Genomic DNA, 72,089 nt, shown 5'->3' with positions numbered 1-72,089 from the left:
ACCATCTTCTTTTTCATTTGAGTTCTCATTGAGCTTAGATATTTTGTTTCCTAGTTTTTACACATTATAGAGGAGAGAGACTCTACAAACGCTGAAGACATTTGAGGATAGCCAAGAACCCATCCCATAGAGGGGGACTGGTAACATTATTTGTTCCCTTCACGGTGTTTTTTAATAAAATATATTCTTTTTATATCTGGTTTCCATTGGATTATTGGAGTTACTTCCTCTTATTTTACTATTCCATTTTGTTGTTTAACTAGTTTTGTTGCATAGATCTAGGCTTTGGTAAGTTTTGCTTCTATCACTTGCTACAGATCCACACTGTTTAACAACCATTTTCATTTTTAGGGTTGTTTGTCATCCAAAGCCTAAAGGGGTTTCTTTTCGTACACATTCGAGAAGAAAACACAATAACAAAGATCAAGAAGTTTCTTTGAAGCTAAATCAGATCCACAAGCAAATTTAGTTAGAATCCTAATCAAACCTTGCCAGCCAATTGATAATATAAGACTATACAATAACGAACCTTCCAACTTTTTAATAAAATATTCACTTACATTGATACCGTATATGTCGATTTAGTAAGAGGTTCCTTGTCATTTCTTTAAGTACCAACATATATAAGTCTTGCTCTTTTGTAACTAATCCATGCTTATATAATTCATCTAATTTCTCAGAAGAAGAGGAAAAATATTCTACAATTCAAGTCAAACAAATAGATGCATATTTCACCACCTATTGAACAAATATTTATCATTGGCTAGAAGAGGAATATTTAATTTAAGGTAAACATTTAAAGGATAAATACAAATTGAATAAAAAACACAAACAATTACACATTCAATTCTATGCCATCTTTACAAGCGCACTCCTAAATATAATATAAAAGGAGAATGTGAAAATAATAATGTACCTTTTGAGTCATGAAATTGAAGAAGATTTGTCAATATTGGCACATCATCCATAACAAATTATATTGCATCAAATGGAATCTTCTTGCAAATATTTTCAATAGTGGACAATGCTACCCTCTAGTGCATTCGAAGATCAGACCCAAATATGAGATTCAATTTTAATATATAAACGAAAGCTAATAAAAACATAACTTTTGATAATGTACCTGAACACCACTGGAGAAAAATTATAGGTAAGATAGCACTGCCATTAGAGATACAACACGAAGGAATGCAATAAGGTGCTAATGCGATGTCTTCCTAAGTGCTTCTAAATACTACACCACATGAATTCATATCTTTTGGTGAAAATAGTCAATCACCTAGGAAATCATTTTTTGTATAATTGAAATAAGCATTTCTTTCAAGTTTCATGTATAATTTATACATATGTAATACATAGTACATACTTTCTCTATCAACTCCATATACTCAATAATCAACAATCGATTGCAAAAATAAGGAATGAGACAATAGTGCACAACTAAGACACATGCCTGGGAAAGAACATTGCAAATACGAGTTAAAGCTCTGTCATCCATAAGCATTATTTATGGATTTATCTTGTGGTTAAGGAATTTCGCTAACACTGGCACAAATGAATCCACTAAGAAACCACTCAATAAATCCTCAATAGCAATGGATAAAATTTCACAAAGCTAGTTGAAAGTGTTAGTTTGATTACCAATCTCCGCCTTGACCCTCAATCCTGACAAAATTCTTTTTAATATGTTGTTTTATTGTTAAAAGGGCATAAACCCAAGAAACATATCATCTCGCCTAAACCCCCAATTTTGTAGTGGTGATATTCTGTTGAAGACTGTTAAAACCTTTATCTTCATGATATTCATCTGAATCATTATTACTAATTCCCCTCCTATTTCCCTCTTGCTATCTTTTTCAATTGCTCTATCATCATGTTCTCTCTTTGAGGCTAAACCGGAGGACTCCATTTCCAAATCAATTCTAGCCAATTCAAGGTGAAAGCTTGTTGTATTATAACTGGAGAGTGGCCTAATTAACAAGCGAGAATGTGGTGGAATTGAGGTAGCATAAGAAAATGCAGAGGAAATATCAATTTTTTTGTTGGCCCTAGATGGCTAGGAAGAGGATGGCCTTTAATTCAGATTTCAAAATTTAAAATTGCATGAAATGATAATATCCCATTATATTTAATGTCCTATGAAATTCAACATAATATGCCTTTTTCAATATTATGAAATATCATATCCACCACAAACACCAATTTTGACACTTCTAACATACCATGTCAAATTACACCAAGAGATAGAAGAATACAGTCATATTGAAATATTCAATTAGTTGTGTTAGCAGTAACCCATATGCAACAACACAATCCACAAAAATTTAGGAGTAAAATTCCTACAAAAGTAAATAGAAATTGAGGACAAACATACCATTTCTTTCATCTTCAAAGCAACTCTCTTGGCATATTATGGATTGGCCCTCATATTAGCAAGAAGATCACTGAATGACTCTAGGAATGTTAATCCTTCTAGAAGTGTGTCATTGTTTGTTTGCATGAGGAGATACCATATTTCTTCACTCATTCTCTGCCTCATGCCCCATGCTCTGAAGCGTTAAGTTTACAAAACACAAAAGTCCCAATATAAGAATAAACTAGCACAACCACATTAATATATTAATGTGGTTGATATAATCGAAGGCTTCGTTTGTATCTACCAATGATAAATATATAACAAAAAAAATAAAATTAATTGTTATTTATTATTATTTAATTTTAAATAATGTAATATAAATTAATTATTTAATAATAATAGCAGTAATATTAATATTAATTTATAGTAGTAATATTAATTAATAATAATATACGCCACATTAATAAATGTGGTTGATATACGCCGATAGGAATATGTCAATTAGATGCACAACCACACTAGCAAATGTGGTTGGAAAATGCCGATAGGCTTTAATAATAATAATAATAATAATAATAAAATAACTATTTTAATAAAAAATAATAATTATTATAATTAATTTATGTTAACCCAGGGGAATAACATTAAACCCTAGGAATATAAACCCTCATATTAAACCCTTAGGGAATAACAAACCCAAATTATTAATACTAAAACCCGAAGGGATTATGAGCCCAAGGAAATAATATTAAACCCAAGGTATTAATATTATAAACCCTAAAATAAACATGATTGACCATGGTTTATTTTCATATTGAGACAATCCTTGTCACAATGCGGCATTGGACCATGGTTAACCATGATTGATTTTCATATTGAGAAAATCTTTGACACAATGCCACGTTGGACTGTTGTTGACCATGGTTGATTTTCATATTGAGACAATCTTTGTCACAATGCGATGTTGGACCATGGTTAACCATGGATGACCATGGTTGGACATGAACAGCCATGGTTGAACATTATTGACCATGGTTGACCATGATTGATGTTATAAACCCAAGGGATTAATACTAAAAACACAAGGGAATAATATTAAACACAAGGGAATAATATTAAACCAAAGGAAATAATATTAAACCTAAGGGATTAATATAAACCCAAGGTATATAAACCATAATATAAATATTATAAACCTGAAAATAAACATGGTTGGCGATGGTTGACAATAGTTGATTTTCGTATTGAGACCATCTTTGTCACAATGCGACGCTGAACCATGATCAACCATGGTTGACCATGATTGATTTTCATATCAAGATAATCATTGTCACCATCAGATGTTGGAACATGGTTGACCGTGGTGGATTTTCATATTGAGGTAATATTTTTCACAATGGGACGTTGGACCATGGTTGACCATAGTTAACCATGGTTGTCACAATGTGACATTGGATCATGGTTGACCATGATTGGCCATGGGTGGCTATGAATGATTTTCATATTGAGACAAACTTTCTCACAATGAGATGTTGGACCATAGTTAACCATGGTTGACCATGTTTGATTTTCAAATTGAGACAATTGAGACAATATTTGACACAATGTGGCATTGGACTATGGTTGGCCATAATTGACCATGATTGACCATGTTTGACCAATGTTAACCATGATTGACCCTAGTTGACGATGGTTGAGCATGGTTGATTTTCTTATTGAGACAATCTTTGTCACAATGTTACGTTGGACCGTGGATGACCATGGTTAACTATGACTATAAACCCAAGGGATTTATATTAAACCCTATGATTAATATTATAAATCCTATGAATAATATTATACCCTAGGAATATGAACCCTTAGATTAATAAACCCAAGGGATTAATACTAAAATGCCAAGGGATTATAAACCTAAGGGAATAACATTAAACCCAAGAGATTAATGTTATAAACCCAAGGTATATAAACCCTAAGACAACTATTATAAACCTTAAAATAAACATAGTTGACCACGGTTTATTTTCATATTGAGACAATCATTTTCAAAATGCAACGGCGTACCATGCTTAAATATGCTTGACCATGATTGATTTTCATATCAAGGCAATCTTTGTCACAAAGTGGCATTGGACCATGGTTGATTTTCATATTGAGACAATATTTGTCACAATGCGACATTGGACCATGGTTTACCATGATTGATTTTATAAAACATGGTTGATCATGGTTGAAAATGATTGATATTATAAACCCAAGTAAATAATATACCCAAGGAATTATAAACCCAAGGGAATAATATAAACCCAATGTAGATAAACCCTAAGAAAAATATTATAAACACTAAAATAAACATGGTTGACCAGGGTTGACCATGGTTGATTTTCATATTGAGATAATCTTTACCACAACGCGATGGTGGACCATGGTTGACCATGATAGATTTTCCTATCAAGGCAGTAATTATCACAATCAAACGTTGGACCATGGTTTACAATGCTTAACCATGTATGTTTTCATATTGAGGCAATCTTTGTCACAATATGACATTAGACCATGCTTGAACCGTTATATTGATAAACCCAAGGGATTGATATTATAAATCCAAGGGATTAATTATAAAAACCCAAGGTATTACAAACCCAAAGAAATAATATTAAACCTAAAGGATTAATATTATAAACCCAAGGTATTTAAACCCTAAGATAAAATATTATAGACCCAAGGGATTAATAAACCTAAGGGATTATAAACCCAAGGGAATAATATTAAACCCAAGGGATAAATATTAAAAACCTAAGATATATAAACCCTTAGATAAATATTATAAACCCTAAAAAACATGTTTGACCGTGGTTAACCATGGTTGATTTTCATATTGATACAATATTTGTCACAATGTGACATTGGACTATGGTTGACCATGATTGATTTTCATATTGAGACAACCTTTTTCATAATTTGACGTTGGAAAATGGTTGACCATGGATGACCATGGTTGTCACAATGTGACCATGGTTCACCACGGTTCACCATGGTTGGTTTTAATATTCAGACAATCTTTAACACAATGTGACATTAGAACATGCTTGACCATGGTTGAGTTTCATGTTGAGGCAATTCTTGTCACAATGTGACATTAGATCATGGTTGACCATGATTGATTTTAAAATCAAGACAATCTTTGTCAGAATGTGACGTTGGACATGGTTGGTTTTCATATTAAGACAATCTTTGTCACAATGCAGCATTGGACTATGGTTGACCATGGTTGATTTTCATATTGAGAGAATATTTATCACAATGTGATGTTAGACCATGGTTGACAATGAATGACCATGGTTGACCATGAATGACCATAGTTGATGATAGACCATGTCTGACCAAGGATTGATGAACCCAAGGGATTAATTCTAAAACCCAAAGGTATTATAAACCCAAGGGAATAATATTGAGCCCAAGGGATTAATATTCTAAATGCAAGATATGTAAACCCTAAAATAAACATGGTTGATCGTGGTTGACCATGGTTCATTCTCATATTGAGACCATCTTTGTCACAAAGTGACGTTGGACCGTGTTTGATCATGGATGAACATGATTTATTTTCATATCGAGATAATCTTTATCACATTGTAACGTTGGACCATGGTTCACCATGGTAGGCTATGATTATAAAACCAAGGGATTTATATTAAACCCAAGGATTTATATTATAAACCCTATGAATAATATTACACCCTAGGAAAATGAACCCTTAGATTAATAAACCCAATGGATTAATAATATAAACCCCAAGGAATAATAAATCAAAGGAATTAGTACTAAAAACCAAAGGGATTATAAACCCAAGGGAGTAATATTAAACCCAAGGGATAAATATTATAAACCCTAGATATATAAACCCTAAGATAAATACTATAAACCCTAAAATAAACATGGTTGACCATGTTTTACCATGGTTTATTTTCATATTGACATACTCTTTGTCACAATGTGATATGTGACCATGGTTGATTTTCATATTGAGACAATCTTTGTCACAATGTGACATTGGACCATGGTTGTGCATAGTTAACCATGATTATAAACCCAAGGGATTTATATTAAACCCTATGATTAATATTATAAACCTAATGAATAATATTATACCCTAGGAATGTGAATCGTTAGATATATAAACCCAAGGGGTTAATTCTAAAACCCCAAGGTATTTTTTTTTCTAAGTAAAGTTAATCTATTAATATGTAACAAAATTAGATTACAAGGAGGCACAGGCCTCAGCAGTGCTGAACATTGTCTATCAGAGAAAAAAAAAAAAAAACAAAAACAAAAACAAACAAACAAAACAAAAAACAAAAAACAAAACAAAACAAAACAAAAAACAAAACAAAAAACAAAAAACAAAACAAAACAAAACAAAAAAAACTTGACTGCCCCATCAATGGGGAAACCAATCTGCAAAGTCAAAAATACCTAGATGTGGGATATCTGTCTTTAAAACAAGAAATAACAAAACAAGAGAGATTCCAACAGAATAATCATAAACCCAGAGAAGTTCCAACAGAACAGTTATAACATAAAAGAGCCAGTCAGCAAAGGAGACCTCAGCTGGCATATGGGTGGCACCTGGCTGCCACGCGTCATCATTTGAGCTCGTCCGGGGCGGGCTCCTCTTCGATGCGGCATGCATACTGGTACCAGTCATCTTCCTCCTCCGACATGCCGCTGTGTGGCCCACGAGCAGCTTGAACGCCACCAGAGCTGCCAACAGCTGCATGCAAACCTGACACGACGACCGTGCTGCCACCTGGTGGACACGTGTCTCCAGAACTTCCGCCCGCTGTATGCAGACCGCCACCCAGGGCCTTGCCATGCAGAGGATCCATTTCCTTGTCCATAGCTTGCTTACCAGAATCACGTTCATTCCTAAGCCTGCGTGCCTCCTGATGCTGTGCTCTAGTGCTTCCTGAAGGGGCATCTTGTCGGTCAGTTTCTTCAGAGAAAACAATGGTAATGGTGGCAGTAATGACCGGTCTGTTTATGGAGCCGCGGAAGCGAAATTGGGTTGAGTGGGGAGTTGGGTGAGAGGGAAAAGGGAAATTGGCAGTGTGGACTACGACATCTCTTCGGCAGACTCCTGGAAACTGTGTGCGACCCCGACCACTGCGGGTATCAGGGTACCTACCTGAGACCGAGCTATGAGGGTAAGGAATTTCAGGGGAAGGGGAAGGGGAGACAGAATTAGAGCTCGACGTTTCCGGAGGGCAGACGCTACCACCTCAACTTCCACCTCTTCGGCTTCTCATACGATGATGAATACGAACCATGGCAGAATGCCAGACCGAGTTATCAGTGGAGGAGATGGTTGAGGAATTAAGCAGAGGATGAACAAGGGAAGGCTGGGCGGAGGTCAAATTGCAAAGCTTGGAATGAGAGTAGTGATGCCCATTGCCAAGGTCAACACAACTCACTAACCAGCAACGGCTCCCAGTGACTGTGCGTGAACAGGGTTCAGCAGCTTGGGGCGGACAATTGCAATGGAGCAGGGGAGGAGGGGAGTCCATATCTGTGCAAATAATGAGCAGCTCTCGGCCCGAGCACCCATTAAATGCTGCTTGCAGGCGGCCATGAATTCGGCTCAGGCTGGCTTGGGAGGGAGCGCTGACGGCCAGATGGCTCATCCTCTCGCCGCCTACCAGTCTAATCCCCATTAATGTTCTGATTAACACCCGCATCCGAGTTAAAACCCCAAGGTATTATAAATCCAAAGAAATAATATTAAATCCAAGGGATTAATATTATATACCCAAGGTATTTAAACCCTAAGATAAATATTATTGACCCAAGGGAATAATATTAAGCCCATGGCATAAATATTATTAACCCAAGATATATAAACCCTAAGATAAATATTATAAACCCTAAAAAAACATGCTTGACCATGGTTAACCACAATTGATTTTCATATTGACACAATATTTATCACAATGCAACGTTGGACTATGGTTGACCATGATTGATTTTCATATTGAGACAACCTTTGTCACAATGTGACGTTGGACAATGATTGACCATGGTTAACCATGGAAGCCCATGGTTTCCACAATGTGACATTGGACGAAGAGACAATCTTTGTCACAATGTGACCATGGTTGACCATGGTTAATTTTCATATTTAGACAATCTTTGTCACAATGTGATGTTGGAACATACTTGACCATGGTTGAGTTTCATATTGAGACAATCCTTGTCACAATGCGATATTGGACCATGGTTGACCATGATTTATTTTAATGTCGAGACAATCTTTGTCAGAATGCAACATTGGACCATGGTTGGCCATGGTTGATTTTCATATTAAGACAATCTTTGTCACAATGCAACATTGGACCAGAGCTGACCATGATTGAACATGGTTGACCATATTTATTTTTCATAATGAGACAATCTTTGCCACAATGTGACATTGACCATGGTTGACCATGATTACAAAACCCAAGGGATTTACATTAAACCCTAGGAATAATATTAAAAACCCTATGAATGATATTATACCCTAGGAAAATGAACCCTTAGATTAATAAACCAAAGGAATTGATATTATAGACCTAAGTGACTAATAAACACAAGAGATTAATACTAAAAGTGCAAGGGATTATAAACCCAAGGGTTTAATACTATAAACCAGGGAAAGTTTAAGGGCTAATATTCGCAAGTGGGCTAAGTTTCCATGCTTTTTTCCAAAAAAATAATATTCATCAATTTCCATTTTTTCTAAAATGATTCACCCAAATTTTATAGTACACCATTATTTTGCCTTAAAAAATTCCAAAATATTATATCTCATAATATAAAGTCATTGGAAATCTACATATATCTACAAAATTAACACCAAAAATTTTACAATTTGGATATTAGGGACAAGTAATGTTCACCAAGGTTTCTAAAGTTTAAGATAAACTTACATCCTTAAAATTTTTCTGCTATAAACTCTAAGATAATATTATAAATCCTAAAATAAACATGCTTGACCATCATCGACCATGGTTTATTTTCATATTAACACAATCTTTGTTACAATGTGACACTCGACCATGGTTGACCATGATTGATTTTTATATCAAGGCAATCTTTGTCACAAAGTGATGTTCGAAATGGTTAACCATGGTTCACCATGGTTGATTTTCATAGTGAGACAATGTTTGTCAGAATGCGACATTAAACCATGGTTGATCATTGTTTTCATAATGTGATGTTTGACCAAGAGACAATATTCATCACAACGTGACCATGATTATTGACCGTGGTGGGCCATGATTGACCATGGTTGAATTTCATATTGAGACAATATTTGTCACAATCCTAAAATCCCAAGAGATTATAAACCCATGGGAATGATATTAAACCCAAGGGTTTAATACTATCAAACCAAGGTATATAAACCTAAGATAAATATTATAAACCCTAAAATAAACATGGATGACCATGGTTGATTTCCATATTGATACAATCTTTGTCACAATGTGATGTTGGACCATGGTTGACAATGATTGATTATAAAACCAAGGGGTCGATATTAAAAGCCCAAAACATCAATAAACACAAGGGATAATAAATTTATAAACCCAAGTCACTAATAAATTATTTATAAAATATATATACATCGATTTATAATAATTAACATTAATGCCAATAGTAATGTTAAAATATTAATGTACACAGATAATTAATGTTTAATGTTATCAAATATTTTGAATTATAAATCATTTGTAACTAAATTATAAAAGAATTATGTTATTAATGTTGTTTAAAATTAATAATATTATAATTAATAAAATATTGTTATTTATTTATAATATTAATAATTTGTATTATTTATTTTAAATATTATATATATATATATATATATATATATATATATATATATATATATATATAAAGTCATTTAATTATAATTATTTAATAGTTATGTTAATATATTAATTAAGATTTATATAAATATGAGTAAATTAATGTTTAGTGTTATCCAATATTTTGAAAAATAAATTATTTATAATTAAATTATATAAATTTTATGTTATTAATGTTTTTTAAAATTATTAATATTATAATTACTGAAATATTATTATTTTTATGAGAAAATTTTCGGCGTAAATCACATGATATTTCATTTGTCGACGCGTTTCGAACCAACCAATGTGGTTCATCGTCAGGACAAGTTGAAGAATCAGATCTAGCTTAGCACATTAAATAGTTAAAACAGAACATCCAACGGCTATATTTCTTGACCACGTAACAACTATATTGTCTAACGGCTAAATTTGACCGAGAAACGGTTAGATGGACTGAATTAGGGGAAAACCTATATTTAAATATATAAGTTAATTGAATTAACTTAATATTTTTAATCCTATAAGTTTTTTTTTTTCTCGGTAAATCTATTCTATTTTATTATGTACAGAAAAACATTACAAGCATATATTCAGATTGCCCAAGGCCGACTGTGGCTCTTTGGACCATGATTTCTCAGCACTAGACCCGCCCTCGCAGGGGCAGGGCGACCAGACAAAACTACCTTCACAGGACATCGTAATATGACAGTGTATCCATACCATACAAAAAACATCCCGCGCAGGGGCACCGGAGCAAAGAAGTACATCCCTCGCAGGGGCATCAAAAGAGTTATAGACATAGCCAGAGCAAGACATATACATAAACGTAAACTAGAGAGACATAGCCAGAGCAGACATAGACAGAAACATAAACCAGAGAGACATAGAAATAGACATAAAACCGAAACAGGACCTGCACAATTATGGAAGACGATAGGTTGAACCAGTGGAGGTTAGTCCTCCGGCTCCTCCTCGACAATTCTGCACCATCCATAATTCTCTCGTTCTTCTGCAGTGGGGAAGAAGTCCTAGTCTTCAGCAGTTTTCTCCTTGGAGGTCGACGCCTGCTGATCCTGAGGGCGATTGGGAGCTTGCACGGGAGCCCCCGCTGGTCTCTCCTCGTCGCCTTCCATGCTTTCATCTGGGCGCTCCTCCTTACTGCGCGAGCCACCTTCACCATCCTGAGTTTCCTCGATGAATAAGACCGAGATGTGAGCATTAATGCGGGGTTTATTCTTCGAGCTGCCAAAAGTGAAGATGGCGGAGCCAAACGCAGGAAGAGGGTCCGGTTCAGAGCTTGGACTGCTCGCGTCCATGTACTGGCTTGCCTGGAGGGGATTGCCCTCTACCCTTCTGTGGCAATTACAGCGACAACAGTGGAGATGGAGCTCTGTAGTTGGAGGACGAGAAGGCCCTCCTCGAGCAGAACCTCGTCGACTGAGCAGTCTTTGCCGGGGTCTAACCATTTTTGCAGGAGTACTGGCGGCTTGAAGCAGTATAGCAATTGAAGACCTTCCCTGCTTGAGACAGCCCCCAACTGAATTAGAGCCGCTCCCAGCAGACCTGGGACAACACTCAACAGAGCAAAGGCAGCAATCAGCAGCGTTTCCAGGCTGGAGACAACCCTCACCACCTTGAACGTTGGCCTTAACAGCAAGAGCTGTGGCCTGTAGAACAAAACAACAAGCAGGAACCTGAACCTCGTAACCCCAGCGCTGAGCGTGAACCTGCTCCATACCATCCCCCACCTTAATAACATCAACATTCCCTCGAGACCTGTTCTCCATAACTGCCAATTGCAGTCGCACCAATTAGTTGGACGCTGCATTGAATTCCCTTCACCCACACCTGAGCTTTTAATCCTCGGCGGTGAGAGACGCAATAACATTTAAGATTAAACTCGAGGCATCACATGGCTGGCATGTGGCGCCTCACTGCCACCCGTCCTATCACCCGCATCCGGGTATTTTTAATCCTATAAGTCAACTGAATTAACTTATTTATTTAAATATAGGTTTTGCCCATAATCCAGTCCATCTAACCATCTCCCGGTCAAATTTAGTCGTTAGACAATATAGTCGTTACCTGGTCAAGAAATATAGCCGTTGGATGTTTTGCTCTAACTATTTAATGTGCTAAGTTAGATCTGATTCTTCAACTTGTCCTGACGATGAACCACATTGGTTGGTTCGAAACGCGTCGACAAATAAAATATCATGTGATTTATGCCAAAAAATTTCTCATAAACTTGATATGGATCACAGAAGCCTCAATTCAAATATTATTATTTAATAATACTTAATTGTTTAATATTTATTAATAATAATAAATATTTATTATTATTATTATTTGCAATTGCTTTTACTTATTAAAAAATTATCATGAAATATTTTGTCAATTAATTTTCTATGCCGTTACTACAATCATCGCTTGAATAATAATTATGACACTGCAATTATTTCAAAAATAATGAATATCATTGGTTGAATAATAATTATGAGACTGCAATTATTTCAAAAATAATGAATATCATTGGTTGAATAATAATTATGGGATTCAATTATAATTGTGAAATAAATTCAAAAATTAAATAATAAATAATTGTTTTAAATTAATTGTGAAATAATTATTTTTTTATATTATAATAATTATTTTATATTGATAATAAACTTATATATTCACATTTTTAATTTTTATTTTTATATATATTTATTATCATTGATATATATTTATTATCATATGTTTTCATCGGCTTATCATCTGAAATGGGCACATAAAATTCATTTGCAATTGTGCTCCCCAAATGTTAAATCATGCTGATTGATTTTAAAATTTACACTGCTTTTAGCGTTATTGTTTTCTCTATGTTGATTACTATGGAAGTGATATCGAATTTAATCAATAAAATAGAATAACATGAATGCACATACTTTATAATCAATATAAGGGAATAACATGGCCACACATATTATGTGGTATTCACTCTGTTCCTAATGCACTGCAACACCTACTTCAGATATGACATGGACTGTCGACCAACCAAAATGCCCTCTGTATGCAACCTCGAGGTTTATTTAGTAAAATCAGAAACCTGAATTAAGGAGAATTCCTTGTAGTTTTGAGGTGTCGTTACATAGGCACAGGTTCAAGCATGATTCTCATCACCAAATTCGATACTGTGAAGAACTCTGCGAATGTCAAAAGGAGCTTTCTTGCCAGAAGTGGAAACATTACTGTTGGGTTTGAGTAACTCCCAAACCCAATCAGTTTGTTTCATCCCCTTTTGCGGTATTGATATGGCTATAATCATTTCAACTGCATGATGGTGTCTAATTATAATCATTTCAACTGCATGATGGTGTCTAATTATGAGACAAAATTTTGTTTCAAACGCAAGTCCATTCTAATTATGATGCATTTCTTGCTAATAGTGCTATAACTGGTGATCAATTTTGCATCATCAATTAATTCCTTACAATTGCGAGCACTCGATTTTTTAATCTTTCAAACTGTAGATTTATGTTGACTGATTTATACACTATTCGACCGGTGTGTGGTTCAATAATTATATTATGTTGATTTTATGTCTGGAGTAAATCAACCAAAAAAAGGGTATAATGTTCTTTCCTACTGCAGAAATTCTATTTGCATTAGATGCTTAAACACTTAGGCAAAACCCAAATTAGTAAAATACCATTTGTTATCGATGTTTTACATTGTACAATCACATCATGTGCACTCGAAAAACCTCAACAACGAATATGCTTTTACGATTACATCCTGTGTTTTCGGAAAATAAAATAAAAAAATTCGATGTGGTTTACAATCACATCAAAAGAAATTCGATGTTGTTTCCAATTACATCCTGCGCTCTAGAAATATGTTTTTATATTTCATGTATTTAAGTTTTTTTATACAACGCCTTTAACAAAAGAACAAATAGTCAATTTTGAAAAAAAAATTTGCCAACCTTTTTTTAAAAGATCCAATTCAGAAGAAAACAACTTTGATCAATGCTTTAAAAGGGGTTTCAGTTCAAACGTGGGTCTTATTCAAACTCGATCTTATCAAGATGATTTACTATCCGAAATGTTTTCCAATAAGATCCATAATCAATTAAATAAAGTTTTCGGTAGAAATCACATGAGAGAATTTTTTAACAAAGTCTTTCATGAGAAAATTATATTTTTATATTTTCTGTATTCAAGTTTCTCTGATCCATATTGAATTAAACAAAGTCTTTCAGTAGAAATCACATGGGAGAATTTTTTAGCAAAGTCTCTCATGAGAAAAAAATTTAGCCGACTTGTTTCGAAACAACAAGTATGGTTCATCATCATATTTTTATATTGTTATTCCTAATTACATTATAGGTTCTTGAAATTCATGAAAAACTCAAAATCGGTGTGTTATAATTGCATTGTGTACAACCCCTGGGTAGACTCTCCACAAAACCCATCTCTCAGATTCCATCATGAGACAATTATCAAAAACAACAAGCAAATCAATGCAATTTCAAAATAATATAACACTTACCATTGTGTTCTCAAAGGCGCCTTTGTTGCGCAATACTGAAAATTGAAAGCAGAGAAACAAGGCTTGCACACTGAAGACGAAGCTAAGGCAAAATTAGCTTCGTCTACATGCTCCATCATCTTGCCAAACCCCTGGTGTCACGCCCCCAAGCCGGCGGTAGTCTTTCAACCGCTCTTAGCGAGGTGCGGCACCACCGAACACTTTCTTTTCACCAATACTTATGTTCGTGGACTACGCCTAACCACTTACTCCTACTTAGTTTGTGTTTCGCAACCACGTATTATTATGTTTATCCTTTATACCAATGAACACCCATACACATTCATTAACATCAACAATTATAAACGAGAGCACAATTACACAGTATAAAGGGAGGGGCAACTCCCTAAACAATGAGTCTGCCCGAATAATATATTATACAATCTTTTACAACAATTACAAAGCTTTACAAGTATACTTGGAAACCCCAAGTTTCATACTTAGCCAAATTTACAATCTTTGGCAAACTCGGTTGCCCAGCTCGTCGGTGCCTCTGCACGGTCGCCGCACGACTCACCAACCCTTCGTTCACCTCGTCACACGATCGTGTTGTTTGCCCAACTTGGGCGCACCTCCAAGTCGCCACACATGGGTGCCTCCACCCGAGACACACCTTTGTCCACAATCTCAACACTTCACCAAGTCACCATGCACACTTGCATGACGGGCGGGCGCTCACCCGAGTCACCCAAGAACCCGTGCCAAGTCATCTCACAAATCGGGCGCTCACCAACGTTTCACTGTTGGGCGCTTCTACACATCACCCAGGCGCCACACACACACCGTGCACGCCTCAACCAACCGTCAGGCGCTCCTACCCGTGCCCTTCACCCAACACCAAGACAAACGACTTGCTACTGTGCAGCCTTGCCCAAGAACGGGCGCATCTCCAACTTGCGCCTATCTCCTTTGCTGCCACGCACTTCGACCTGCATCTATCTTATTTGAGCGAAGATGTTTGATCGTTGAGCGATGGTGGAAATGCCTTCATCGCACCTCCAATATATATGGGGCGTAGGGCGAGGTTGAAACTACCCAGCCAACCTACCCATGCCATCGCAATACTTCAAAACTCAAGTCGGCTTCCTTCCAAATGCTCCCCAACCTCCGTCGGCTTCATACGTTTGTTGGTCGGCCTCCATAACTCCTAAATCATGCTCCACGCATATATATATATATATATATATATATATATATATATATATATATATATATATATATATCAGCTCGCCCTTCTCTTCCTTGTGCGCATTATCTCCATCGCACATGAAGCCGTGAGCTCGCACCCGTTCAACCTGCTGCTCGTTCGACCTTCTAACCGCGTGCCCTCTCCATCGGTTGCAGTCACACATCAGTGGAACTGCAGGTCGTTACACCTGGGCCTCCATGAGAGTTGAAGTGCAGAGACCAATTTTGGGTTTCGCCCTCTGCATGGGCTCCCATGAGGTAGAATCCTGTGACGGAGACCATAAGGAGAACCCTCCAAATAATCTTGTGAGATGCTCTCTTCTTCGCAGTCTAAGAAGGTCTGACCAATGTTTCGGTTACGCCACTGGTATGTCCGGGAGATCATCGTGCATGCTCTTGTTGTCTTTAGTTTCTATTCAGTTCATCTAAGAGTGAGCTTAAGTAAAGGGCAGTTCATTAGGAGTCGTTCTCGTCACCTTTTCGTTGTTGATGAACGTGGGTATGGGGATCATGGAGCAATAGCAGCTTGAAGGTGGTGAGAAGGCTCTTCGACTTCACATAGGCGCTTTCCATTGAATGTTTATAAATCAATTTTTATGATTTTTGTTCGACGGTTCAAGCTCCACTTTGGCCTCAGTGATGATCACGGACTAAGGCAAAATATATGCTTCGAATATTTCTTCTACAATTTATCTTAAAATTTAAAAATAAAATTCAACACTGACTCATCCACCTAGGGTTGAAATAGGGGAGCCTTCGGCTAATAAATATGCTCACAAATCATCCCTTTCAAGCATGCATACAGAACATGTAATCAAATCACTAGATGAGAATCAATGGTATACTTGCATCCATAGAAAAATACATTGTTCATACAAACAATATAATACTCAGATATGCATATTAAAAAGCATACAACAAACATATGGACTATCATGGTTGAGTCCTACACATTCTATATTTTAGTTTTAGTTCTAGCTAGTACATGAGATGCATACTATATACACCATTATTATACAAGCATACAATTAATCTTGGATTTTTTTACTTTTTTCTTTATCAATTTCAATTGGACATCCTAAAACAAAAGAAATCATATAAGCTATATTCAGAATATGGATCCTAGATAAGAAAAGAGTTATGTTGAAACCCTAAACTTCACTAGTTCAAAATAATAATCAAGCATATAATTGGGGTTTGATCAGTTTTCACTTTTAACTCATTTAGTATACATTTCTCTCGTAACACCATGATTCTTACTAGCAATTATGCTGGAATATTGACTTCCTAGTCTACATTTAGTAAATATTCAAATCGGGTTTGAAGATCAAGGTCTATGACAAGGCATTTTGACAATTCAAAAATACTTTTCCAAATCCACTAACACCAAAATAGTTACCTTAAAATATAAAATGAGCACAAAATTAGGTTGAAGAGGTAGAGATGTAACAACCCCTAGTTGATTTTCCATTTAAAAAAAAAATGACAACAAGGTCATGGAACATGTATTCCAAGCTTAATGGTGGAAAAGACATCCTAGTGGGTGTCACTCTCAATTTCTTATGGCTAAGGGAATTGACAAATATATTGGAAAAGGAAAAGAGGCATTTATTGGCATTTATTTATGAAATAAAAGAAAAATAGGAGAAAGGGAAATGAAAAGTCACAAATTTTCATGAGAGGGTATTGAAGCAAAAATGAAGGAAAATGAAGAAACTAGAGGCCTCAATGATAAAAATGTTTCTGATGAACAATTCATAGCCTTTTTTTTCTTATCTTCTGGTATCTCTTCTATTCTCTCACTCTCTCATATTGTTGCACACTTAGAGTGTTCTTGGAGAATTCTTGGAGCACTTCGGCATACATTGGATTTAGAGAAATAAGGCAAAGGAAAGATGGAAAATGAAATGGAACATGTGGATCAACAACTACAGTTGGATTGCTTTCCAAGTAACAGGTTGCATGTGTGATTTCCTTGTTGATTTATGGATGCATGGTATATGTACGTGGTTTTCTGGTTATGTGATGTCATTGGAAAGGATGATTGCGTTAATTGATAGTGGTTTTAGCCTTCCCTTTCAATTTCTTTGATAGCCATGGTGTTATGGATTTTTCCACTTGATTGTTTTCTGGTTGGTGCTCATAATTCCTTATGGTTATGGGTTGGAACAAACACAGTGGAAGCCCTGGAATAACTTGGGTTGAGTTACTAGTGTTGGAGCCTAGGTTAGGACAAACACGTTGGAGCACTCGGTGGGTTGAGTTACTAGTCCCTGGAGCTAGGTTGGAAAAATGCTTTGGAGCCTTGGAAGGTTGTGGGTTGTGTTATTAGTTCCTAGAGCCCTGAATAACTTGGGTAAAGACCAATCTGGTTGGTGTTAGTGATGTTCGACCGTGAGGTGGAATCACTAGTTGAGGGTTGAGGTGTTTTTTCCTCTAGAAGCCCTGGTTTGGTTTTTATTTATTTATTCCATGAGATCCCACATTCATGCTTAGAATATGGCGTGAGGGTGATTGGTTCGAAGATAGATTTGGTTCAACCCAATCTATGGTTGGTTGGTACATGGAAGTCCCTGACTTGGTTGGTATTTTCATATGTCGATAAGAGTTATGCTTCTATTATGATTCATGTATATTTGTTGAAAATATGTTGGCGATACTATGGTTGTGTTTCTATGCTTTATATGCTGGTTATTTTTTGGTTATATGTTATTGATATGATGTGTATCTCTTGTGGCTCTTGTCATGAAGTGTTTAGATATTGATCAGTTGATGAATGTATGGACTAATAAGTGTTGTTGAAACTATGTGGAGAGGGCATAGGGTCTTCTCAATGATTCTCAGATGAATCTCAAAATTTTATGATCAGATATGCATTCATGACTTGTAGCTTACATGTTTTCCATGTGTTTGATGAAATGTTTGTTATGTTCTAGGAAGTCTAGGTCAAGTTCTGCCTTCAAGTTTGTATGTTTAACTTTTTTTCATGTCATTAATGACTCTGAGAAGTCTCACAAAGTTCTGGGCAATGGTTTGGAGGATGACCTATAATTTAGGCTCAGATTGCGGGATCACACCCTATGAACTGGACAATTTGGGTCACAACCACACTTAGGAAGGCTTGTGCATTTCATTGGAGGGTTATAACTACATGTATGCCTTGTCATGCATGTGGTTAGGGGTTAAAGTATGTGAAAAGGAATGCTAGATTAGGGTTTAGTCACTAGGGGTGGTTCTTTGGCCCCTGAGTGTTCTGTAGCCTTGAGGGATGATATGTGTTGTCATTTTTAGGTTATTTTGTTCGCCCCAATTCCTTAAATGGAGATAGGAAGTTGGTTCATGTCATAGTAACTCTTTGTCTCATGTTTACTTGGGAAAGCTAGTGAAATTGGGTAAATTCGGAAGGGATGGTTACAGATTGGTATGAGAGCTCCCAGGTTCAAGCACTTGGACTGCATGGGAAAAATGTGTTTGTCATGCATGCATGTTATTTTTCTATGTGTTTATCATGCATGCACTATGATGGACATTATTGTTCTCTTGTATCATCAATATGTTGATATGTAGACTGACATGGAGCAGGAGACGTAGATCATCAGAGCGAGGTCACGACATTGGACCTCGGGGTAACATTAGATCGTCATGTAGGTTTGTGTGTTTGGCATGTAGGTATGATGGTTGATGGTTGTTATATGCATTATGGTTATATACATGATTTTCATTCTATTTTTTTTGTTGTTACGTGCATAGGAGATGCTTGTTAATCAGTGTGGTCATATTCACATGCATCGGTTAGTCATGAATGATAGTAACTTGTTGTTATATGAATTGTGGTCATACACATAATGATTACGGTTTTTACAGTTAAGATATTGATGTTATATGTATCGTGCTAATCTGGATTGGCATGTGCATATGGTTATAGTTATGATATTCAGGTATGATTTGATATACTTGTGATATTGTGTCATACTAATTTGGACTGACTTGTGCAGATGTGATAGCCTCACCTGATATACATTGAGGTATGAGTTTGATTATGTCATCTATTTGGTTTATTTAACATGGTATGTTTACAAGTTGTCTGGGTGTTGGATTAATTGCATGATGTGAGTATGTGTCTATAATATTGCATGAAGGAATGCTCTTATTTTAAGACGGTTGTGCTAACATAATATATGTTGAGACAACTGATATGTGCCTAAGTGAAAGTGGGTGCTAGTTGTAGTATTATTGTTAATGAAAATAAGTTGATTATGACATGGTTTTTAGTATTGGTAAAGGATTTCAAATTAATTGACACGATGTCTTGATCTTTGGAACATGTGACTGACATGTGTGAACAATTGTAGGGAGACACACTTGGTATTAGCATGACAAGGTAACAGTTGATTTGTTTATATAACTAACAATTGGGTGATGTGATAGTACATAATAAGACGTAGCAAGGTAAAAGTTAATAGAAGGAATTGGGTGACAAGTCCTTTGTCTATGTTTGGAAACTTAAATTACAAATGGATGAGTGCTTTGCATGAATACAGGAAGTCTTCTTAACCTTGATTTTGTCTGACATTATGTGGATGTGTTCTATATTCATGAACATGTTTTTGACAGGTATAACAGTTAGTTTCTAGTTATGGTTGGATCCATGAAGGAATTGGAGTCCTTTGAGAGATGATACATGTATGTGTTTTGTTACGTGTCAGCATGCAGGGTACAACAAGGTAAGGTAACAGGTATATTGTTCAGTTTATTTATGCACTGAAAGTTGTGTGTTTATGGAAATATGATGTAGATGTTTGCATGACAAAAGAGGCTACCATAAAATCTTGAAGAAGGTTTGGGTTGATCTTTCCCTTGGAAGCATTGGGAAACTATGGGGTTGAGTCATGGTGTTTGTTGTTAGTTTTGTGCTTTTGGTGCTTTGTGATTTGTTTACGCTTGGTTTGCAATTTTGTTGTGTCGGTGCATGGCCATTCCACTTTGTTTGTGGTGTCATATTTCTATTGGGTTTTCATGGTTTTCTTCTTGTTTTTTTCTTGTTCTTTCATTTTATTTTTTTAGGGTCGTAGGACTTGGTTGGGGTAAGAGGAAAGATAATGGAGCTCGGGGAGAGCTTAATGAAATCCCAATAGGTAATGTAGGACCTAGATGAAGCGGGTGCATGAGTAAAAGGGCAGTTGATGGTAAGAATATTACAGCCAGTTGGATTGGTTGGGTCCATTGGGATAAATGGATGGTGGAAGGAAAGTCATGAGAAAGGTAATACGAAAAATAAAGTAAATGGATTTGAGGCGTCAGATGCCTTAGCTATCTTGGGAACTATTGTTATCAATTTTGTATATGTTGTGCATGGAAAAAGGGATTTATATCAACCTTGACCATATGATATCTGGTAATTATGTTGTGATCATGATTATGCTCATGTTTATATCTATATATGTGTGTGTGCTATTGTCTAACAGGATCATCATGGATCATGATTGCTTTATGATAATGTTTGTATGTATGTATGTATGTCATTGTCTAACAGGATTGTCAGGAATCATGCTTGTGGAGTAATGATTTCTTATGAAGGTGAATGGCATGAAGAGGTTCTTGGTTTTATAAGAAATCAAGTGGGTGGAGTGGCCCTGACAGATATATGCAGTTAGTATCATGTGGATAAGATTTGATATTATGTGCTTACAACTATGTCTATGTTTATGTTATGGATAGGTTATTCCAAGGGATACATCAACAGAATGAAAGTAATGCGATCTATGGGATGTTGGGACAAGCATGGATAGTGGAAAGACACTATAGGCAAGTTTCATGGTAGAGATAGTGTGGTCTCTAGATGTGTAGTACTATTGTTGTGTATATGATGTGCATGTTGTACATGTGGTGCTATGTATATGTGGTGTTGTGTACATGTTGTATATGTGGTGTTGTGTACATGTATATGCAGTGATGTGTACATGTGGTGCAGTGTACACATTGTACATATGGTGTTATGTACATGTGGTGTTATGTACACATTGTACATGTGGTGTTGTGTAGATGTTGTACATGTGTTACTTTGTGCATGTAGCGCTATGTACATGTTGTACATGTGGTATTGTGTACACGTTGTGTAGGTGGTGTTGTGTACATGTATATGCAGTGATGTGTACATGTGTGCAGTGTACACGTTGTACATATGGTGTTATGTACATGTGGTGTTGTGTACATCTTGTACATGTGTTACTTTGTTCATGTGGTGCTATGTACATGTTGTACATGTGGTGTTGTGTACATATTGTGTAAGTAGTGTTCCGTACATGTGGTGTTATGTACATGTGATGTTGTGTACACATTGTGCAGGTGGTGTTGTGTACACGTTGTGCAGTGTAGAAATTCCTTGTAGATTCGAACTACTAATTGTAATTTACTAAAACAATAGACTTGAATCTACTCTACTCATCAGCAGAAACAATTAATCGACCGAGAAATCACGAAGAATACAAGAGGAAGAATTAAATCAACACATTTCACAATGATTTCCTGGGGAAAGCCACAACTAAAAACCCCTGCTATCTGTATATTGCATTAGTTAGAAAATATGAGAAGATTACAATTCTTTTCTCAAGCTTGAGCAACCTCTGCACTACCTTTATTTGTCTCACAGCTTCCTAGACAATCCTAGGCCAATACTTAACCAATTTTCTGCTTGGCTAAGTCCTTATTTTCTTGATCTGTTTCCTTGGGAATTAGCCCCTATTATTTAGGGAAATTCCTCAATTGGAATTGTGCAATCCATCATAGGCCTTCCTCTGATTGTCAACACCACCTGTATAATTTGGATGATAATACAATTGATAGTACACTTCCCTTGAACTCCAATCTCAACTAGGTAACTCTCAAATATGACATGCATGACTTATTTATGGTTGAATTATTAGTTAACTGGTTGAACACATGAAGTATCACCCCACGGTTAGACCTCGTACTAGTTCCTCTATAAGTTGGAACTAGTTTAACTGACTTTAACTCAGTTAAACTAAATTAATTAATTACAGCTCAAAATTAACTCAACCCGGGCTCCTATAATGTAGGAGACACTCTGCATGACTCAAGTTAGACCCTCAACTTGAATTAACTAGGCCAACTAAGTCAAATTAACTTAGTTAACTTGTACAAGTTGTCTTGTGATGTGGAATTACAATTTTTCTCCTAATTTAATTCAAGGGAAAATTAAATCATTATTTTCGTGTTGCATTTTCAACACTCCCTCTCAGTAAGAAAGGGATTATTAGATACCCCAATCCTACCTCTATGGAACTCAATTTTTCAACTTAATCATGCCTTAGTTAAGATGTTTGAATCATGTTCCTCTATAGGAGTGTACTCCAACAACATGATTCTCCTCTACACACAATCTCGTAGATGGTGATACCGTATGTCAATGTGCATGGACCGATCCCGAAAAACTAGATTCTCCAAGACTTTGATACAACTATAATTGTCACAGTAAATCATTGTAGGATCCATCTACTAACCAAATAACCCAACAAGGATCTTCCTCATCCAGATATCCTCACAATCTTCTTGAGTAACATCCATGTATTGTGCTTCTACTGAACTGAGTGCAACTCATCTATGCTTCATGTTGTACCAGGAAATTGTTACTAACCCAATACTAAAGATTCCCCCTGATGTTCTCTTCATATTTGGTGGACTCCCTACCCAATTTGTATTTTTGAAGCCTTATAGCTTCACTCCATTTGTCCGTCTGTACCAAATATCAAACTAAGTGGTGCCTCTGAGGTATCTCAACACATGTTTAGCTTCCTTCCAATAAAGTTTGGTTGGCTTAACCATTGCTTGACTAAGCTAGTTAGCTACAAAACACATGTTGAGCCATGTGTTCACCAAATACATAAGTAAACCCACAAGTTGTCTGTAAATAGTAGCCTCCACTACTTCAATTGAAATAACATCTTCCTTCCTCCAATTCCCGAATACATGAGTCTCCATGGGTTTGCTACTCTCCATGTGGAACTTCTTCAATATCTCGTTGGCATACTTGCCTGAAAGACAAAAAATTCTCCATCTCCTTTCCATACTTCCATACTAAGGAAACAATACATGAGCCCCATGTCCTTCATCTCAAATTATATTGCAAGATCCTCTTTGCAAGATTTGACCAGCTTCTCATCACCTATTAGAATTAAATCATCGACGTATAATACTATAATCATTAATTTACCTTCAACCACAATATGGTAAAGGTTTGCATCTACTTCACTTTTAGTGAAGTCCAGCCTGGTGAAATAGTTGTCGATCCTAGTGTACCAAGCACAAGGTGCTTGTTTCAATCCATACAATGCTCGCTTGATTCTGCGCACATGTGACTCTCTCTTGAAGGTCTCAAATCCTTCTGGTTGCTTTATGTACACCTCTTCCTCAATCACTCCACTGAGGAAGCTTATCTTCACATCCATCTGATGTATCTTCCATCCCATCTGCATTGAAAGTACTAGAATAGATCTGATTGAAGAGTAACTTACTACTTGAGTGAAGGTATCCACGTAATAAATTACCTCCACCTAAGAGAACCCCTTAGCCACAAATTTGGCCTTGTGTTTCTCGAAACTCCCATATGTTGCTTGCTTCACCTTCTAAATCAACCTGGAACCTATTGCTAACTTGTCCCATGGCCTTGGGACAACTTCCCAAGAATTGTTCATGATAATGGAGTCATACTCCGATACCATGGCATCAACCCATACTGGTTTCTCCACTTATTCCTCGAATTAGGATGGCTCAATCTTTACACTCTCCCTCATCAAATCCATGTAGACAATGTACCGATCTAGTGACCTCCTCTGTCTGCGCTATGATGTGGGTGCTCCCACATTCTCTCTAGCATCAAGCATCAATATGTAAGCTTCTCTAGTTCACGTCCTTCCATCTCGTATTTCTCTGCATGAGTGGGTGCTTCCACTCTATGCACCTCTGCTTGTGGCTACTCCACATCATCCTGAGCTTATTCCTTTGGAACTAAAAGCTCCTCATATTCATGCAACTGAAGCTCCCTCTCAAGGGCACATATCATGGCCTTCTCTTCATCGAACTTCACATATCTACGAACCACTATCATCTTGTGAGATAGAAGGTACACCTGATATTTATGAGGTGTATCAATGTACCCCACAAATATTACCAACTCAGTTGTCATCTCTAACTTTTTCCTTGCATCCTTGATAACATGATAGTAAACTAATGAACCAAAGATCTTGAAGTGTGACACATCTGGTTTCTTCCCTGAAAAAGCTTCTTATGGTGTACTCATCTTGAGAATCCAATGAGAACTCTTGTTCTACACATATACAGTTGTGTTGCATGCTTCATCCCACAAGTGTAATGATAGGCCCTCATCATGTAACATCACCCGTGCAACTCCAAAAATACTTCTATTCTTCCTTTCAACAACTCCATTCTACTGTCAGTTATGGGGTGCTATTAAATCCCATCGAATGCCTTCTGATGCACATAAGTTCTTGAACTCATTCATCACATATTATCCACCATTATCGCTCCTAAGAGCCTTCACTTTCCTACCTTTGTCTTTCTCAACAAGTGCTTTAAATTCACAAAATTTAGAGAAATTATAATCTTTATTCTACATGAATAAAATCCATCACTTACATAAGAAATCATCTACAAATATCACATAATACCTGTGCTTGGTCATGGAGGATGTCGAAAATGGTCCACATACATCTGAGTGGACTCTTCCAAGGGTCGCTTGCGCTCGAGTGTCCGTATCATGAAAGGTGGCTTTGGTGTACTTCCCCAATGTACACCCTTTGAATGTATCTTGCTTATCTAGTGCACCCTTGGGAAGTCCTGTAGAAATCTGCTACATGATCTTCAAGGCTCAATGGTGCAAATGGCCCAATCTTCTATGCCATAATTCACCGATGTCTCGGCTTTGCACCTTCTCGGCTTTTTTTTCTTGAAGTAGTACAATATTCTACATATAATTTGTAGAGGTTATTCACTTGAACTCTGATCTGCTTCACTTTTCTTGTGGCTATGTGATGAAGGAAAGATTTTTCTTTTTTAAATATCACATTGTAACGATGATCTTCCAACATAGCAATTGAAACTAAATTCTTCTTTAGACCTAGAACATACATGACATCTTTTAATGTGAGGGGAGAACCAAACTCCCTCTGAAAAGTAACAGTATCGATAGCAGTCGCACTATACCTTCCATCACCTCCCATCTCGATGTGCATCTGGAGGTCCTTCTCCTCCAAGTCACTAAAAAATTATTTTTCTTGTATGGACACTTCATGGCATAGTGTCTCAGCTCATGACAATGAAAATTTTAATCTTCGAAAAGTCCTTCTTCTTTCTTCCTTGACTAGAATCTCCTTTCATTATTTGTCTTTCCTTCCAAGGCACAGTTCTCCTCATCATCATGCTTGGATGAGGTTCCATCTCTGGTGTTCTGCCTTATCTCTTCTTGCACCAAGTTAGACCACAAACTCTCCCATTTTGTAGATGTTCCCTCCCATATACCGAATCCTAGTAGTTGTTCCAGCTCTTGGGAAGGCCTAGAATTGTTAGGTTGACCAGATCATCTTTAGTAACAGTAATACCAATGCTCCCAAGCTCATCCCAACATTGGGTGAACCCGCTCAAGTACTATGGTATTGTTTTTCTCTTCTCCATCTTGATCTTTTCAAGCTTCTCCTTCAGTGCTAGCTTCGTATGGTCACTGTTGTTCTGAAACAAGTCTATCAAGGCTTGCCACGTTGAATATGGTGTATCCTTCTCGTGGAGATTCGAGACAATATGATCTCGAACTCGTTCTGGTATGATCCTCCTCGCCTTTGCCACACATTTCTTCCACTCTGTTATCACTGAAAATGCTGTTGTCAAAATTTTATAGTCTAGCTTAAAGTCAGGGTATTTTCGCAGCGCCAGAATTCTTTTTAGCAGTTTCGCAGCGCTACCTGTTTGAGTGGTTTCGTAGCGCGCTACGAAACTGGGGATTTGTTTGAGTTTTCAGTGAAGGTCCAAATCCTAGCATGCTTATTGTACAGAGTTCTACTTCCCTCTAGGAATGTTGATGAGAGCAGTGGCAGTATGTTCAAGGAGACACCTTATGATGATGCAGCTATTGTGGGATTGCCATAAAATACATTAAGGGAGTTATCTCTGAATTCTGGCTCATGGGTGATTGTGAAAGATGTACATACTAATGTGGGAGACTTGTAGGAGATTTTGTGTTGAATCCTCTAGACAAAGAATCTATTAAATTTTATAAGTCATAGAGTGTTTGACATTTGGGATTGTCTTTTCACAATCTGTAACTTCTTTCACAAAGCAGGGCGCCACAATGGATTGAAAGATTTGAAAAATATTTATGATAAAGTTCATGTTCACACCTTGTTCATGCTGCGGAGTACTTAGTAATTGTTTTGACAGACCTTGGGACCAGTTTCAAACTTGTAGAAATTGTCCATGAAGGAATTCAGAAATACTCTGAAGCTCTAAAAGCAGATAGTTGCTATGTTGTTGCTTAGTATAATTTGGGGTGGTTTGTTAAGAAATGAGCATATCGAGCCTAAATCTGGCTGAGGCATTGACAATGGATGGAAGAAAGAAGCCTTTGATATTGGCTAGTACCAATGGAGTTATTAATTCCGCCTTGCTTTCTGGAGAACATGATGGCACCATGGATGGATCTAAGAAATACAGGGGTTTTTAAAATGACTGATATAAATGAAAATGTCTTGAGTATTATCGAGCACGTTGGTTCATTATTAATGCATATATTGAAGACATGAAAGTGCTCTTTTCAAATGCGGTGATTAATGCCAAGTGTCGAGTAGTTTTATATGCTACAAGGCCGCCATTATTAGTGGCACAAGAGCTGGTTTTAGGTTAACTGGTGTCGTTAAAAGGGTGAGTGCGCATTAAATAGAAATAAAAGAAGGATGGCGCAAATGGCAGAGTTCGAAATAGATGAATTTCCTTTGTCAAGGTGGATGGTATTATTTAGATATTGTCTTCTACAAACGTGGTAACGTGCCGGTTACATGCTCCAACTGGCGACCAAGAAACTTCTCAAGCTGTAAGCAAGGCTTCATCAGAATTTGAGCTCAAAGTTTACATGCTAGGTGATGCCATGTCCTTTTTGAAGAACATTTCCTTGGATAATATCGCTGAAGATGTTGGTGATTTCCAGCCACAGAAGTTTTGGAGTTTAAAGAATTACCAAAGCACAAGTTAAATTCAGAGGGAGATTGTAAATATTCCAAGAACCATGGCTCTCAGAAGACTTGCGCTACATTAGATTACATTTATCACACTTTTGATAAGTATGCTATTAGTTCTGCACTCTGTAGCGGAAGTGTTAGGGGGGCGATGTGTATTTTGTGGATCAGGATGCTCACATTGCATTAGATAATGGAATTGTGCGATGTCACCATATCAAAACCAGCGGGGATAATTACAGGCATAGGTTATGGAGGGCTTGACAATTTGCTCGAAATTCTCAACAAAGAAACGAACAGAGGATACTAGGATCTCAATTGGAACGAGCCAGGAGGGAAGGATACGTTTGATGTGCCAAGTGCGATATTTTTTAAAGTGGTCGAGGCTAACAAGGATAATGATAAGTACCAATACTCATGTGACAATAGGGAGAACAGAGTCCATGGATGGATCAGCTTTGATCCCATGGTTGGGTTCTGGGTCATCACTCCTAGCGATGAATTTCGTAATGGAGGTCCAATAAAACAAAACTTGACATCCCATGTTGGGCCAACATCGCTTGCAATGTTTCATAGTGCTCATTATGCGGGTGAAGAGCTATGTCCTAAGTTTCGTTCTGGAGAAGCGTGGCAAAAGGTTTTTGGCCCAGTCTTCATTTATCTTAATTCTTCATCAAGAGAGGCTCACCCATTCTCCTTGTGGCAAGATGCAAAGTTACAGATGATAAAGGAGGTACAAAGTTGGCCTTATGGGTGGCCTGAATCTCCATTATTTAGAAAGAGACCAGAACGAGGATATATTACTGGACAACTGTTAGTACATGATAAATATGCTGTTGAGGATGTTCACCCTGCTCGTTTTGCTTTTCTGGGATTGTCCACACCTGGGGAAAAGGGCTCTTGGCAAAAAGAGAGTAAGAGCTACCAATTTTGGAGTCAAGCTGATGAGAATGGGCTTTTCTCTATAGAAAATGTTTGCCCTGGTACCTACAATCTCTATGGTTGGGTGCCGGGTGTTCTTGGTGACTATATGAAAGAAGGCTTGATTAACATATATTCAGGTTGTAGGATAGATGTTGGGATTTTGATCTATGATCCCCCAAGAGATGGCCCTACTATATGGGAGATAGGTTTACCAGATCGCACTGCTGCAGAATTTTTCATTCCAGATCCCAAGCCTTGCCACATCAACAAACTATTTCTCAATCATCCTGAAAGGTTCCGGCAATATGGCCTTTGGGAAAGATATTCTGAAATCTTCAAAGACAACGATTTGATATATACAGTTGGGACTAGTGACTGGAGAAGGGATTGGTGCTTTGCACACACATGCAGGATTGAAAATGATGGAAGCTTTCGTCCCGCAACATGGCAAATAAAATTCCAGCTAAGAGGTGTGGAACAAAACAGTCTTTATAAGCTTCGATTAGCAATTGCATCATTAACCAATGCAGCCATTCAGGTTCGATTCAATGATGCAAATATATATAAACCACATTTTGATACCATGCAATTTGGGAAAGATAATGCCATTGCTCGTCATGGCAACCATGGTTTGTACCATCTGTTTAACATTGATGTTTCTGGAAACTGGATCTGTCAACTTATTTGTCTTGTACCCATCCAAATAGCCCGGGCTGAAAACAATGGATTACATCCTCTGCTTGATGGGTTTCAGATACCTCCCCATCACACTTATGCAGATAGCATATCTCTAGCAAACTTGCTCTGTTTTGGCTTATATGACGCTGTGTTGAGTCAGTGGGATGGTAAAATCATGGTGGTCTCATCAATTACAGTTGGTTCATCTATTGGAGGTTCATGTTATAGGGAATGTGATTCTGAATCTCAGCATAGCAAAGGTGAAACTGAAGATTGGCAACATCAGCTATTCAATTTTGTGAGAAGTTTAAAGGAACACTGTGGTTTATTTAAATCACACAGCAGTTTCGTAGCGCGCTACGAAACTGCTGTAGGTGATGATTTTAAAGTGCAGAGCAGCTAGTGTGATACTGTGAGCGGGAGTTGAGGAAGAGAAGCACCTGTCTATTAATATCACTTACAGCACATCTGAAACATGGCAGCATTCCATGTCTGGGGTTATTAAAAGATTTGGGAACAGGCTGCTATACTTTGGGAGAATGTGGGAAACAAAGACCGTGAAAACAGAGCATTCTTCTTGATCAATTAATAAGCATACACGTAACTAGAATCCAAAGCTAGTTCGTTCTATGTACTCTCCTTCAAAGATACTTCAACCTAAACAGCTAAAGGACATGTGTCAAGAGCCAGAAAAGCATCATGCGACAAGGAGCAAAGATTTAGGATTTTGATTAAATGAAAACCATTTGTGATTTCAGTTTAGACATGTTGTAATTAATAAATTAGTTAGGCACTAGATAGGGATAGTGAATAGCCACCTTCGAGGCTCCCCTCATGCTGGAGGAGGAAGCTCGAGGTGGAGAAGTTTGTTTGCCTATAAAGGGATCAGATTAGAATGTAGAAGGGGTTGGACATTTTATAGAAAAACAGAGTTGTTTTGGGCCATTGTAAAGCTTATGACAGTAATAGTAAAACAGTGTTGATTTCTTCTCAAGATTCTCGATGGATTATTGTGGTCAAATATAAGGATGGTGTTTTATGTTTTATGTTCATTTACAGCCTTGTTGTAACACAATCACTCAGAATTCATATTATATGCTCTGACTTCCTGTGTGTTTGGCAAGCTGTGGTGTTGGTGAAGCATGTTTGAACATCTGATGCAAAGAGCCTTGACTTCCATGAGATGACTGTGATTTTGTTTATTAAATGTGAGAGACTCCATAGCCCAATGAAGACCAATTTGATGTGTGTCCAACCAGCTATATTTTCATAAGTGTGTGAAGAGTTAGCCCTCTGTTGTTGTGATTAATTCTCTATCAAAAAGCCTGTGAGAGAGCCCTCTCTGATTAGGAAGGCTAATTCCTAATCTAAAGTCTGGTCTGAAACAGTTACATGAAATCTTGCTTGGTTGCAGCCCTCAGTAGTGATTTTGTGATAACATTTTGGTGCGTCTGCCGGGAGCTTAAGATTGAATTTCTGAAGGTAGCAGGAGTTCAAATGATTTTCAAGGCTGCAAAACTACCTTGGCGACTCCATTGTTGAAGAATTCAAGGTTTATATATTCATGGTGATTCCACTGGAGTTATGAAAGACCCAGAAGCTGCTCATCTTTGTTCAAGGTATGCATGCATTGATTTCTCAGGAATTCATGGTTTCCCAAATCATTTTCCCAAGGATGCATACTTTCTAAGGAATGGTCCAAAATTCAACGGTGAAGATTTAAGTTTAACCTTGAATCATATATCAGATTTTTGTGAATTTACACAGCTTCTTAGAGTTAAACATGAGGATGTTTGCATTATGTTATTCTATGATTCACTTCAAGGGAAATGCAAACAGTGGGTTGAATGCTTGCCTGCGGAATCCATTAAGTCATTTCAAGACCTTTGGCTCATGTTTTTGGAGGAATGGACAGATAGGACAGAGGTGGTGGCAGAATCTCCCTCAGTTGAAGGTTTTAAACAATGGAATAGTGATCATAGTACAGAAGAAACAAATGAATCTTTTTCTTTGTCCTTATCTTCATATCTGAAATCCTTTGACTGCAAGTCAGAGGATAAGATGAAATTTTTTGATGAAATTGCCAAAGATATTGAGAAAGAAATTGAAGGTTTAGAAGGAAAAATTCAGGCATACAGTTTTCCTGATCATGATTATTATTCTCAAAAGTTTTCTGTGACAGAGCGCAAGGAGACTATGCTGCTTCCATTCTCTTTCATGATTGAGGAACTGAATACTGTGGTTGAAGATCAGTTTGCACAGCTGGAAAGTTTCAAGGAAGGACAAGCTGATCATGTGTTTTGGGACCCTATATCTGATTACATGGAAGAGTTTTACTCTCCAGTGTTTCAGTTTTCATATGAAGATCAGAGACTATTTCAGTGGCAATGGTCTTTACACTATCACATTGGATCTGAAATCCGATACAGTCAGATAAGATTTCAGTGGCAGCGGTCATCACACTATCACATTGACCCTGAACTCCAGGACAGTCAAAGAAATCAAATATCAGATGAGGCTAATGATTGGCTGCATTGGAAGTTTCATATTGATTGAGCTGAAGAAGTTGAAATGGTTAGGGTAGGTAGGTAGGTAAATTGCAAATAAGCTCAAGGTTGACTGAGCATTTATTTTTCAGTAGATGTAGCTTTCTTTCTCCTACAGTCATGCTGGTCAAGCAAATTTCTGTCTGTCACAAATGGATGAGGCACTGGAGCTGCATGTTCTTAGCGCACCACAAGGGCACACTATCCCAAGTGGAGCCACTGTTATCACTGAAAATGCTGTTGTCAAAATTTTTTAGTCTAGCTTAAAGTCAGGGTATTTTCGCAGCGCCAGAATTCTTTTTAGCAGTTTCGCAGCGCTACCTGTTTGAGTGGTTTCGTAGCGTGCTACGAAACTGGGGATTTGTTTGAGTTTTCAGTGAAGGTCCAAATCCTAGCATGCTTATTGTACAGAGTTCTACTTCCCTCCAGGAATGTTGATGAGAGCAGTGGCAGTATGTTCAAGGAGACACCTTATGATGATGCAGCTATTGTGGGATTGCCATCAAATACATTAAGGGAGTTATCTCTGAATTCTGGCTCATGGGTGATTGTGAAAGATGTACATACTAATGTGGGAGACTTGCAGGAGATTTTGTGTTGAATCCTCTAGACAAAGAATCTATTAAATTTTATAAGTCATAGAGTGTTTGACATTTGGGATTGTCTTTTCACAATCTGTAACTTCTTTCACAAAGCAGGGCGCCACAATGGATTGAAAGATTTGAAAAATATTTATGATAAAGTTCATGTTCACACCTTGTTCATGCTGCGGAGTACTTAGTAATTGTTTTGACAGACCTTGGGACCAGTTTCAAACTTGTAGAAATTGTCCATGAAGGAATTCAGAAATACTCTGAAGCTCTAAAAGCAGATAGTTGCTATGTTGTTGCTTAGTATAATTTGGGGTGGTTTATTAAGAAATGAGCATATCGAGCCTAAATCTGGCTGAGGCATTGACAATGGATGGAAGAAAGAAGCCTTTGATATTGGCTAGTACCAATGGAGTTATTAATTCCGCCTTGCTTTCTGGAGAACATGATGGCACCATGGATGGATCTAAGAAATACAGGGGTTTTTAAAATGACTGATATAAATGAAAATGTCTTGAGTATTATCGAGCACGTTGGTTCATTATTAATGCATATATTGAAGACATGAAAGTGCTCTTTTCAAATGCGGTGATTAATGCCAAGTGTCGAGTAGTTTTATATGCTACAAGGCCGCCATTATTAGTGGCACAAGAGCTGGTTTTAGGTTAACTGGTGTCGTTAAAAGGGTGAGTGCGCATTAAATAGAAATAAAAGAAGGATGGCGCAAATGGCAGAGTTCGAAATAGATGAATTTCCTTTGTCAAGGTGGATGGTATTATTTAGATATTGTCTTCTACAAACGTGGTAACGTGCCGGTTACATGCTCCAGCTGGCGACCAAGAAACTTCTCAAGCTGTAAGCAAGGCTTCATCAGAATTTGAGCTCAAAGTTTACATGCTAGGTGATGCCATGTCCTTTTTGAAGAACATTTCCTTGGATAATATCGCTGAAGATGTTGGTGATTTCCAGCCACAGAAGTTTTGGAGTTTAAAGAATTACCAAAGCACAAGTTAAATTCAGAGGGAGATTGTAAATATTCCAAGAACCATGGCTCTCAGAAGACTTGCGCTACATTAGATTACATTTATCACACTTTTGATAAGTATGCTATTAGTTCTGCACTCTGTAGCGGAAGTGTTAGGGGGGCGATGTGTATTTTGTGGATCAGGGTGCTCACATTGCATTAGATAATGGAATTGTGCGATGTCACCATATCAAAACCAGCGGGGATAATTACAGGCATAGGTTATGGAGGGCTTGACAATTTGCTCGAAATTCTCAACAAAGAAACGAACAGAGGATACTAGGATCTCAATTGGAACGAGCCAGGAGGGAAGGATACGTTTGATGTGCCAAGTGCGATATTTTTTAAAGTGGTCGAGGCTAACAAGGATAATGATAAGTACCAGTACTCATGTGACAATAGGGAGAACAGAGTCCATGGATGGATCAGCTTTGATCCCATGGTTGGGTTCTGGGTCATCACTCCTAGCGATGAATTTCGTAATGGAGGTCCAATAAAACAAAACTTGACATCCCATGTTGGGCCAACATCGCTTGCAATGTTTCATAGTGCTCATTATGCGGGTGAAGAGCTATGTCCTAAGTTTTGTTCTGGAGAAGCGTGGCAAAAGGTTTTTGGCCCAGTCTTCATTTATCTTAATTCTTCATCAAGAGAGGCTCACCCATTCTCCTTGTGGCAAGATGCAAAGTTACAGATGATAAAGGAGGTACAAAGTTGGCCTTATGGGTGGCCTGAATCTCCATTATTTAGAAAGAGACCAGAACGAGGATATATTACTGGACAACTGTTAGTACATGATAAATATGTTGTTGAGGATGTTCACCCTGCTCGTTTTGCTTTTCTGGGATTGTCCACACCTGGGGAAAAGGGCTCTTGGCAAAAAGAGAGTAAGAGCTACCAATTTTGGAGTCAAGCTGATGAGAATGGGCTTTTCTCTATAGAAAATGTTTGCCCTGGTACCTACAGTCTCTATGGTTGGGTGCCGGGTGTTCTTGGTGACTATATGAAAGAAGGCTTGATTAACATATATTCAGGTTGTAGGATAGATGTTGGGATTTTGATCTATGAGCCCCCAAGAGATGGCCCTACTATATGGGAGATAGGTTTACCAGATCGCACTGCTGCAGAATTTTTCATTCCAGATCCCAAGCCTTGCCACATCAACAAACTATTTCTCAATCATCCTGAAAGGTTCCGGCAATATGGCCTTTGGGAAAGATATTCTGAAATCTTCAAAGACAACGATTTGATATATACAGTTGGGACTAGTGACTGGAGAAGGGATTGGTGCTTTGCACACACATGCAGGATTGAAAATGATGGAAGCTTTCGTCCCGCAACATGGCAAATAAAATTCCAGCTAAGAGGTGTGGAACAAAACAGTCTTTATAAGCTTCGATTAGCAATTGCATCATTAACCAATGCAGCCATTCAGGTTCGATTCAATGATGCAAATATATATAAACCACATTTTGATACCATGCAATTTGGGAAAGATAATGCCATTGCTCGTCATGGCAACCATGGTTTGTACCATCTGTTTAACATTGATGTTTCTGGAAATTGGATCTGTCAACTTATTTGTCTTGTACCCATCCAAATAGCCCGGGCTGAAAACAATGGATTACATCCTCTGCTTGATGGGTTTCAGATACCTCCCCATCACACTTATGCAGATAGCATATCTCTAGCAAACTTGCTCTGTTTTGGCTTATATGACGCTGTGTTGAGTCAGTGGGATGGTAAAATCATGGTGGTCTCATCAATTACAGTTGGTTCATCTATTGGAGTTCATGTTATAGGGAATGTGATTCTGAATCTCAGCATAGCAAAGGTGAAACTGAAGATTGGCAACATCAGCTATTCAATTTTGTGAGAAGTTTAAAGGAACACTGTGGTTTATTTAAATCACACAGCAGTTTCGTAGCGCGCTACGAAACTGCTGTAGGTGATGATTTTAAAGTGCAGAGCAGCTAGTGTGATACTGTGAGCGGGAGCTGAGGAAGAGAAGCACCTGTCTATTAATATCACTTACAGCACATCTGAAACATGGCAGCATTCCATGTCTGGGGTTATTAAAAGATTTGGGAACAGGCTGCTATACTTTGGGAGAATGTGGGAAACAAAGACCGTGAAAACAGAGCATTCTTCTTGATCAATTAATAAGCATACACGTAACTAGAATCCAAAGCTAGTTCGTTCTATGTACTCTCCTTCAAAGATACTTCAACCTAAACAGCTAAAGGACATGTGTCAAGAGCCAGAAAAGCATCATGCGACAAGGAGCAAAGATTTAGGATTTTGATTAAATGAAAACCATTTGTGATTTCAGTTTAGACATGTTGTAATTAATAAATTAGTTAGGCACTAGATAGGGATAGTGAATAGCCACCTTCGAGGCTCCCCTCATGCTGGAGGAGGAAGCTCGAGGTGGAGAAGTTTGTTTGCCTATAAAGGGATCAGATTAGAATGTAGAAGGGGTTGGACATTTTATAGAAAAACAGAGTTGTTTTGGGCCATTGTAAAGCTTATGACAGTAATAGTAAAACAGTGTTGATTTCTTCTCAAGATTCTCGATGGATTATTGTGGTCAAATATAAGGATGGTGTTTTATGTTTTATGTTCATTTACAGCCTTGTTGTAACACAATCACTCAGAATTCATAATATTATGCTCTGACTTCCTGTGTGTTTAGCAAGCTGTGGTTTTGATGGAGTATGTTTGACACTTAATGCAAAGAGCCTTGACTTCTATGAAATGATAATGTTTTTCTTGTTTACTTAGTGTATGAGACTCCATAGCCCAATGAGAACCAGTTTGACATGAATCCAACCAGCTTTTGCTTTTATCAATGAATAAAGAGTTAGCCATCTTTTGTAGTGAATGATTCTTATCAAGAGTTTGTGAGAGAGCCCTCTCTGATCAAAGAGGCTAAGCTTTGATCTAAAGCTAGGTTGAAAGAGTTACATGAAATCTTGCTTGGTTGCAGCCCTCAGTAGTGATTTTGTGATAACACACTCTTCCAGATCTAGAGCATCAGTAGTTGGAGGCTTAGGAATATCATTGTCTATGAATTCCCTCAGCATGTTGTCTTCCAACACTGCCTCCATCCTTTCCTTCCAAACAATATAATTTGAACTACCCTCAAGGGCATATTTGAGTCTCAATCCATAAAATGACAACCTATTGGATCTAAAGAATGATCCTGCAAATTAGATTTCACCTGAAAATAAAAACTCATATTCTTCTCTTCTAGTGTGATTTCAGCTTTGATACCATGTATAAATTCCTTATAGATTCAAACTCCTAGTTGTAATTTATTAAAACAACAGACTTGAATTTACTCTACTCATCAGTGGAAACAATTAATCGATCGATAAATCACGAAGTATACAATATAAAGAATTAAATCAACACATTACACAATGATTTATTGGGGAAATCCACAACTAAAAAGCCCTGCTATCTGTATATTGCATTAGTCAGAAAATATGAGAGGATTACAATACTTTTCTCAAGCCCAAGAAACCTGTAGGTTTTAACCCTGTACAGAAATTACCTGCATATGAATTATAAAGCACAGAAAATAAATAATGCGAGAGCAGAACACATAAAACACACATACAGAGAGATTTTCCCCTGGATCCCAAAACTGGGACTACCAGCTTGATTTTTCATTATGTTCCTTTCAATGTTATAATACATATTTATACATGTCGAAGCATCCAATACCATGGACCAAAAACCATCGCATCCAATACCATGGACCGAAAACCATTGTGTCCAAAAAACATGTGCGAAAATCATGCACAAAACCATAGGTGGGTCCGCCCAACCTAACATAGGGTCCAAAACCAAAATTTTTCGAGGCGCTGCCCCGGACCCCATAAAGTGGGGTTACGAGTGCCCCTCAAACCCCCTGTTAACTATGTGGAAAGAATATAACACAACCCAACATTCTCCCACTTGTTGTTTTCTTTCCACAAGGGGGCCACAAGAGAGGTTAGTCATTTTTCCAGCCCTGAAATGCCCATTGTCTCTCTACACCAAGAGAACTTCTCAAAGCTCACAGATTTTGTCAATGCATCTGCAATATTCTTCAAAGTGTCCACCTTTACCAGCAACACCTTTTTGTCTTCTATCATATCCCTCACAAAGTGATACTGAACATCAATGTGCTTTGTCTTTGAATGATATGCGGGGTTCTTTTCCAAGAAAATTGCACTTTGGCTGTCACAGTCTATCCTTATAGCTTCCTGTACTAACCCCATACTTGAACACAGTCTCTGCAACCAAACTGCTTCCTTGCTTGCATGAGTGGCTGCCATGTATTCTGCCTCTGTAGTTGACAGTGCCACTACATATTGTTTCTTACTCATCCAACTGACTGCACCTCCAAATAGGTTAAACACATACCCACTTGTAGGTCTTCTCTAATCCAGATCTCTAGCCCAATCTGCATCAACAAAGCCATGAATATCCAACACTCTGTCCAATCCTGGTCTTCCTTGGTAGCACAAACCATAATCACTAGTGCCACGCAAATACCTGAAAACCCGCTTCACTGTTGTCCAGTGCTCCTTCCCTAGTTTTGACATAAACCTGCTCAATACTCCCACTGCATGTGCAATGTCTGGTCTAGTACAGACATACATCACGCTACTGACTGCACTTGCATATGGAACACGGGACATGTCCTCTTCCTCTTCTTGTGTCTTGGGACATTTTTCAGCAGATAACCTTACACCTATAGGAATAGGAACCTTCACCGGTTTACTATCCTGCATATTAAACCTCTGCAATATTGTCTCGGCATACTTCCTCTAGTTTAACCAGAGCTTCCTCTTTTCCCGATCTCTTTTAATTTCCATGCCCAAAATATAGTTTGTAGCACCAAGATCTTTCATGTCAAATTTGGAGGACAATTGGGTCTTCAAATCCTGGATAACTTCTTTGTCATTTCCATCCAACAACATATCATCCACATACAATACCAGATAAATAACACGGTCACCAATTAATTTAAAATACACACAGTGATCTGCTTTGCTTCTGGGGAAGCCAAGTCCCCATATAAATGTATCAAATTTCTGATACCACATCCTTGGTGACTATTTTAACCCATATAGAGACTTCTTTAACTTACATACCAATTCTTCTTACCCTTCACCGCAAAGCCTTTAGGTTGCTTCATGTAGATCTCCTCTTCCAGATTCCCGTGAAGAAATGTTGTCTTCACATCCATTTGTTCTACCTCAAAATCAAAAGCAGTAGCAACAGATAAAAGTAATCTAATAGAAGTTACCTTGGCAACAGGCGAAAAAATATCACGAAAATCAATTCCCGACACCTGGGAATAACCTTTTTCTACCAACCAAGCTTTGTATTTCTCGACTTTTACTTCTACATTTGTCTTCTTTTTGAACACCCATTTGCTGCCAATGGGTTTCCTTCCAGCCGGCAACTCCACCAGATCCCAAGCCTCATTTTTGTGCAAAGATGCCATTTCATCAACCATGGCCTCTTTCCAAAGTTTTCCATCCTCTGAATCCACTGCTTCCTTCACAGTTCTGGGATCATCATCAGTAACAAACAAAGCAAAATTTGAATAGAAAGCAGATGGACTATACCTTTTTGGTTGCCTTATTTCTCAAATTGATCTTCTCACAGCTGGAGTTTGTGGCTCTTGATCTTCTGATTCCTCGTCTGCTGTAGAGTCTGATTCTTCCTCCTTTAGCTCAAACTCTATCTTCTCAGGTTCCTTTGGTTGGACTGCATGTTTAATAACATCTTTCACCTCTCTGAACACCACATCTCAGCTGTACATAACCTTCCTTGTTACTGGGTTCCAAAGTTTATAACCGTTTAAACCATCTTTATAGCCAATAAAGATGCACTTTTCAGATTTACTATCCAACTTGGTTCATTTCTCCTTTGGAACATGTACATATGCATCACATCCAAATACCCTCAGATGTGAAAGAGAGGGTTTCTTACCAGTCCATACCTCTTGTGGAGTTTTATCCTCCAACGCTGATGAAGGTGACCTGTTGACCAGGTAACATGCAGTATCCACTGCCTCTGCCCAAAATTCTTGTCCTAACCCGGCACCATTGAGCATGCTTCTTTCTCTTTCCATCAATGTCTTATTCATTCTTTCTGAAACTCCATTTTGCTGAGGTGTATATGGAGTAGTCTTATGCCGTGCTATACCACACTTCTTACAGAATTCTTCAAATTCCTTACTGCAAAACTCTCCACCATTATATGTCCTCAGCACCTTTATCTTCTTCTCTGTCTGGTTTTCCACCAGAGCCTTGAATTCTTTAAACCTATCAAAGACTTCAGATTTCTTCTTAAGGAAATATATCCATGTATTCCTTGAGAAGTCATCTATAAATGATACATAGTACACAGACTTACCCAGTGATGGAACCTTCACAGGTCCAAACACATCACTGTGCACAAGCTCTAATATCTATTTCTTCCTCTTACTTCCAGAGGGGAAACTCACCCGATTTTGCTTCCCATATACACAATTTTCACAAAAATAAAAATCCAAAGAGCTATTACTCATACCTTCTACCATACCTTTACCATGAAGTATTCAAAGGCCCTTCTCTCCAATATGTCCAAGTCTTTGATGCCACAGCATGGTCCTCTCTCTAGATATGACTAGATTTTCTGCTCCACTTTCAGGAACCACAGAACTGTTGTACCCATCAACACCAGTGCTACCTTGCAACTTGTACAGAGTTCCAGTCCAAACTCCCCACATCAATACCAGTTCTCCCCGAACCATTTTGCAAGTATCCTTCTCGAACACTGTTTTTACACCTGCATCATCCAGCTTGCTTACATAAATCAAATTTTTGGCCAATGCAGGAATATGTATAACACCCGGAAGTGTTCTAACCCTTCCACCTTGCAACTTCAACTTTACTTTTCCACGACCAATAATTATAGCCTTCCTGTCATCCCCCAAGAAGACATCACCACCATCATATTTCTCATACTCGCAGAACCACTCTCTATGGGGAGTGAAGTGAAAGGATGCACCTGAGTCAATCAACCATGCCTCATGATCTACATGTGTACTTGAAGAAGCCAAGTACACACCCCCACCTTCATCTGAGGTGGTTTTCACCTCTGCAGAAGGAGCCTCATTATATCCCTTTCCTTTGTCAGGAGCTTTAGATTTACGGTCCCTTTTAAAGTGGCCTTCCTTTTCACATTTCCAGCACACCACCTTTACAGATTTTCCTGGAGATTTAGATCTCCCTCTAGATTTAGATCTCCCACTCGATGACTTATTTTTGTTTATGTTCTAGGACCGTCCTCGTACAGACAAGGCATCACGATTTTGGCTCTCCATATTTTTTCGTCTCATCTCCTCTGTCAGCAAGGCTGAGACTATTTCATCAAACTGCAAGGCAGTTGCATTGCTACCTATTTCAATAACCAGACTATCCCACGAATCTGGTAGAGAACACAACAAATTGATGCACTTATCTTCATCTGAAATTTTAATATCAACAGATGCTAATTGACTTACCATAGTATTAAATGCATTGAGATGCTCTGTCACCGAGTCTCCATCTTTCATCCTCAGGTTATATAACTTTTTCCACAGGAACAAGTTATTCCCCAGAGACTTATATTGGTACAAAGTCCCTAACTTTTCTCACAAAGCCTTTGCTGTAGCTTCCCCTGATACATTCAGAAATACTGAATCTGAGACACACAATCGTATTATGCTCTTTGCCTTCCGACCCAACTTCTTCCATTCTTCATCGGTCACTCCTGTTGGTTTAGTACCTAGATCTACTGTGATCCATTGATCTTTATCCACCAACAAATCCTCCATTTTGAGTTTCCACAACTCAAAACTCTGACCATTAAATTTCTCGATCTCTATCTTTCCACTGTTTTCCATCTTCTTTCACCACGAGAATCGATCTCGTAGATCTCCCACTGAACAGGGTCTACCACAAGCCTGAGCGAAACCCCTCAGCAACAAAGGAGTCCCCTTGAAGCCAAAACTGCTCTGATACCAAATGTAGGTTTTAACCCTGTACAGAAATTACATGCATGTGAATTCTAAAACACAAAAAATAAATAATGCGAGAGAAGAACACATATACACAGATATTTTCCCCTGGATCCCAAAACCGGGATTACCAGCTTGATTTTTCATTATGTTCCTTTCAATGTTATAATACATATTTATACATGCCGAAGCATCCAATACCATGGACCGAACACCATCGCATCCAATACCATGGACCGAAAACCATTGCATCCAAAAAACATGTGTGAAAATCATGCACAAAGCCATAGGTGAGTCCGCCCAATCTAACATAGGGTCCAAAACCAAAATTTTCCAGGGCACTGCCCGGAACCCCATAAATTGGGGTTACGGGTGCCCTTCAAACCCCTTCTTAACTACGTGGAAGGAATATAACACAACCCAACAAAACCTTTGCATTATCTCTATCTATCTCACAACTTCCTAGACAAGCCTAAGATAATACTTAACCAATTTTTTACTTTCCAAAGTCCCTATTTTCTTGCACTATTTCCTTGGGAATTAACCCCTATTAATTAGGCAAATTCCTCAATTGGAATTGTGCAATCTATCATAGGCCTTCCTTTGATTTCATGCACCACTTGTACAATTTGAATTATTATACAATTGATAGTACACTACGCTTGAACTCCAATCTCAGCTAGGTAAATCTCAAATGTGACATGCATGAGTTATTTATCGTTGAATTATCAGTTAACTAGTTGAACACATGAAGCAACACCCCACTGTTAGACCTCCTACTAGTTCCTCCATTAGTTGGACCTAGTTTAACTGACTTTAAATTAGTTAAACTGAATTATTTAATTACAACTCAAAATAAACTCAACCAGGGCTCCTGTAAAGTAGGAGACACTCTACATGACTCAAGTTAGACCCTCAACTTGAATTAACTGATCTAACTAAGTGAAATTAACTTAGTTAACTCATACAAGTTGTCTTGTGATGTGGAATTACAATTCTTATCCTAATTTAATTCAAGGGAAAAGTAAATTAGGATTTGCTTGTTGCATTTTCAACATGTGGGTAGTGTTGTGTACATGTTGTGCAGGTGGTGTTGTGTACATGTGGTGTCGTGCACATGTTGTACAGGTGGTTTTGTGTACATGTGATGTTGTGTAAGTGTTGTGTAGGTGGTGTTGTGTACACGTTGTGCAGGTAGTGTTGTGTACACATTGTGTAGGTGGTGTTGTGTACACATTGTGTAGGTGATGTTGTGTACATGTGGTGTTGTGTACATGTTGTGCAGGTAGTATTGTGTACATGTTGTGCAGGTGGCATTATGTACATGATTGTACATATGGTACTATTGTACATGTACTATTTTGTACATTTCGTACATGTTGTGTTGTGTACATGTGACATGGTGTTATGTGTATTGTGTAGCCATTGTATTGTGACTTTTGTATTCGTTGTGTTGTACTTTGTGTGCATATACGTATTGTGTTGTACACTAGGTGTAGATGTATGTATTGTGTGGTGTTGTATGTCATGTGTGGGTGTATGTATTGTGATGTACATTGTATGTAGATGATTGAAGATAAGGCACTAGGTTCTTGCTGGGTGTGGAAACTAATCTGATGTGTGTACGAAAAGGACAAAGAACAAAGGCAGAAACAAAAAATTATTCGAAGGACAAGTATCAATATTTTATTTCAGTTTTATTATGCATGTGATCTATGATTTTTATTTATGATGGTTGCACGTGATTTATGATTCTGATTTATGACGGTTCAGTTTTGCGTTAACAGGATGTGAGATGTTTATACATGATGATTTCATCAAAGAGCTAGTTTGAATTGTTGTGACAGGAAGTAAACAAAATTTCAATTGTATCTTTTGATGAGCTACCAATGAGGTATGATTCGAATTTATTTCAATTTATTTTGAATCTAATTACAATTATGTGCTTGTTACAAGAAAGCATGGGAAATACTTGGTTTGGGTAGTTGGAATTGGCTACCAGAATGTTAATAGCAACATTGAAAGGAATTAGAACATGCAACAATATGATGGTAAAGAAATTAGGAGCAGTACTATTGTGGGACACTAGTACCCAATAGTGTCCATTGATTTCCATGAGCATGTTGTGACCGGTATGATGGTTTTGAGGGAGGGATATGCCTTGGTTTTTGGACCTTCCGATGTGAAGGAAACATTGCCAAGGGATGGATCACCCGAGGGACTCTGTAGCAGAGAAGGGGATGCCAGTATAACTTGCAAGGTGTGTTACTGCATGGAAGGGGGTGACCATGTTGCTTGAGGGACTGTGTAGCAGAGAAGGGAAAGATGGGGAATGAATTTGTTTTGGTCATTAGAATTTCTAGATGGAATCATAAGCACATTGAGAGTGTGCCCTAGAACAATGAGCTGATAATTGTTCACTGGGAGAACATGTAGCGCAAGGATTGTAGCACTGGATATTGGATGCAAGTTTTACTTTGACAGTGGATTTTGGACTTCCTGGGAAGGAGGTGAATGTTGGTAGTAATTTTTAGAGTGGAGGTGTGAGCCTATATATTCCCTTGTTGAATGATACGTGCACCATATCCTTTCATTTGTTGGTTAGAGCAAATGTGCATATGTATATGTGTATATTATTTTAAATATTGTATTGAGAAAGCTCCATAGACAGTATGATTATTTTTTTCTTGAAGCAGATGTGTATGAATATATGTGGTGGTTATTGTAAATATCGTAATGAGTTGTGTTATAAAGCTCCAGTAAGCCGTATGATTATCATTCTTTCAATAGAGGTAAGTGTAAATACTAAACCGAGTTGTGTTATAAAACTTTGTGGGAAGTATGTTTTGTTTTCAATGGTTTGTTGGTCATAGGTGGGAAGCATGTTTTGTTTTCAATGGTTTGTTGGTCATAGGTGCCATAGAACATTGAGGACAGTGTTCCCCTAAAGGGGGGGGGGGGGGGTTGTAATATCCTCTCGTTGATTTTCCATGTAAAAAAAATAAGACTAAGGTCATTGGACATGTTGGGCGATTTAGTTGTCTGCTAAATCCCTGTCATTTAATTTATCAATCCGGGGTATCGTAAACTTAGAAGCAAACCAAAATATATGGGACCTTAGATGAAACAGGTGTAGGAAGTTTGTTTAGAATGGAAATGCATATTACAAATCTAAACTATCAGATCTATTTTATGAAAGCATAAAAAATGTTTGATCAATGGAATTATTTTACTTTAGAAGATAGAGAAGAGTCTCTTGTTCAAGAGTCCTGATTGTCCTTCTACAATCTTCCTATAATAACATTACCAAACACCTAAGAAAGCAAGAAAGAAAGCATGTAAATGAAAGCAAGTAAATATTGTTTTCAATTCAATTCTTAGCTCATGGAGAAGAGTTTCCTAACTTAGGAGGACTTGATTGCCCTTCTCACATAAAAACTATATACTGAAAGGGAATCAATATTCACATAAATGTAATCTAGGAAAGCATATGAGAAAGTAAATCTTATTTCAATTTAATCTAGCTCATGGAGAAGAGACTCCTAACTTAGGAGCTCCTGGTTTTCCTTCTCACATTAAAACTAGCTATTGAAAGGAGATCAACCTTCACACAACAAAACATGGCCATAACATGAATTCATAGTGAAATTATCTACAAGTATTTACAACAAAGAAATAAGATGAACATCATAATTAAAATTAGTATATTCACAACATTACTTTACAACAAAATGTACTTATCTCAGTATGGGGATCCTTCCATTCTTCAATGAGCACACATGAACAACTATCACACCTTAAGAATCAAACAACACTCATAACTCATGATTTTGAGAAAGTGGTATTATTCATGTTGAATGAAGATAAATCTAATGCTAATGAATAACTGATAATTATTTTCTCTCCCTCCTCCTTTCCTTTGGAGGATGCTCCTCTTATTTATACATGAATTAGGGATATCTACTCAATAAATGTAGATCCCTTAAATATCTACTAGACCCACACTTGTCTCAACTTATCCCTAAATACTAGATTCAAATCCCATGACACATCAAAATCTCCATGATCTTTCTCCTTGGAATATGGTCCACCTCTTGAGTTGAAATTCGAATTTGATCTTGGGAGGCCACATAAGGGTGCCTTGGAAACTTCCAAATGATCTACACATGTCATCAAACTCAAGCCACTTTTAGGTATAAGCAAATACATGTTATTTCTCTAACTTTTAATCATAAATTCACTCTAAATACATGAAATTAATAACTTTGGAAAATGAAAATATAAACTCATATGGTAATGGAAATATAGGTTTATGTAATGAAAATATGATGAAATGAGGTGGATAAAGGTGAAAATGGAGTGAAAATTGATGTTAATTTGGCAGCCCAACATACCCCCCAACTTAAGTTATTGCATGTCCTCATGCAATCTATTACATTGATCATGATTTGATCTTTTGAATTGTCTTGCTTTTACATGAACTTTGGCTGATATCGATTTTTTAACTTCACATAATTTTCTTTTTGATAACTTTGTTCCTTTTTGCAAAGTCTTCTCTCTTAAAAACATTTGATTGCAACATATTATTTTGGTTGGTTCTTGTGTGACAACCAAAATTTGACTAGTATTGGTTCTTGTGTAACAATACTTTCATTGTTTTTGGGTTGCACCAAAATACTTTGAAAACATTTAATCAACCATTCTTTCTTTGATCATTATTTGCAAAACATGTAACATTTGAATCATAATGCAATAGTAGTTGTTTGGAAAAAGTATGTTGGTTAGGATGGTATGTGTAGAAAGGACATATATGTCATATGGAAGGTGATAATGGAGTATGAATGTGAATATGAACATGGTGAAATATTTTCCAAAAATTATAATTTTAGTATTAAAGGAATTGTATGATAAAAAGTTAGAAAAGAACATACCTGTACTTACCTGAGTGGACAAACTGTGTATATGTAGAAAAGTGTAGCTTCTGCTGTTGAATCATGGAATGAAGAATAGTGTCTTGGTTGCATATATGATGGATGAAGTTGCGAATGTGGATATTTTATTACTATTACTGAACCTATTGAATCTTCTCTTGAATCATATAGTCTTCATCTCGTCCCATATCGTGGCACAATTCTTTCCATGTGAATGAATGTGTCGATGTCGAACATGGAAAGAAGTCATTGAATTACCGACCATTGATGAATGTCGTTAACCAATGCGAGGCAAAATCACCATTAATGTCAATGAGTGCCAAGGTACCCAAGTACATCTTGTGAAGTGCAAATGAATGAGCTGATGTCGAGCCACTTGCAAAATCCAACAAACAAGAGACATTAATGTATTCCCATTGTTCATTGGCGAGAAGACTTGCCATTAGGGCATGCAAGCCTCAAGGTACTAATAATGACTCTAGTCTTTGTCCCAGATAAGGTGTTGAGGTCGATGGGTCAAGACTTGTTGAAAGGTGGGCCTTAAGGAATCCCACATCAGTGAACGCGAGTTCTTACAAAATGATTGGTAGGACTATAGATACAAGATGTTATGGTCAAACAGTTTTTATGGTAAGGAAAGCAAGGCAATGTAGAGAGATGGATGGTTTATTCATGAGACAAAAAGATGAACTGAAAGGTAGGCAAAAATGTATGCGATTCAGAAAAGTAGACATGTATGAAGTCATGATGGATAAGGCAATGAATCAATGGACTTTAACATGGATGACTGATGAGGCTTTGAAGGAGAAGTGTGGGAAACAGATCATGTCAACAAAACATTTCTCTGTAGTGACAAATGTCACGACTTTTGTAATTAACTCCTTCAAGCTTTCAATGATGAATGTGATTTCTCGAGATCACATCTGCATGAACTTGGATCTTCGCGCGCCTGTAAAAGCTTAGTACAAATCTTGCATGAAAACTTTAAGAGCTCTTCGAAAGATATAAAATGCAAGAATGAGTATGAATGCTTAGCAACCAAAATAAAATGAAATGAATTTTTAACCGGTTGCCTTTGCGCGCTTGTTCCCCACTCCAACAAGACAAGTTAGCATAAAATGTTTTCAGCTATTATGAAATGTCCATTTGCAATTTTTTGAATTTTTATTTTTTTTTTTTTAATGTTTTTTTTTTTTTTTTTTTTTTTTTTTTAATTGTTTTGATATTTTTTTTAATTGCTTTGATTTTTTTATTTGTTTTTTAATTGTTTTAATTTTTTATTTTTTTTTATTTTTTTGTTAAAATTAAAATTTGCTTTGGATTGTTATAAAAATAAAATAAAATAAATGTTTTGCATTGTTTTGATTTTTTTTATTTTGAATTGTTTTAATATTTTTTATTTCTTTTATTATTGTTTTGGAATTTTATATATATATATATATTTTTAAAGCAATCCCAACTCTGTTCAAACTTAAAATTCCACAAAATTCTCACCCCAAACTACCCAAAATAAAATAAAATTGAAATTTATACCTATCACAATAGATGAAGTTCAATGGATATGGAATTAGGGCCTACTATATGTGACAATCAGCACCAAAGAAGAGTGACCCCATTTTTACCTCATCACTAATATCCATTCCGCTGAAGCTGTCCTCGCTTCCGTCGTCTGCATACAGACCGCGCCTGTCACTATTCTTTTTCCGAGCAGAGAGTGAGATTGGAGGATGAACAGCATGAGCGAAAGCGTTCTTTAAACGCGAGGTGAAGGAGCTCCCGCATGCCACCTTGAAGGGCAGCCGATCATCGTGTTCGTCGTCATCCGTGTCGAGCGGAGCCGAATGCCGTTTCGGGATGACGTATGGTTTCGACTGGAGCGGCAGGGGTCCAGCCAACGGGCTCCCAGTGCGCCGCTCCTTCGCCGGGGGCCTCAACAAAGGAGCTCGTTGGGCCAATGATTCCGAAGCCGCCATGGCTTTGGCTGCAGGAATGAAGCGATCCATAATGAAACTACGATTTTCTGCATGGATGGATCCGCGGCCCTCCCCCACACTTTTTATCTCGCTTATCATACTCGGACTCCATGCTTTTGTGTAAGTGTGCGACGGTCCATCTGAAAATTCATCAAAATCGATTCCTTCAAAGCTGTCAGACTCCATGAAATGATTAGCGAGAACCACAATACTAAACAATGATAAAAACGATATCAAAACTTCAACAATATCTATGTTAAAATCCCAAAGTCAAGTTTAATAGTTGATAATCGACATAAATTCACTACCCCCTTCGTTTTTTTTTGTTGGAAATGCACCAGAGTAAAGTGAAAGGAGTGGCAGTTGGTATTGATCCTGGACTGACTTTAGGCAATCTCCTTGACTCCGGTTTCTCAATCCATTCCAAAAACGTTGTCAACAATTGTTTCTGTAGCTTCCAAGGAGTGTGATACGCATACTGGCGAAGTTTCAGATAGGGAATGCTCGTCCCTTGAACATGTCAAGACTGAACAAACTGAAAGGAAATAAGATCTGGTTTCAAGTGATGGTTGTCCAAACAAGGAGCCTATTCCCGTTGAACATATTAAGCTTGAAAACTATGAGTGTCAAATGGAGTTGTTCTCCAATGATAAGTATCCGAGCAAGGAGCTCTTCTCCACTGAACATGTTAAGCTTGAAGAAAATGAAAGTCAACCAGATTTAGCTCCTGCTAATGGTCTGAGTAGCAAGCCTTTTTCCATTGAACATGTTAAGCTCGAGCAACCTAAGAGCCAGTTAGAGTTAATCCCAAGTGATGGAGGTCAAGGTTGGGGATCTTTGCTCATCGAACATGTTAAGCCCGAGCAAAATGAAAGTCAACCAGTGTCAGCTTTGAATGATCAAGGTCTTAGTGGGGATTCTTTGTTAATTGATCATGTTCTGTCTGAGCAGCAGGATGACTCTTCAATTGAAAAACAAGGTAAGATGCATATGCTACAAGCATGACACAGCTTGTAAACCTTGAAAGAGCTATCTCTGATTGACCAGCATGGAGTTCCGTATGAGTAAAGTGCAGCACTGCTGGGAAAAGCAGGCCCATAACAGCCATCAGCAATAATCCTGAATTAACAACAGCAGTTGCCTTGTTAAAAGTTTGATCTTTCTTATTGTGTACGCCCCCTTCACGTAGTTTTCAAAAATGCAGTTGGAGACCTGTTCTTTGTGGCTCCAGAATCTCAATCAATACCAAAGCCCGATTTTTGCATGAGGAATTGGCGCAATATTTTCTCTATTTTACTAACAGAACCCTGATTTTCCTCATTGGTCAGAGCGATTTCACATACATCATCGATTCTGAAGCTGGAGATTATTCATGCCAGATTTCTGCCTCATGCCCGAGATTTTCTCCGTGATTGAGCCCATGATTTCCCTAAAAGATGGGATCTTCCCAACTTCCACTGGCACTTTTAGATCAGAAGGAGCGTGGCAAACGCCTTCTTCTCATACGGCCTCAATTTATGTCCAATAAGCTCCGCATATTCTACAAAATATTCTTCTGATTTTGGAATAAAGTTGTCCAACGACTTCTCTCCGGTGCGTTTACCAAATAATTCTGCAGTAGACTGGTAGTCAGCTTCCTCCACGAGCCTTTGTTGACGAAGTTTCTCTGCCAATGGATCTGCAAGCTTTTCATCTTCAATTTTTGCACCTTTCCTTTTGATTTCAGAAGATTTACTTCCATCCTCAACTTTTGAATTTTTCCCTTTTCCTTCACTAACTTTCTTCTTTTCAGGCTTTGCTGCAGAAGTTTCTGGCTCGGGCTTCAATACTGGAGCAGGCTGATCTTCATCCTCCCAAGACTCTTTTACTTCTTCATCTTCAGCATCTTCTTCATCCCACACACTTTTTGGGTTCTCCTTAGCAGCAACTGGAACAGCCGGTACAAAATCCTCTGATTCCCAATCGTCTTCCATGGCGACCCTTATTGAACGATCGATCTGATGGCAGTGAAAACCAAATGAAAATAGAATTCAGGAATGATACACAGGAAGGATTATTGTTACTGCACTAAAATCTGTCGACAACTTCTTCTCCCCCTTTCTGATTCTTGTCCTCTCAGGTACCGAACTTATTTTTCTTCGTTCTCGATGAAGCCCAGGCTCCTGGCTTTTAATCTGTTCTTTATGTACCTCCCACGTGTCCAGCTCTTCCTTCGTAGTGACAAATGGTTGTTTTTATTTGGCTGGTATTTTGTTGTTTTTTCTTGTTTTATGTTTTGGTGTGTGTGTTTTTTTATTCTTATTTTGTTTTTAATTTTTATGGTTTTTTTTTTTAATTAAAATCTCTAAAAAGAAATTAATTCTTTTATTGTTTTGTGTTATTATTAAGAAAAATGATTTTTTTTTTAATTTGATTTATTTTCTAATGTTTTTTTTCTAACTTTAAAAAAAAAAAAAAAAAAAAAAAAAAGAAGATTTATTTTGTGTTTTTTTTTAAATTAGTAAATCATTTTTTTTGTTTAAACTAAAAAAAATAAAATAAATTCTATTCCTAATTTGTTTATGTTACTACGAAAATAAATAAATAAAAATAAAAACAAATTAAATTTATTCCTAAGAATTTTCATGTTAAAATCAATTTTTTTTTTTAATTGAATTTTTAAGAATTTAAATTTTATTCTAATCCTAAAACAATATGGAAAATTTATTGATTTAGGATGAAATTTTTTTAGCAAATGGAGACAACTATATTGCAAACCCTGAAAACATTTATAAACATTCTACTTTCTGATCCTCGAGATCGTTTGAAAACGCAGGAGGAGAGCATACTTATTCGAAACATAAAATATGATCTACCTACTCTATGCTAATTGAAAATTACAAACTATTACGTGTAATTAAATTTCCAGTGTAACCATTCACGCAATAGTAGTAAAAATATATTCATTTTCAATTTCCCAATTTTAAAATGAAAATATACAAGGATGATCGAATCTAGTTTTTGTGAGTATGATCTAATGAAATAAAAAAAAAATCGATCTAACCTCGTACTTGTTTGAAACCATCGAAACCACTTGTCGATAAGGCTTTCATAGGCATGATTTCCACTCTGATTCAGATCATGTTGCAACTTCTCTTCGTCCTCCTCAATTTCCTGTTCAAATAATTGTTCATCATTAGATATACATGATGATTCTTCAAATGTTAATTCATTGTTTTATTCTAGAGGACTTGATGCAGGAGCATCTGGTTAACAGGGCAGTGGTTTCCAAAAAGGACAGAGGACACGGTTTGTTGGATGGGCAGTAGAACTGCCTTGGTTATTTCTTTCTTTTTACTGTTGTTATTATTAACTATGTAATGTACTTTTTAAATTGCCAGAAACAAGGAAAAACAATACTGTTATAGTTTTTACTTTTAATTAGGAACAGTAGTGATTAGGTAGCATTCCTGTGCTTTACAAACAACCATCTTACGGTTGGAAAATACAAAGAAAGACAGAATGTATCAATTAATTGTAGGCAACCGCAAAAGGACCAACTGTAGAAACTAACGATATAACTAACAAACAGTTACCAAATGAACAACTGTTTTTGTAGACATAATTACAAAAAGGGAGGAACGAACCATTATGGGGGGTTCGACTTCGTGTAAACAAACAAGAGCAGAGACAATAAAGAAATAAACATTCTGTGCATCTATTCACATTGTGTTCAAAGTTGCGTATTCGTGCAAACAAAAATAATAAGCAAGACTGTCAAGTAAAGTGTGCTACAGGTGTCGTATTCGGGAGAGTAATAACGCGCTGGAGGAAGGACTGTAGCCGAGTTCATACAAACGAAACCACAGGTATGTGAAATATAACACAGGCCTTGTCGTTTTACCAAGCAACAACTCATATAAATAAGCCATATAGCCGAACAAGCAATTTATACATACAAACCCCTGTACAAGTTTTCATTACATACTGTCTACAATAGAAAATCGATTTAGGACCACAAACAGGTCGCTAATCTACTGTGAACAAGAACCAATTCGCACCAAGGCTCAAAACTACAATTACAACCAGAAAACAACGGAAGGCCGACTTATGAAAAGAACAGTCTAAAGTCTGCACGCAAGTTCAACATTGGAAGTCGAAGCAACCTAAGAGCAGTTACCAAACACCAAGGGGAAAGAACTACCGTGTTTGCGGACTGTCGAGAGCATGATAATGGTAGCCATGAACAGCCCCACCTGCAAGAAAATGTGCAGAGGAGATTAGTCAGGGCGGCATCATAACCAGTGAAAGAGAGATAAGGGAAACTCTTCAGGAAGGGAAAAGAAAACAAAATCGAAACCGAGCTTACCTGTTCACGGCACCAAAACCTCTAGCCAACCTAGAAAGAAATCCCTGCTCACGAAGGAGTCGTGACATTAGCAACAGAAAAAGAAGAATACAGAGGAATTCGGCATAGAACTCCAACTTACCAAGTTTGCATGTGGAGCTTCCAGCTGAGAACGCCGCCACCAAACCATCGTGAACAGAGAAGGGGAATCAGACCAGTTCCATAAGAGCCCGATAGTTCCAGGAGAACCCATTGCCAACAGGGAGAAAGCAAAACCAAATTATACACAGGTGCCAATAATTTATGCAGAGGCAGAACCCAGGAGAACCCATTGTCAACAGAAAGAAAGCAAAACCAAATCATACACAGGTGCCAATAATTTATGCAGAGACAGAACCCTAAGGAGCTAAAAACGACGAAAGCCAAACCATAACAATCTTTGGTAATCTAACCGAGAAGCAACGCTTTCAAAACTTACTAGCACAAGCATAAGACGCCGGACGAACAGGCAGTGTCAGGCACAGAGCCAAAACCATAGTTGAAAGGGCATATGGGCATCGAAACAGCGGAACGAATAGCCTAGAGACAAAGAGAATTGCGCCCCAAAGGCATCGACTGAAATTCGCAGAGCTCGTAGAGCAAAGGGGGAATAACCTCAACCGTGAACAACAAAAGTGAAGAGGCACGAAGGGTCGAGAACACTAAAACCCAAACAACCTTGCGGATTTTCCGAGGCGGACAGCTGTTGAGCGAATGGAGGGTTGAGGTACTGCCTCATTAAACCGGATCTACAAAGTACCGATTCCGAATTAAGTCACACAAATAAACAATCAACCCAACACATTATTACATTTTCCACCGTTTCTTACACCTCAGCTGACCAACAGCGGGACCACGTGGGCTGGCCCCATCAAGTGGTATCAGAGCAACTTTATTGAGAAGCAATGGAAGCGCCAAGACGTGGACGTGGGAGAGGTGTACGCCGAGGAGAAGATGAAGGATTGAGAGAACAGATCAGAGTTCTTACAGCTCGTTTGGAAGCAGTCGATGCGGGCAGGCGAAGAGACCCAGAACTTGGAGATGACAGTGAGGAGGAAGCAGTAACTGCTACAGACGGGTCAGATGAAGAAGCCCTAGAGTTGAGGCTGCTGCGGTCAGTCTTATTAGCCAGCAGCAAACCCAAAACAGAGATTTCCAACTACGATGGCAGTCTGTCCGCAGATGTCCTGCTGGACTGGATCAGCGAACTAGATAAGTATTTTGAAAATGAGGAAGTGAGTGAGGATAAAAGAGTTAGATTCGCTGCAACTAAATTAAAAGGGAATGCCCTCTTATGGTGGGATAGTGTCCAAGCAGACAGAAAACGAATGAACAAACTGCCGATACAAAATGGCCAAGGATGGTGGCAAAACTGAAGGGCAGATTCCTGCCGAAAGACTACCAGGTTGAACTTTATCGGCGAGTACAGAATCTAAGGCAGAAAGGTATGACTGTCAAAGAGTACACAGAGGAGTTTTACCGAGTAAATCTACGTGCTGGTTATACAGATGACACTCCAGAAAAAACAGCGAGGTATGTGAATGGCCTGAGGATGGAAATATTGGACGAAATCAGCATTCTCTCTCCCCGGAATATTGAAGAAGCCTTTCAGAGTGCTGTAAAGGCTGAAGAGAAAATCAACAGAAAACAGAACAATAGGAGAGGGAGAGGAAACGGCAGAGGACGAGGGCAGTCCTATGGCAGAGGGAGAACTGCCGCGAATAGCGAGGAAGGCAGCAGTTCCAGAGCTTCTGGGGCAGCAGAGAAAGGAGAAAGCACCAGAGGAGGTCGGTCATATCAGCGAGGACGAGGGAATGGCCGCGGAAGAGGGACTAATGTCCAGTGCTATAGGTGCCATAAGTGGGGGCACAGATCCTTTGAATGCCCAGAGATGGAACAGACTGGCCAGAGGGGAACACTTGTTGCGTAGCGTGAGGAAGCTGAAGCACAACCCCGGGAAGTAGAAAACATGGCGAAAACAGGGGAAGCTTTGATTTTAAATAAAGTATTGTTGAAACCAGCTAAGGAGGTGGCTGAACAGACTCAGCGAAAAGCACTGTTCCGGACAATTTGTAAATCACATGGAAAGTGTTGTAAATTGATAATAGACAGCGGAAGTACGGACAATTTGGTTGCCACCGAAATGGTGGAAAAGCTGGGACTGAAGCGACTCAAACACCCTACACCATACAAGGTGTCGTGGCTACAGAAAGGTTTCCAGCTATTGGTAGATGAACAGTGTGAAGTTGAATTTCGCATTGGCAAATACCATGACACGGTGGTCTGTGATATCATGCCAATGGACGTGTGCCATATACTACTGGGAATACCATGGCAGTATGACCGGAAAGTGACACACGATGGGAAGACAAATTGCTATAAATTTACAAAGGATGGGATCAAACACACGCTTGTACCCATCAAAGAGGAGGATGTAGTGGAACCGAGCGAAACAAAGGGATTATTAATTGAAGGAAAACAGTTTGTGAAACAGATTGAGGAAAATGAGGCCAATTTTGCAGTTGTGAGGAGGATGAAGCCGGTGTTGCTGAACATAGAAAAGTCAAAACTGCCTAAAGAAATTCAGGAGCTATTGGAAGAATTCCAAGATATTGTGGTTGATGAGTTACCTGATAAATTTCCACCCAAAAGGAGTATCAGCCATCACATTGATTTTATACCCGGAGCAAGCTTGCCAAACAAGGCAGCGTGCAGGATGAGTCCGAAGGATAATAAAGAAGTACGCAAACAAGTGCAGGAGTTGCTGGATAAGGGAGTGATCAGAGAAATCTTGAGCCCCTGTGCAGTACCAATAGTACTTGCACCTAAGAAGGGTGGAGAATGGCGAATGTGTATAGATTCACGAGCCATTAACAAAATCACGATTCGATACAAATTTCCCTTACCCAAGATGGACGACATGATGGATTGTCTTAGTGGAGCAGCTTGTTTTACAAATATCGATCTAAAGAGTGGTTATCATCATATCAGAATTAGGGAAGGAGATGAATGGAAAACAGCCTTCAAGACCAATGAAGGGCTGTATGAATGGCTGGTCATGCCATTCGGGTTGAGTAATGCTCCCAGTACTTTTATGAGGCTGATGAATGAGATGTTAAAAGAATTTATTGGTAAGTTTGTGATAGTTTATCTGGACGATATTTTAATTTTCAGCAGAACGAAAAGAGAGCATCTTCAGCATATTCAAAAGGTGTTCGAGAAGTTGCAGCAGAACAAGCTGCTAATAAATTTGAAGAAATGCACTTTCTTGCAGAAGGAGCTGATTTATCTGGGATTTGTAGTAGCAGAAAATGTAGGAATTTACAGGGTAAGTTCCTCAGAAAGAACACCAAAAGCACACCGCTCACAACCAGATCACAGATCAATACACCAGTATTTTTGACGTGGTTAAAACCCTCAAAGAGGGAAACAGTCCACGGCCTGTGCCAACGTGGCTACTACAGGCAATTTATTAATCAAAGAATGAAAATTTACATAAGCTTCTCTCATGCACGGATTACCCGAACAATGACCCTCCATGCGCTTTAAATAGAACTCATGGACCAATCGGGTGTCAAGCCACGGATCAAGTGTCGGTAATACCGAGGAGAGAGTGAACCGTCGGATCACTACATATCGTGACCGTCGGATTGTAAGTTACAAAATGTACAACGGTAAAGAAACACACTTTACCTAACTCTATACTAGACCAAGTTGAACTTAACTATTTCCTATGTGTCAGAATATCCTAACATCCCCCCTTAAGAACAACTTGGGATAGGATTGAAGGATTTACAAATATGACACAATAGGAGAAGGAAGGAGGCACTAGAGCCTATTCCCCCCTCAGTGACAACTTCCTGAACTCCAAGCATATATCAAAGTTTAGTGAACTTCGCCTCTGTGAGAGCCTTTGTGAAGATGTCTGCAACCTGATCATCTGTTGAACAATATTGCACTTCAAGAACATGGTCATGAATGAGCTTTCTGATGAAGTGCATGTGTAGTTCAATGTGTTTGCTGCGCTGATGCTGGACTGGATCTTTACATAGCTGAATGGCACTTTGATTATCACACCAAAGTGTGGTTGGATGCTGCTGCTCAAAGCCAAACTCTGATAGGATTTGACGAAGCCACAAGGCTTCCTTACTAGCTTCCACGGCACCACGATACTCTGCTTCTACTGACGAAAGAGAAATGGCAGCCTGTTTCTTACAAGCCCATGTAATAGATCCTGAACCAAGAGTGAAGACATAACCGGCAGTAGACTTCCGATCATCAGGGTCACCAGCCCAATCAGAATCAGTGAAACCAACTAATAGAGGAGCTGCTTTGGCACTGTAATGAATCCCAAACTGTACTGTACCTCGAACATAACGAAGTATTCTTTTGGCTGCTTTCCAATGACTTTCATGGGGGTTTTGCATAAAACGAGCAACAAGGCCAACAGCAAAGGAAAGGTCAGGACGAGAGTGGGTTAAATACAAGAGTTTTCCTACAAGTTGACGGTATAAGGTAGCATCAACTTCAGGAGAAGTACAAGAGACTGAAAGTTTGACTCCAGACTGAAAGGGAGAAGGGGTTGGCTTACAGTCTTCCATGTGAAAATGACGAAGAATATCACAAGCATACTTGGACTGGGAAAGGGAAATACCCTCCTTGGATTGCAAGACTTGAAGACCGAGAAAATAGTGTAAGTGTCCTAAGTCTGTCATTTCAAATTTCTTTTTAAGGCTGGACTTCACATGGTTTATAAGGTTGGGATCACTACCAGTAAGAATAAGATCATCAACATAAAGAACAAGGATGATAAGAGAGTTTCCCACTTTCTTGGTGTAGACACTATTGTCAGAATAACACCTAGAAAAGCCAGATTCTAAAAGAAAGTTATCCATTTTGGCATACCAAGCCCGAGGAGCTTGCTTGAGGCCATAAAGAGATTTCTTAAGTCGACATACAAGGCTGGAGTCTGTTTGGATGAAGGCAATGGGTTGTTCCATATAGATTTCTTCATGCAAGTCCCCATGCAAGAAGGCAGCTTTAACATCCATCTGATGGACTTCCCATTTTAAAGAGGCAGCAAGGGAAAGAACAAGGCGGATAGAGTTCATTTTGGCAACAGGGGAGAAGGTTTCAGTGTAGTCAATGCCTTCAACCTGTGAAAAGCCCTTAGCAACAAGACGAGCTTTATGTTTATCAACTTTCCCATCTGGTCCATACTTGGTTCTGTAAACCCATTTACATCTAACAAGTTTGCGTCCCTTTGGTAGAGGAACAAGATCCCATGTATCATTTGCCAACAATGAATGATATTCTTCATTCATAGCTGCTTCCCAATGTGGATGGCCTGAAGCTTCTGCAAAAGTGTCAAGATCATGATTTACTGGAGCTTGAGCCAGTAAAGAAGAGGCTCTTTCAAACTGAGAACATGTACGTCGCTGATTTGTAGGCATCCCGAGTAGCACGGACCCATCTTGGAAGTTGATGATCCTGAGAAGGTGGGGGAGGATTGTCATCCTCACTTTCATCATCTGAAGAAGAAATTTTTTCAAAAGTAGAAGAGATAGGAAGAGGTGGCACATCCGCCGGACTAGGCTCGCAGGCCGATTTATTTTCATCAAATTTTACATATCTTCTAATGATAACATTTTGGACTTAAATGGAATAAGTCTATAACCTTTTACATCTTCATAATATCCAACAAAAGTACATTTCTCACTCTTAGGTTCTAAAGCTTTATGCTTTTCATCTGGAATTTGGGCCCATGCTTCACTTCCAAAAACACGAAAGTGACTTACATCTGGTTTAATGGAACTCCAAGCTTCTTTTGGAGTGATATTCTTTAGAACCTTAGTAGGAGTGCGATTGATTATATAATTTGCACAATTAATTGCTTCGGCCCAAAAACTAGGACTGAGTCCTTTAGATTGCAACATACAATTAGCCATTTCCTTTAAGGTGCGATTTTTCCTTTCGGCTACACCATTTTGTTGTGGAGTGTATGGAACAGTATGTTGCATTTGAATTCCATTTTCGGTGCAAAAGTTGATGAATGTGTTTTTAACATATTCTCCACCATTATCAGTTCTTAGCTTAAGAATTTGATGTCCAGATTGTTTTCAACAAAGGCTTTGAAGGCCAAAAATGTGTTAAATACTTTGCTCTTGAGTTTTAAGAAGTATACCCAAGTGCGTCTGGAGAAATCATCAATGAAAGTTAAGAAATACTTGCAGCCAGAGAATGAAGCAACAGGAAGTGGACCACATAAATCACTGTGCACAAGCTGTAAAGGGGCTGAGGCGTGCCAAGAGGCACGTTTTTCAAAACTGTCCCGATGATGTTTTCCGAGTATACATCCGGAACAAACACCATCTCTGCAAGATACCATAGGAAGACCTTTCACCATATTTTCTTTACAAAAATGGTGAAGGGAGCGATAGTTTAAGTGACCAAATCGCTCATGCCAAAGTTTGCTCACTTCATCATTATGAGCAACAAATACTGAGGGAAGATTTGATGACCCAAAGTTGTGAAACTTATACAACCTTGTGGAATCATCAGCAATACCAGTAGCCAGAATCTGTTTAGGATCTCTCAGATCCTTGATTACAACATCATGAGGTGAAAATTCAACAATTTTACCTTCACCTGAATGAGATATCTGATATACAGATAGAAGGTTGCAGGATAAGGTTGGAACACATAATACATCATTAAACTAACCATTGTCTAGATGAACAGTTCCAGTCCCTACAACATTAAGAGATCTATCATCACCAACATATATATTTTTGGTGTTACAATCATTTAAAGAAGAAAACATGGCTTGGTTTTTGGCCATGTGATAAGAGGCTCCAGAATCAATGAGCCACTCATGAGAATGAGAAGAAGAAGATACATTTAATGCATAACCAGACTGAGATGATTGACAGCGACATGCAGAAAGTGCCATTCCTGAAGATGAAGATGAAGTTGAAGTTGAAGAATGCTCCACATGGATGTTATGTTTCTTCATTGCGGCTTCCAAGGCTTCCATCTTCTTAAAGCATTTAGATTCTAAGTGGCCGTCTCGATTACAAACGTTACAATGTCTATCAGTCTTCTTCCATTTGTTTTTATTGGTCTTATCATTTTGCTGAAATGATCTTTCATTTTGAGGCTGATTTTGCTTAGGACCCTTGTTTGGTTTAGGACCATTCTTTTTAGGATATGACTTCTTAGGATTCTTTGAATTTGGTTGCTGCTGGGCGGCTAACGCTTTCTTGGAAGAGTTTCCAAGATTAAGAAGACCAAGGTGTAAGAGTTTTTCTTGTTCTCTTATTAAAGAATCACAAAAAGAGTCAAAGGAAGGGGCCTTGTAGTCTTTTCCTTGACAAATGAAAGCTTCCCTTGTAGAATGGAAGGTGGAAACAAATACAGAGTAGGCTGGTCCCAACTTAGTAAGGATGGAATAAATAAGGTTACTATCTTCTTTCTTAACCTTAACACCTTCCAAGAGATATCTAAGGGTCTTGAATTTGGACAAGAAATCTTCAATGCAAGAAAAATTATTAGGATCCAATGTAAGCAACTCATTTTCAAGTTGATGGGCTCTAATTTCATTTTTAATCCCAAAAACTTTAGTGATTTGTTCCAATGCTTCATGAGGAGTTTCAAGTTCTGCAATATGGAATCTAAGATCATGAGAAATAGACATCCCTATCAAACCACGTGCTTGATCTTGTCTATTTCCCATTTTGCAGCCTTGTCTTCATCTTTTGGTTTCTTCTCTTGGCCTGTGGCTATTCTGTAGAGACCTTTACTTCTAAGTAAATCTTCCATGTAGGATATCCATTGGAAGTAGTTAGTGCTGTCAAGAATGACTTGGCATGGACTTTCCATTTAAAAAAAAAAAATTGAAGCTGAAGATGCTGAAAGTAAGTGTTCCAATGGATAGATCTCGAAAAATGAGGCTGTTTTAAAAAAAAACGGCTCTGAAAAAGGCTTCCGGATGAAGAAGTTATGGCTTTTTGAAAACAAATTGTTGAAGTTGCCGGCAAAGTGCGCAAATGTGCGAGAATGAAATAATCCGCCCCCACAAAATGGAGACTTGAACCCAAGACCTCTACTCTCTTAAAATAGCTTTGAACCAATTGATCTATACAAAAAATTTGAGAGAGAGAGAGAGAGAGAGGGGGGGGGGCTTGGTTTGCGTGCTTGCCTTGAGAAAGCTCTTTTTCCCTACAAAACACAAAACACAAAACCCAACACGGACATGCAAAGAAAACGAACCTTATGGCTCGAAGTTAGCTTTAGCCAAAAAAATAGATATTTTCAAAAATGAACCTTGCGGCTCAAAGTTAGCTTTAGTCGAAAAACTAAATATTTTTCTCAATGTTTCTGATTTTCCGAGATCACACTAAGGTGCAGGGAAAAGAGCATACGCATGAGAAAAATCCTTCCTTTCTGTTTCTGATTTTCCCAGATCGCACAGAGTCGCAGGGCAAAGAGCATACGCAGAAATGAAAGGTATAGATCCGGTTAAAAAAAAGCTAAATAAACCGAAACCGAAATAAGCAGAGAGAAAATAACAGTAAACTGCAAATAAAGACTGTATACCTCCAGATCTTAAAAATGACGCAGATAGGGCTACCAGAAACCTTTTCGCGTGAAACGAAAGGGGTTCCTCACTGGAACAGATGCTCCGAACACAACAGAGCAGTCCTCTCGGTCCGAAAGCAGTCAGAAACAGTAGATCTAGGAAACGACAGCCGCATGCAGTTCTACCGGCTTCAGATTTGGATCACCAACGGACGCGGCCCTCAAATAGCTCCGATACCATGTAGGAATTTACAGGGTAAGTTCCTCAGAAAGAACACCAAAAGGACACCGCTCACAACCAGATCATAGATCAATACACCAGTATTTTTGACGTGGTTAAAACCCTCAAAGAGGGAAACAGTCCACGGCCTGCGCCAACGTGGCTACTACAAGCAATTTATTAATCAAAGAATGAAAATTTACATAAGCTTCTCTCATGCACGGATTACCCGAACAATGACCCTCCATGCGCTTTAAATAGAACTCATGGACCAATCGGGTGTCAAGCCATGGATCAAGTGTCGGTAATACCGAGGAGAGAGTGAACCGTCGGATCACTACATATCGTGACCGTCAGATTGTAAGTTACAAAATGTACAACGGTAAAGAAACACACTTTACCTAACTCTATACCTAACTCTATACTAGACCAAGTTGAACTTAACTATTTCCTATGTGTCGGAATATCCTAACAGAAAATGAATTGAAGATGGACCCAGAAAATATTGCAGCAATTATAAGTTGGCCGTCACCGAAGAGTTTATTTGAGGTACGTAGTTTTCACGGTCTAGCAAGTTTTTATCGAAAATTTATTAAAAATTTCAGTGAAATATGCGCACCAATGTTAGAGACCATCAAAAAGGCCAGCCAAACTTTTTGTTGGACCAAGGCAGTAGAAAACAGCTTTCAACTTTTGAAACGGAAGATAACGGAGAGGCCGATCTTGAGGCTGCCCGACTTTAATAAACCTTTTCAAGTTCGATGTGATGCAAGTGGAACAACAATTGGTGCTGTGCTTAGCCAAGAGGACAGACCAGTGGCATTTTTTAGTGAAAAGCTAAATGAGAGTCGGCAGAAGTATTCCTCATATGACAAAGAATTTTATGCAGTGGTCCAAGCCTTAAAACATTGGAGGCACTATCTACTAGGCAATGAGTTCGTTTTTTTTTTTCCGATAATTCAGCATTACAATATGTAATGCAGCAACATAAGTTAAACCATAAGCATGCCAAGTGGGTAGAATACCTACAGAGTTTTACTTTTGTGCTAAAACACATAAGTGGGCAAGCCAACAAAGTGGCAGATGCTTTAAGCCGAAGAGCCTTGCTCTTACAGGAAAGTAGCATACAGGTGATGGGATTCGAATATCTGAAGGAACTGTACCAGATGGACACGGATTTCAAAGAATCTTTTGAAGCTTGCCAAAATCCCGTATTGAGGAACACAAGCCCATGGCTAGATTATAATTTACAGGAAGGATTATTGTTTCGAGGTGGGCAGCTATGTATTCCGGACTGTTCGATGAGGGAAAATCTAGTAAGAGAAAAACATAGTGGTGGACTGGCGGGACATTTTGGCATCAACAAAACTTTGGAGCAGCTCGGGCATTTCTATTATTGGCCTAAAATGAGCCGGGACGTGCAGAGATATGTAACCAGGTGTAAAATCTGCCAACTGTCGAAAGGACACAGCCAAAATACTGGACTTTACGCACCCCTACCTGTTCCAAGCAGGCCGTGGGATTCAGTCAGCATTGACTTTGTCCTAGGATTGCCTAGAACGCAGCGGGGATATGATTCAGTGATGGTGGTGGTAGACAGATTTTCAAAGATGGCTCATTTCATTCCTTGCCGAAAAACTAGTGATGCCACGTATGTGGCACACCTGTTTTTCACAGAAGTTGTTAGATTACATGGCTTACCCAAGACTATTGTTTCAGACAGGGATGTGAAGTTCACAGGACATTTTTGGCGCACCCTGTGGAAAAAGTTGGGCACGCAATGGAACTTCAGCTCTGTGTATCATCCGCAGAATGATGGACAAACGAAAGTGGTGAACAGGAGCTTGGGAAATTTATTACGAAGTTTGACTAGCGAAAATTCCCGATTATGGGATAGAGATCTTGCCCAGGCAAAATTCGCTTATAACGATTCGCCCAATCGTAGCACTAGATTTAGTCCATTTCAGATTTTATATGGTATGCATCCTCGGGGAATACATGAACTGCGAGATTTGGGAAATTTGGAGCGGAGAAGCACGGATGGGGAGGATTTTGCTGAAGCAATGAGCGAGCTTCATGAAAAAGTCAAATTGAGATTGCAGGACAGCACACAGAAATACAAACAGCAAGCAGACACAAAGCGACGAGAGGTGCATTTTGATGTTGGAGACGAGGTCCTTGCGCACCTGCGCCGGGAACGGTTTCCTAAGGGCACATATAACAAGTTGAAGTACAAGAAAATCGGTCCATGCAAGATTTTACGAAAGTTTTCAGCCAACGCTTATGAAATTCAGCTGCCACCTGACATAGGCATATCACCTATATTCAACGTGGCAGACCTGTTCCCATATCACGCCCAGGCGGAAGATGATAGTATGGTACAGCCAGAACGGGACACCCAGTTAGAGAGCAGTCCTTGGAAGAAGTAGTTACCTTCGGCCCGGACCCATGAAATTGAAGGAATCCTCAACCCTTAGGTGGGCAAGAAAATGCACAGGAAGGAATATCTGCGTTACCTCGTCAAGTGGAGAGACCGTCCAGTAGAGGACAGCTCGTGGCTCGACGCGACGCAGATACAAAAGGCTGGCTATTCGGTGGAGGAACTCATGGAACGGAGCCATGAACTTCTTTTACCCCGGGAGCCTGATGCAGGAGCATCTGGTTAACAGGGCAGTGGTTTCCGAAAAGGACAGAGGACACGGTTTGTTGGATGGGCAGTAGAACTGCCTTGGTTATTTCTTTCTTTTTACTGTTGTTATTATTAACTATGTAATGTACTTTTTAAATTGCCAGAAACAAGGAAAAACAATATTGTTATAGTTTTTACTTTTAATTAGGAACAGTAGTGATTAGGTAGCATTCCTGTGCTTTACAAACAACCATCTTACGGTTGGAAAATACAAAGAAAGACAGAATGTATCAATTAACTGTAGGCAACCGCAAAAGGACCAACTGTAGAGACTAACGATATAACTAACAAACAGTTACCAAATGAACAACTGTTTTTTGTAGACAGAATTACAAAAAGGGAGGAACGAACCATTATGGGGGTTCGACTTCGTGTAAACAAACAAGAGCAGAGACAATAAAGAAATAAACATTCTGTGCATCTATTCACATTGTGTTCAAAGTTGCGTATTCGTGCAAACAAAAATAATAAGCAAGACTGTCAAGTAAAGTGTGCTACAGGTGTCATATTCGGGAGAGTAATAACGCGTTGGAGGAAGGACTGTAGCCGAGTTCATACAACCGAAACCACAGGTATGTGAAATATAACACAGGCCTTGTCGTTTTACCAAGCAACAACTCATATAAATAAGCCATATAGCCGAACAAGCAATTTATACATACAAACCCCTGTATAAGTTTTCATTACATACTGTCTGCAATAAAAAATCGATTTAGGACCACAAACAGGTCGCTAATCTAGTGTGAACAAGAACCAATTCGCACCAAGGCTCAAAACTACAATTACAACCAGAAAACAACGGAAGGCTGACTTATGAAAAGAACAATCTAAAGTCTGCACGCAAGTCCAACATTGGAAGTCGAAGCAACCCAAGAGCAGTTACCAAACACCAAGGGAAAAGAACTACCGTGTTTGCGAACTGTCGAGAGCATGATAATGGTAGCCATGAACAGCCCCACCTGCAAGAAAATGTGCAGAGGAGATTAGTCAGGGCGGCATCATAACCAGTGAAAGAGAGATAAGGGAAACTCTTCAGGAAGGGAAAAGAAAACAAAATCGAAACCGAGCTTACCTGCTCACGGCACCAAAACCTCCAGCCAACCCAGAAAGAAATCCCTGCTCACGAAGGAGCCATGACATTAGCAACAGAAAAAGAAGAATACAAAGGAATTCAGCATAGAACTCCAACTTACCAAGTTTGCATGCGGAGCTTCCAGCTGAGAACGCTGCCACCGAACCATCGTGAACAGAGAAGAAGAATCGAACCAGTTCCAGAAGAGCCCGACAGTTCCAGGAGAACCCATTGCCAACAGAGAGAAAGTAAAACCAAATTATACACAGGTGCCAATAATTTATGCAGAGGCAGAACCCAGGAGAACCCATTGTCGACAGAAAGAAAGCAAAACCAAATCATACACAGGCGCCAATAATTTATGCAGAGACAGAACCCTAAGGAGCTAAAAACGACGAAAGCCAAACCAGAACAATCTTTGATAATCTAACCGAGAAGCAGCGTTTTCAAAACTTACCAGCACAAGCATAAGACGTCGGACGAACAGGCAGTGTCAGGCACAGAGCCAAAACCATAGTTGAAAGGGCAGCTGGGCATCGAAACAGCAGAACGAATAGCCTAGAGACAGAGAGAATTGCGCCCCAAAGGCATCGACTGAAAGTCACAGAGCTCGTAGAGTGAAGGGGGAATAACCTCAACCGTGAACAGCAAAAGTGAAGAGGCGCGAAGGGTCGAGAACCCTAAAACCCAAACAACCTTGCGGATTTTCCGAGGCGAACAACTGTTGAGCGAATGGAGGGTTGAGGTACTGCCTCATTAAACCGGATCTACAAAGTACCGATTCCGAATTAAGTCACACAAATAAACAATCAACCCAACACATTATTACATTTGCCACCGTTTCTTACACCTCAGCTGACCAACAGCGGGACCACGTGGGCTGGCCCCATCAGGAGTAGTTAAGCTTTTGGCTGCTGTCAAGATCTCTTCTTCGCAAGAAGAGGAGATCCTAATGCTTGCTAGGATCTGAGCGAGTTGTTCCAAACTTATACTCATCGTTTTTATTGTGTTTTTGTTTTTTTAGTGAATGGGGGTTTCTTTATTTGTGTTCTATTTCTATGTTTTCTATATGAGAATAAACTTAAATGAAAATTCCTAAATGCAACTAACCCTAAATGATCCTAAATACAAATTCTTCCTAAACAATCTTCTTAACTAGCTTACATCTAAGTTTGCTTCCCCGGCAACGGCGGCAAAATGTTGGGCGATTTAGTTGTCTACTAAATCCTTGTCATTTAATTTATCAATCTGGGGTATCGTAAACTTAGAAGCAAACCAAAATATATGGGACCTTAGATGAAACAGGTGTAAGAAGTTTGTTTAGAATGGAAATGTATATTACAAATCTAAACTATCAGATCTATTTTATGAAAGCATAAAAAATGTTTGATCAATGGAATTATTTTACTTTAGAAGATAGAAAAGAGTCTCTTGTTCAAGAGTCCTGATTGTCCTTCTACAATCTTCCTATAATAACATTACCAAACACCTAAGAAAGCAAGAAAGAAAGCATGTAAATGAAAGCAAGTAAATATTGTTTTCAAAACAATAGGAGGACTTGATTGCCCTTCTCACATAAAAACTATATACTGAAAGGGAATCAATATTCACATAAATGTAATCTAGGAAAGCATATGAGAAAGTAAATCTTATTTCAATTTAATCTAGCTCATGAAGAAGAGACTCCTAACTTAGGAGTTCCTAGTTTTCCTTCTCACATTAAAACTAGCTACTGAAAGGAGATCAACCTTCACACAACAAAACATGGCCATAACATGAATTCATACTGAAATTATCTACAAGTATTTACAACAAAGAAATAAGATGAACATCATAATTAAAATTAGTATATTCACAACATTACTTTACAACAAAGTGTACTTATCTCAGAATGGGGATCCTTCCATTCTTCAATGAGCACACATGAACAATTATCACACCTTAAGAATCAAACAACACTCATAACTCATGACTTGGAGAAAGTGGTATTATTCATGTTGAATGAACATAAATCTAATGCTAATGAATAACTGATCATTGTTTTCTCTCCCTCCTCCTTTCCTTTGGAGGATGCTTCTCTTATTTATACATGAATTATGGATATCTACTCAATAAATGTAGATCCCTTAAATATCTACTAGACCCACACGTGTCTCAACTTATCCCTAAATACTAGATACAAATCCCATGACACATCAAAATCTCCATGATCTTTCTCCTTGGAATATGGTCCACCTCTTGAGTTGAAATTCGAATTTAATCTTGGGAGGCCACATAAGGGTGCCTTGGAAACTTCCAAATGATCTACACATGTCATCAAACTCAAGCCACTTTTAGGTATAAGCAAATACATGTTATTTCTCTAACTTTTAATCATAAATTCACTCTAAATACATGAAATTAATAACTTTGAAAAATGAAAATATAAACTCATATGGTAATGGAAATATAGGGTTATGTAATGATAATATGATGAAATGAGGTGACAAAATGAGGATAAAGGTGAAAATGGAGTGAAAATTGATGTTAATTTGGCGGCCCAACAGGACATGTATTCCAAGCTAAAAGGTGGACAAAACATCCTAGTGGGTGTCACTTTCGGTTTATTATGGCTAAGGAAATTGACAAAGTAATTGGAAAAGGCATAGAGGCATTAATTGGCATTGGAGATCTCTTTTATGATCTCACTCTTTCATACTCTTACACACTCTTACACACTTAGAGTATTCTTAAAGCATTCTTGAAGCACTTTGGCATACATTGGATTTGGAGAAAGAAGGCAAAGGAAAATGGGAAAGTGCAATGGAACATGTGGATCAACGACTTGTTCACAGTGTTGGACCCGCCAACATTCAAGGGGATCTCCCCGGTAAGAAATCCCAACTAGACCTTAGACTGTTTGGAGTAGGAGTCCCAGCAATGGGTGGTAATGTAGTGCCTTGATCATGGTAGTGCGCAGAGATAAGTATGATGAATTTGGTTGGAAGCAAGAGTGTGACCTTGCAACGAGTCAAGTGAGATGCATGGGCGTTCTAACACACAGAAGGGAAAAGGAAGTGTGTCCCTTAGAAGTCTATAATAGTATGCAACCCAAAAGGAACACACGAGCAGAATGTCATCACAACCTGCAATGCGGAATAATCCACAAAACAAAGTGAGGGGTTAATCCAACTACACACCTTCAAAAATATTCATACAATTGCATACAAAATAGTTCATAATAAAATATGTAAGTTAAACAACATACATTGCTAAAGTGTTGGAATGGGGTCCCCTGGGTCAGTTTTGGAGCAAAAGCCCAAGCTTTGATGTAAAAAGATGTAAAGTATCCGCAAATTGTGGTCGAGGAGCATGTAGCTAGTTAAGAGTCAAAAAGGGCTTTTACCTTCCTTTATGTAAACTTAAGTTTGTTTTTGAAGATCTACCCATGGTCCGCTTACCATGGGATTGTATAAATAGGAGTGTCTTAGAAAGTCTAAGGCATAATCGATAATGATGAATATAATGGGTCGATAGGAGGAAGATTGAGATAGGAGTCTTAGAGGAGGGAAAGGCTCTACAAATGAGTGCGCAAAGCCCTAGAGTTGTGTCTGCAACTGAGTGCACAAACCCCTGCAGCTGAGTGCGTAGGGAAGTTTTGAGGTTGTAAGCCTTTACTGAAGATCAATAAAGAAGATTGTTTCAAATATTCCTGTGTTTTATCTCTTTACTTATGTCGTATGAATGTGATATATGATATGATGAATAATGTCTTTATAAAATAATGATGTATTGATGCATGATTTTACTTGATCCATCTTATTACTTGAATGCAATTAATGTTAAGTGATTACGCAAAGATCATAACACTTTCTGTTAAAGTTATTGAACACTTAGGTAGATCTGAATAATACTGATCCAAGGGCAATCTAAGGTGCGTGAATTTAGCTAATCGACCTGTTCAGGGTCCGTAAAAGCGAGTCGTAGACCTACGCGAAGGTCTAGAGGCCAATTAAGGGAAGTTACAGTGATAGGCTGTGAGGGCTTATATACCTGCACGGAGGCAGATTTGGGTCATAAAAGGATATCACACTGATCTCTAGGTGCGAAAACTTGGTTCCAGCATCCCCCCATACTGCTTCATGTGAGAATTCAATCTGCGCATCGCTGATTGATGCCGAAAGGGCGAGTAGTGTAGGGATTTTTTTTGGTGCAACTAACTCTGAACCTGGGTCAGGACTCCCTAAGCCAACAAATGGTTATGTTGCCAGGACTAGGATCTGCATAAAAAGATGTGTGATGTCGCATCACTTAAATCCGACCAAGAAGGAAACTGAGAAGTGGTTGGATAGAAAGATCCACAAATTCGCGGCGTAGGGAATCAGGAATCTGCGTCTAACAAAAGAATAGTGGTTGGATAGATATTTGTACACAGAGATACACAAAATTTTATTTTATACCTTCCTAATTGAACTATATGAGTGGATAGCTAAATTGGTAGACGGCCAAGGAAGGTGGAGGCTTGACGATCCAATTGTGTGGACTCCGGAGCTAGTGCAGAAGTTGGAAGCCTCTAAAGATAAGATCATGTGTGTTGTTGACCATTGGCTTGATCGGGTTATAGGAGGACTTGTTACAGAATTCACAGTTGACACCCCAGTCAGTTACAGCGAAGCATAGCGATACTTCTTCAAAGGATCGCGAGGTAAGTACCTAAGATCTTTGAATACATGGATTAAGATGTTGTTGTGTGAGAAACAGGTTATGCCATTGCCTTGATGTTTGGAGCTACACGAAGTGGGAAGCTCTTCAGAGATGGGGAACAACAGGCCCTGAATATGAGTGACGACAAGGGAGCAACACATGATTCACTGCAGAGTGTTGTCTAGTTGATAAGATAGGGTTTTTCATGGATACCATCCAAGCCACCTTCACCTTCACCTCCACAACATACACCATCACCCACACCACCACCACCACCGTCGTCGTTCAACATGTCGAAAACCATGAAGTTACCAGTTTTCAAGGGCTTAGGAAGTGAGGATTTGGATCAGTTTTGGTTTGCTGTGAAGGCTGTGTGGACAACACAATAGATACGAATGATAATATAAAGAAGGCGCAACTGGTTACCACTCTGCGGATCATGCACTGACATGGTACGTTAAGTACTGCACTGATAATCCATTGATGCCATTAGTAGATACCTAGACCGCTTTGAACAAAGAATTCGGTAAGCCAAAGTCTGCCTCGCAATCAGTAATTGGATTTAAGTAAATCAAGATGAGGCCCGGTGAAATGCCCTGGAAGCTAGATCAAAGATTGAAGTGTAGGATTCATGAAGCTAATATGAATCTCACATATAGTCAGCACTGCAATTGGTTTATAGACGCACTCCTGCCCCACCTAAGGATTGCTTTATCGCAGCAAAAGATAGGAACTCAGGCAGAAGCTATGGAAATTGTGATGAGAGTGCATGAAACACCTATTTAGGACGCATCTTTGGGAATCCAACAAACTCACTCATAGTTGCAGAACCTCTATTTGGAATTGCAAAGGTTGAAAAAAGAAAAGGAGGCCAGGACAAAGGTGCGCAGAGAAGTCTGGTGCCTCAAGTGTAAGAGCCAGGGGCATGATAAGGATCATTGCCTTGTCTTCGCGAATTATATCTTGGGGGGGGCGGGCGATGCCCATAAGGTAGGAAGCTCTAGCAGGACCAAGTATGGGGCCCACGCTATGGTGCGCTATTTGTCAGGTGGCTGGAAAACATGTAACGGATAACTGTCATTTGCTGCAAAAATTTGTGCAGACACCACAACAATTGTTCTGTGATTTCTACAAATCGGTGGGCCACAGTGAGCACCATTGTTGTAGCTATGAACTAATGATGGAGAGGATGCCTATGTATCAAATGCAAGTAGAAACTCGGCCTCCAGATCAGGGCGCTAGGGGAGCGGACATAGGATATCAGGAGCGTGGACAAGGTTGAGGAGGAGGAGGACCTGGTAGAGGTCATGGATAGGTCATTTGCTATAATTGCGGAACACGAGGGCACTATGCGCGGGAGTGTATGAGTCAAACACACCCATCATGTCAATACTGCACTCAGTTTGACCACGCAATAGAAGAATTCCCTATGTTGATAACTAAGATCTAGGGGAAGAAGGCACAGCCTCAACATCCTACCCTGAACTTACAGATG

At 38.5% G+C, this 72,089-nt stretch overlaps 3 protein-coding genes across 3 annotated transcripts; 2 read left to right on the top strand and 1 right to left on the bottom strand.

Annotated features, from left to right (window-relative positions):
- Positions 1–28,686: 28,686 nt before the first annotated feature.
- LOC149188806 (putative rhamnogalacturonate lyase B) lies at positions 28,687–34,020 on the top strand. The gene is made up of 2 exons (XM_089410066.1): positions 28,687–30,130; positions 33,836–34,020. Exons 1-2 carry the CDS (start codon positions 28,735–28,737, stop codon positions 34,018–34,020), a joined length of 1,581 nt encoding a protein of 526 aa, XP_089266192.1. The 5' UTR covers positions 28,687–28,734.
- A 387-nt stretch (positions 34,021–34,407) lies between these two features.
- Positions 34,408–36,185, top strand: LOC149188805 (putative rhamnogalacturonate lyase B). Its single transcript, XM_089410065.1, has 2 exons — positions 34,408–35,864; positions 36,087–36,185. The coding sequence occupies exons 1-2, from the start codon at positions 34,470–34,472 to the stop codon at positions 36,183–36,185; spliced, it is 1,494 nt and encodes a 497-aa protein (XP_089266191.1). The 5' UTR covers positions 34,408–34,469.
- Positions 36,186–50,450: 14,265 nt separating this feature from the next.
- Positions 50,451–51,192, bottom strand: LOC149188804 (uncharacterized). Its single transcript, XM_089410064.1, has one exon. It carries the CDS (start codon positions 50,955–50,957, stop codon positions 50,451–50,453), a length of 507 nt encoding a protein of 168 aa, XP_089266190.1. The 5' UTR covers positions 50,958–51,192.
- Positions 51,193–72,089: the final 20,897 nt, after the last annotated feature.

The sequence above is a fragment of the Pinus tabuliformis genome, chromosome 3_1 (genome assembly GCF_031772625.1).
Source record: "Pinus tabuliformis cultivar Carrire ecotype Pingquan chromosome 3_1, CPIR1, whole genome shotgun sequence".
NCBI lineage: Eukaryota > Viridiplantae > Streptophyta > Pinopsida > Pinales > Pinaceae > Pinus > Pinus tabuliformis.
The sequence above is the reverse complement of the archived record's forward strand: the minus strand, read 5'-3'. Positions and strand labels throughout refer to the sequence as shown.

Bases quoted from the DNA above. Each gene is read 5' to 3' on its own strand.
- LOC149188806 (XM_089410066.1), top strand. From the start codon at position 28,735: ATGGTTGGGTTCTGGGTCATCACTCCTAGCGATGAATTTCGTAATGGA. The intron at 30,131-33,835 runs GTGAAACTGAAG...TACATGCTCCAG, and splicing joins TGAATCTCAGCATAGCAAAG to CTGGCGACCAAGAAACTTCT.
- LOC149188805 (XM_089410065.1), top strand. From the start codon at position 34,470: ATGGTTGGGTTCTGGGTCATCACTCCTAGCGATGAATTTCGTAATGGA. The intron at 35,865-36,086 runs GTGAAACTGAAG...GAAACATGGCAG, and splicing joins TGAATCTCAGCATAGCAAAG to CATTCCATGTCTGGGGTTAT.
- LOC149188804 (XM_089410064.1), bottom strand. From the start codon at position 50,957: ATGGAAGACGATTGGGAATCAGAGGATTTTGTACCGGCTGTTCCAGTT.